Raw genomic sequence first — 70,401 nt, forward strand, 5'->3', positions numbered from 1 at the left:
GATGATTTAAGTCATCAAGTTGCTGTTTCAAGTGTTTCATTCACTTAAGCTGATATGGCTCTTTGGTGGTTCAAGGCCATCAAAGGTAGAGACTCATTTATCACTGGCAGCGTTGGTTATTTTCTCACAGTTGAATCAAAAAGTACCAGTTTGTAGCCGCCGGAATTTGACACATTTCTAAACTGAGACTGGTAGATAGCAAATGTCCATCAAAGGCATTTGGCTGACTGACATGAACTCGGTGTGCTGAACGTGCAGGTGACAATGTCCACTCTTCTAACGTGCGCGGAGAGGAGCGGCGTTGCGCTGCGTCCCGGAGACGACTTGGCCGCCGCCTCCTGCTTGGAGTCAGCTGTTACTTCCTCCTCGCAGCCGAGGATCGCGGTCGACTCGACTGTGAACGGGTGGAAGTTGACCCGGGCGGTGTCGTACTCCCACGCTTGCCTCATGGCGAAGTCTGTGAAGGATTTATTCTTGATGGACACCCGGTGCTCCACGTCGTTCCTGTAGCTGGCTGTGCGTAATGACGCGTAACTGGTGTCATTGCTGTTTAAAGAAGGAGGGGAGTGTTGACCTCCCACCCAGCCAATGTTGTCACCGCGGCCGTCTTTGACCCGGACCACTGTCCTCTTCAGCTTCTCGCAGCCCTTCAGCAGCAGGTTCTTCCGGCACAAAATGTAAACCCAGGGGTCTAAAATGGGGTTGAATGAGGCGAAGCGGATCGCCAACAGGTCGCTCCGGTAGTCAGGCTTCCCTCCAGCGGAAATATAAGCAGGGTCGTACAGCTGGTTCACGAAGATTCGCACCTGTCACAAAGAAATACAGACAGAGGATGTCTAAGATAACAAATACAACTGAATGTGTTTGGCACGCATCGTGCGCAAATATGATCATAGAATAGACCGAATAAAAAGCCTGTTGTCCTTACCACCAGGGGGATGGAGCAGACCAGGAAAACGATGGTCATTAAGATCAGAAGCCAGAACATCTGGATCTCAGCCGCTGAGGTGACCGACGGCAGCCGGGGGAAGCGGCGACGTGATCCTCCCTGCTCACACATCTCCGTCCGGACTATTCCTGTCCTCTGGTTCATCCCCACCAGCGACTTGCACACCGCCAAGTTACACAACACTGTCACTGCGATCAGCACCAGCATCACGCCGCCATACAGGAAGGAGTAGCAGGCTCCGAGTCGATCCACCGCCCTCCAGTCCAGAAAGCACCAAGTCCCGGGAAAGTGCCTGACGTGCTGCCCGAAGCCAAAACTGGGCATAATGCACAGCACGATGTTGGCCAGGTAGGTGACCAGGAGCGCAAAGCGCGCCATCGTCCGGTCTATGTGCTGGGAGTAGAAGTACGCATGGTTTATGGCCAAGTATCGCTCCACAGCCATGGCGCACAGGATGGACATCCCGGCTGAGCCGAAGAAGAGCATGGAGAAGGAGAAGAAGTGGCAGAGCAGCGCTCCTCCCGGCCAGCGGCTGGCCACGTACGTGGCGATCACCACCGGGCTGGTGAAGCACGTTCCCAGCAGGTCCGTGATGGCCATCCCGCAGACCAGAGTGTAGAAAGTGGTTTCCTTCTGCTCTTTTTTGGAGACGCACAGCACAACTATGGCGATGAGGTTCCCCAGGACTCCCACGGCGAACATCGTGGCGGAAGTGACCAGAGACTTGGACTCCAGCCGGAGCGCCGGGAACGCACTGTGGTTTTGGCTGAGAGAGAGAGGCGGCAGCGGCTCGGAAACATTCGCGTCCAGTTCTCCAAACGCGAGAGTGTCGTTGATCATTATTAAAACCAACACTGTTTAGATGTTTAGAAAACCTGCTCTGGAAATAAAAAGCGATACTCAAAACAAATCGTTAACAGCAAAATCACATCCTGAAATATTTCCGACAGAGCGTGAAGTTTACTACGTCGAAGTGATTCTTCAGTTCAGTTTCCAGCAGCGTGTTTGGCTCCTGATGCGCCCACATGAAGGTGTTCCTGGTTGTGTTTACACTGCTCGCCGCTGCGGGTATTTAAACTGTGTGCTGATGTCAGAAGGGTGACGTGCGGGATGGAAGCTCGGCGACCCAGGTTTCCCAGGATCACATTTCTGCAGCCAAACAATCAGTATTCTACACTTCTCGTTGCTCGTCACGTATAGCTGTTAGTCTGGGAGGTGAAATGTCAGCAGAGTCAGCTCACCAAATGCCAACACCTGGTATCATTATGCACAACAACTCAAAAACCTCTTGTCTCGTTTGTGGGTGGACTGACACAATATTCTTAAGAATAATCACAATAAATACATATAATCATCATCATCATCATCATCATCATCATCATCATCATATCTGAGTTTCACATTTACAGAGAACATTAGTCCTCAAAGTTCCTCTATTTTTGCTTGGTCTTTGCTCACCGTTGAACCAAACCCTAACCCTATTCTGGATGGAAAGGCTTAATACATATGGAGGGTTCCCATATCCAACTGAGATAATGCAACCTGGACATGACTGTGAGACAACGACTACCTGTGGCTCAGAAGGCTCGACAGGTTAAGTTGAAAAATAAAACTATAGTTAGTATATATATATATATATGTATGTGGTCCAGAAATGAAAGCAAAGAGGCGGAAACGTCATAAAACCCCAAACTTCAGCACCAAGGTCAGCGCCTTCAACTCACTCAGCACCACAAACAGAGACCGTGAACGCTGCTGCTGTTTGAAACTCAGACTTATTGATAACTGTACGCCAGATTAAGTTGCGCTTCAAACAATTTCTTGTTCGTTTAATTCCCCCTTTAAGACGGCATCATCCAGACCAGTAAAAGTCCGTATACCTTCAGTGTTTCCATTGCACCACAAAAGGTATTTGTGTATATATGTTTGTAAGCCTGTTTGTATAATCTGATGTCAGAGCACAGCCTGGTGAGAATAAGAGCTCACACATTGCAGTGAAAAGGCTTCCACTAGACAAACTTCATCAGTCACGTCGACCACAGAGCTCCACGTGCCTCTCTTGCACAGGAGGACTCATGTCAGTGTTACTGATTAAATATATTTATGGCTCGTCATCTGTAGGCTGGTGTTGACCTCGTATCGTCACATGAATGCGTCCTTTTCTGAGATGACAACAACAACAACAACAACAACAACAACAGCTCAACACACCTGAATTACAGTGTTCATGGAGAAGGGAACACAGTCACGAATGATTTTTGTCAGTTGCTTTGTTTGTTTTTAGTTTTGTTTCAGGCTATTTAAAACAAATCAATCTCAGCAGCAAAGTGGAGCACATCGAGGGTTTGAATTTAAAGGCTTCCTTTGAAAATCTCTTTTAAAGAGTCTCTTGAGGCCTCTGCACATTTCATCCAGTGAACAAAACACTGCTGACAGCCCAAATAGACTGCGACTTCTAATGAGGAGAAGACAAATACAAAGGAGCACAAAGGTGCCAGTCAAGTAGAGCCACGCTTTCTACTCACTGTTTGAAATGTTTGCAGTTTTCCAACAAAGAATCTCAGCTCCAGCTGGTTCATTTCTGCAGCAGTCCTCTTATGTGAGAAGTGTGAATGACTTCTCACTTTACGAGGGCCGACTTTATGTGGAAAAGTCCTCAACAGGTATTAAAAAGGAAGGTTGTGCTGGGGAGGAGAGGCTTGAATTAATCTTGATTTATTCTACATCTCAAACACAGAAGAAGAGGAATGAGAGCAGGAACCGAATTAGTTAACTGAAAATAAACAAACGCCTTGTGTTTTTCTCTCTCCCATAGATTTTTCATGAGAGCTTTTCTGGGTCTGACTTATGATGCCATCCCTTCTCTTTTCCATTTTCTTTGGAGTTTGTTTATTAAATCATACATGATAAATGTCCCTACGGCCAATAGGATATATTCTAATTTCATGAGTAATCATAATCAATAATTCAGTCAGCTGAAATTGCACAGCGCAATGGGGCCCCTGTGGTGCATTTGCTTTTTAAAACTAACCCTAACCTGAGAGTATACAGTGCGTTTTTACTGCTGCAAAAGGTGAACAGTGGTGGAAAAAAATAATACCTGAACTGCAAGTATTATTAGCAAAATGTTCTTAAAGTATCAAAAGTAAAAGTATTCAATGCAGACAATTGACTGTTATAGTAAGCATCATTTTACATTTCTAGTTGGTGGAGGTGAAGCAGATTATGAGCTATTTTATATACTGTTGGGTAGTTTAATCTATAACAGTTCATGTTATATTATATTATATATTTTATAAGCTCAACATGTGTTTTGTACGTGAAATCTCAGTCTGTAAAGTAACAATGTAAAGTAAAGTTCGTCTAGTAGTAAAAAGTACAATATTTCCCTCTGAAAGTACATAAAGTAAGCAGCAGTGTGAGCTTAAAAAAGAAATACTCAAGTAAAGTTCAATGTACTTTGTTGCATACCACCGCTGACTGTGTACAATGCTGATGCTGTGAAAGAATAACTACAGTCTAAATGTAATGTGCTGGTGTTGACTTCAGTTAGTGTGTAACATGTTACATAAAATACATATTTTATCATCAGAACTACAATAAATGATAGTGGTATAGTGTCTTCATAGTCCTATATATCCTATAGGAAAAAGTTAACCATTTAGAAGAGCTTATACACACACACACACACACACACACACACACACACACACACACACACACACAGCAGCAGGATAATCTAATCAGTGGAAATGAAAGAATTCCTCATACAGATGGAGGAAAGGTCTGTCTAATGGTAGACTGTGAGAGGCCGGAGCTCTCTGTCTGTGTCTGTGTAAGTGCATTCATCTCCTCCTCCTCTCGTGGACCAATGTCTCCAGGGTGTGTGTGTGTGTGTGTGTGTGTGTGTGTGTGTGTGTGTGTGTGTTTGACTCTGCTCTCCGTGCTGTAATAACCCAAAGCTTTCAGACGTCAGTGGCTCTGATGCCCACACATAAAAATACACTCTTTCTCTCTCTATACACACAACCTAAGGGACTCCTGGCCGCCCACACACTGAGCAGACATGGAGTGGCTTTAATAAGGATTTCTTTAGTGTGTGTGTGTGTGTGTGTGTGTGTGTGTGTGTGTGCGCGCGTGTGTGTGCGTGTGTGTGTGTGTATTACCGTTCTCCTCACCCATCACATATGAGCCTCGGGGATTCCCCATTCAAATAACAAGACTTTAATTTCTTTTCAGAGCCCCTAATCAAGTGTCCTTAGAGGCTGCAGTCTGGAAGGATGTGGAGAGGTTGATATACACGTTCATTGGGCTGGCAGTGAAGGAAGGGGGCTGATGTATGTGGAAACCACACTGGCTGATTTAATGGTGTTAATGGTTTGAGTGGGGATCTCACTGTACAATAACACTCAAGAGCTTTGGAAGATTCTCGCTGTTCAGGATGCACAAAACACTACAATCGATTTTCTGTCTCGAGGGGAATCAATATGCAAGTTAGGTATTGATCAGCTCATGACGCGTTCACAATCAAAAGCATTATTGCACTTGGCTAACTGCCGATATGCAATTAAAACAATTCCTTTGTTTCAAGTTAATTTGGCAAAATGTGATCTGTTGTTTGCGTGCACGCAGATGATCACAGTGACCTTTTCAGCTAAAAATGAAAACACAAATCAACAAGCTGTTTGTGCACCTTTTGCTTTTTTTCAGTTTAACAGTTCCGGTTTAAAGGAATAGTTTGTCATTTTGGGAAATACATTTATTTGCTTTCTTGCTGAGAGTTAGATGAGAAGATTGATAGCACTCTCATATTTCTACAGTAAAGGGAAACAGCTAGCCTGGCTCTGTCCAAAGTTAACTAAATCTGTCGTATATATTGTTTATTTAGGTTTAAAAAAAACAAACACGACTGGATGGTACAAAATAGATTTTTCTTGGTTGGGGGCAGTCACTGCTTCCAGCCAAAAAATAGTCCAACACATAACCTCTCTTAAACCACAACTTGTCATCTATAGCAACTGCAGTGTTGTAGTCCCACCGATGTAATGCCAAGGCCATTAGGCTAAATGTCAATGATCTTCACAGTACAGTTGAGAAGACGAGCGATCATATGCTGATAAATGTTGGAATCGGAAGCAATTTGGATTTCAATGAATGTATCCTAATTTATCAAAAGACAAGCGGTGTATACAAATGATTAAAAAAGAAATGTCAAATCACTCTCTTCTAACCCTTTGTGCCTTTATCTTTCTCTAAACAGAATCAGACAAGCCCACCCACAGGATGCCCACACTTTGCATCACTGTTGTTTTGCAAGACAGACCTGCAGTTAATCACAGCTGAGAGTTACCTGTTGTTATAGGTAAAGTTGTTAAAAGCGTGAATAACCCTAGAGGAGACTTTGCAGAGATGTGTTGCTTTCCCTCTGACGTACGTGAGCCCTTGGAGGATTAATGGATCATGAAGAAGCCTGTTTATTTCTGCTGATGTGAAATATTTGCCTCCTGCTCACAAGCAAGAATTAATGTAGGAATCACAAGAAGTGCTTCAGTTCTGCAACAACTTAACAGATTAAATGAGGGAGAGCCTCTTTGTTTTCTTACACTGCCATCATTTAGGTCTACATTCCTGCTCCCGAGGGCGTCATTAGTGACGGACAGTTTCCTTCCTGGGTGAAGTGAAAGAATGAGATGTGGTGATGGCTCCGTGCTGGTGACGTCTGCACCGCTGCTGTAATTTGATGGTGAGGCTTTACTGTCTTTATGGCGTCACACCGCTCAGGAGGCATCGCAGCGCTGCAATGTCATCATCCAGCTTATTTGATTTCTCTTCTTCCACCGCTGCTGCCTCTTCACACAGACGTCCAATCACACGGCTGCTCCTGCTGCAGCGAGCTCATTACACTGGGGAGCTCTGGCTCATTTCAGCTTATTTCTTTTTCTCCCCTCTCTTTTGTCCCTGTCCTCCAACTACGTCTTTGACTTTCCATTTTTACTCTATTTTTTCCCTTTCCTATTAATACTTCCAGCTTTGTAGCACTGTATTAGTTTCTAAATTGTTTGTTGTTGTTTCAATTGTTTATTTTTCCTAACAGGGACATTATGGGAAGATGCCTGTTGATTCGACATGTTCAACAATCATCTGTGCATATGTACACCTACAATGTGGTCTGTTGTGCTTCAGATGGATGTGATAAACCCCAGGCGCAGCACACATCTGTTCCTCCCACATACACAAACACACATGTGCACCAAAGCACAATTACTTGACTTACGGCTGTTTTGTCAGGCATTTTGAATGCTGATATCCCACACATGCCACGCTACATGTCAGCGTAGATCAACCGTGCGTTTGTGTGTATGCAAGTGCATGCGTGTATGTGCGTCCCACACGTCTCCATCCTTCAGCTTGCCTGGAGCTCACAGTGCAGTGTAAGTGTTGAACTGATTGGCTGCTTCTCTGAATGTGTTTGAGTTGTGTCTAACTGAAAAAGTTATAAGGAATGACAAAAGCACATCAAAGTTAAACTCTAAAACTGTGTGTGTGTGTGTGTGTGTGTGTGTGTGTGTGTGTGTGTGTGTGTGTGTGTGTGTGTGTGTGTGAAAGCAGTTAAGTATTTTGGAGATCACAATCCAAATGGGCTTCATGTCTGAGCGCTTGTACTCTGGTATTTGTGACAAGAGAAATTTCATCATCACCCCTCTCTCTCTCAGTGGAGATGGTAACTGGTTCGGCCTGCTCAGACAGAGTGCAGCCATTAGTGCTAATGGTCCTAAACACTGTGTTTTCACATAATGCATCAGGTGGCTGCAGGATATTAAACATTTTCATCATAGGAGCCACTAGGCAACACAGATGAAAATACTGGCAACACTGGCAGGTGCGGAAATACTCATCTAGGTTTGTAAGTGTTCAATATTCAAATTCAAACACAATATCAGTGTTTTTATCGTTTATATGATGATTTTGATTTGAAATCCTGATTACATTTAAATGTTTGCCATCTTCTGCTCTCTGTGAGTTAATGTGAAGGCGTGTCAGTGAGTTCGCTCCTCACAGGTTTGGGCAGTAACTACTCAGTAATGCACAACAGTCGTGTACAAGGAGATTTATTTTTCATTTTTGTTTGTTCAATTAACTTATTTTTCTAATGTTTATTGGGATGATTTACATAGTTTCATTAATTCCAACGACATATATGTATTACTGAAAGTAATTCAGAAACTATGAAGTTTATAGTTGACGCTGAGAGTAAACAGCTATGCGAGTGTAGCTGCATGCAGACACCGGTGCTAACGTTAAGCCAAGCTAGCTGTTCATTTTTGGTAAATATGTGACGTGAGGCTGTGGAGACTTGGTAGTAATGTAACGAGTAATGTTGTAGGCTATAATTATGTCCTGTATGATGTTAATTTAATTTAAACATTAACATTTTCTTCTCTTTTTATTTTTGCACCGCATGCTTACTATTTCAATAACTTTTGTAATTTGAATCTTATAGTCCTTTTTAGATGACGTAACATCTGTTCAGGTAGTACAGATGGAAAACTGCCTTTTGGCTTCCTCTATTTATTAATGTACACTGTCCCTGATAATTAAACCAATAGATATAAGTAAATAAACTGCTTTTGCTGTTAAGACAAATAATGCAATGTTAAGGGATGAAATTAGTTTTTCAGTGAGCAACAGCTGCTGAGGAATTGATTACATTTTTTACTTGCCCAACACTGCTCCTCATCTGATGAACTGTGAGATGATTTTCACAAAAAAACATTTCAGTGCAAAGATTCAAATAACATGAATTAGTCTCAAAGGAAATCCACAAGATAAAAGACCTAATGGGTTAATTGGAAAGTTGTTCTTATGTCACATATTTAGAAGTGCCAGGCAGGTAATGATGTGAGCAATACTCAGGCATCAACATTGTTTTTTCCTTTTTTTTTTTTAACTGTCATGAACTTTTTCGAAGAAACTTCTGCACCTGTTGGTAACTGTTACATAAGCGTGTTTTGTCCATCTACAATGGACAATTCTTGCTTCTCTGAAATGTAGATTTACCTTGAAAAAAAGCCACGACTGAGACTGCAATGCAAAATGCACAATACAAAAATAAAAAAATCTGTGACTGTCTTCAGCGTGATAATGAGTTCTTCTGTCAAACTAAAGTTAGTTGACTACAGCTTTGTCCCTCACACACACAGTGAGGACCGCCCGCTGCTCACTCAAGTATTATTAATGTGACAATCATTAGTCTTATTAGCAGTCATCTCAGCTCGTCTTTCCTCCTGTAGAATCCCCAAACAATATTAAATACTGCCTCCACAGTCTAGTCTGCAGCGCTCAAGCGTTTAACGTTAATCCCATTATGGTGTCTTAAAGTATCAGTTTCACACAATCCAAATTGGCTGAATACTGAGAGGAAGAAATCACATTATCCACAGACTTTTGAGAAGTTCAATGAAACCAGAAGGTTTAATGGTTTTGATGAAGGATGAGTGTTAGATTTCACATCTCCATGATATAGCAAATGGAAACAGTCACATCTTCTTTCATTGTGTGAAATAAAATTATGATTTTTATAAAGGCATATCGACACAATAGAGGTAATTGGTGAAATGTCTGTACAAACCAAACACACACACACACACACATTGAACGGTACAATATTCAATGTGTTCGTGCGAGGGAGGAATATCTTCCCAGAATCACTTGCTTTGTGTTGTGTTTTCATGCCCAGGGTTAAACACTCACATATACAACCGAGGTTCAATGTTACAAAGTCATCCTCCCACAAAATATCTGCAGGAAAGACATTATACAACATTATTCATTATCATCAACTATTATGAACTTTTTAAAAGCATACGTAATCATGCACAACGCCGCTAAATATTTGTTTAGTACTGTTACATAGTCCCTGCTCTATCCTCATATCATTAATATCAGTTCCTCTGTGACTTCATTGCTCCAAGAGTTTAAAGGAATAGCTCAACATTTTGGGATATACGCTTATTTGCTTTCTTGCCGAGAGTTAGATGAGAAGATTGACACTATTCTCAGGTTTGTCTGTTTAATATGAAGCTGGAGATAGGCGATGGTTAGCTTAGCTTCGCATAAAGACTGGAAACAGCCAGGCTGGCTCTGTACAAACGTAACACAATCCACTTACCAGCAGTTTATCAACACGCTATGTCTAGTTTGTTTAATCTATACAAAAAGAAATTTGCAAAACTACATTATCAATACCATCAGAGACGGACGGACTCTTCTCCCGCCTTCACTATACAGCTCGTCGTCATGAAGGTATTAAACAGAGTTCCTCATTGGAAAGAACTGATGTGAGTTGAATTACTTTCAAAGGCAATTAAAAGCATTTTGAGACATCTGTTAAACAGAGTGAGTTAGTAGCGACAGAGAGACAGAGATGTGATGCCGCAGGCCAACAATTAACTGATAGAAAAAGAAGTCGCTTATCTGACGCCATCCCCACGTGTCTTCATCATCTTCGCCACCAAAGCCGCCAAAGGGCCATTCGATTCCACTAATTGAAATATTTTGGTGTTGCTGCAGTTGTATATTGACTTAGCAATATCTTGCTTATATTTTCCGAAAATTGTTTTAAATGTCACGACAATAGTTCTCCAAACGTTTTAGTTTCTCAGTTTCACTACTGTAGACGGGCTGTCGGCTCTCTGGCAGCACCTCTGACTCCTCACTGGCTGCTGAACATGTGATGTCACTGCCATCTGTCATCAGTATTTCATTAAGAGAGAAGAAAAAAAAACTCTGTCAGTATACTGTCAGCACCTCAGGAGTTAGATAAACGGATCTGAAGTCACAGTTTGGAGATGATGAACACGGTGCAATATGAGAGAGCTTGTATTGAATGATATCACTGAATTGTACATTTTGTTTAACTCCAGAAAATGAGTCATAGTTTTAATATGTGGATTATGCATGCCTAAATTGCCAAATTGAAAGAGCAGGCCATTATCAGGGGTGTACTGTTTCCATGGCGATGGCAGGGTGGTTTGCTCGGAACTGTTTTTAAATACGTTAAATTGTTTGTGAGAGAAAGAGCACCATATTAAAATAGAAAATTACGTACGATTGAACAAAATGAGGAAATAAAAGGAATAAAGCAGCGAGGCAAACAATCTTTAGTTTTAATAGATGCATGTTGTTGTTGTTGATGAAAAAGGTGTCTCAAAATGTCCATTTCACAGGAGCTATAGAGTTTATTGGACACTTCTGGCACCCTCTTTCTTTGCTATTCTTTTCTGTCTGTAATTTTTTAACTGAACTTCCTCCGGCCGCTTCATTGGCATGTCAGCATTAACGAGAAGCCTCCCTGTGTCCCACCAGGGTCTACCTGTCCGTCAGGGTGAAATCTGCCATGAAACCACTTAAAGACCTGGCACCCTGCAGGGTCTCTGCAGGGGAGAGCCTGCTGTCACTGTGACAGCATAAGAGGGGAGACATGCATGAAAATACGACTCCCAGGAGCAGTTTTCCTCACTGACAATCAGCGCAGAGTGATCAGTCAGTGGGACGACTGGTCTGTAGGGTTAATGCGAGACCTGAAATGAATAAAAATAGGGAGAAGTGACCAACTACTGTCACTGTCATCACATAAGCTACATATGTTGGCAGCCCCAAATGGCAGAGATCAACTTTTTGAACTATATGAACCACAAAACCCATAAATATCGTCAGAGTGCTCATAAGTACAAGAGGTGGACGTAGGTTCATTCTGCTGCTCAGAGACAGAATTTATAGAGCGAGCAGAGCTGGAGGTGAACCGTTTAAATGTAATGTGTGTGCTGACAGAATAGAGATATTTCTTAATTTCTAAAGAGGACTGCTTTGCCTTTCTCTTCTCTCTTGACTATTCCCATGTAAGATGGGGAGAATTGAACAAGTTGCCTCAAAGATTTCCAGTTATATCTAATGTACCTGAAAAAGCATTATACTGTAACGTTTGCTAGTTCGTGTTTCCCAGAGGATGCATCCTTTAGATTTTGATGAACTCCTCTGTTATTACACATAATGTCTCATAATATTCTAACTAACGGACAGTCTTGAGATTTGGGTAAAATCAAGCTCCCCATTTGTTGGTGGCTTCATATTTACCGTCTTCTCATTTAACTCTGTGCAAGATGGTGAACAACTTTAATTTCCAAATGCCAAAGTGTTCCTGTAATCAGGCGATTGAGCCGTCTCTTCCACATTGTACGCTGTCTCTAATGACAGAGCTGCTAGCTTAAACACTGATTTTTAGTCGAGTTGTCAACTTTCTTCAGTAGTGTTGTGACCCAGATAATCCTCCCACAGTGTTCGGCAGCAGCAGCAAATATCAATACCTGTCTGGCTCGGTGGTGTTTTATGGGCACAGGGGACTCAGCTGCTTACCTCCGCCCCTCTGTCTTTCAGAGAAGGAATTTAATTCTATTCGTTGAATTTATATATTGTACATCTGTAGCTTTGTGCTTTTTTATTTTTTGCCAGTGATATTGGTCTTTCCCATGTGTTGTTCCAATTATATTGTATGAGGTTTGTAGATGCAAGTTTGGTCACCATTGCAGCCTTTTCTTCAAAAATACAGTGGGTATATTGTACAATTAATGGAGGGCATCCTCTACTGATAGATCACTTGGAGTCTGCTACTTGCCTTGTATTTTTTGCACTTATGATGAAGCGACATTTCTCACTGGTGGCCTCTCATCCTTAATATCTCTATCCATCCCTCTATTTTGTTGCAATCTACGTACCTTCCACCCCTTTCAAGGCACTTCCCTTCCCTCAGAGGATCTAATTGCCAGAGACAGTCCGAGATGTAAGGAAAGGATTGGGTTATTACTGCACTGGGCTCAATGTCACAGTCTGCATTTGCGTTCTCAGATATAGCAGATATAGGGTGAGTTGGAAGCCATGTTGTTCCACTTCTGAAATAATGAGACATGATTCTTCTAAAGGAGGCCCTCTCTTCTTCAGGGTGCTATATCAAAGTGGTGTGTAAGATTTACTGCATAAATATAAAGATAGCCTACTGCTTTATGTACGGAAGGTCTTGCATGCATAAACAATGTGGACGTCCAGGACCGCCTGTATTAAATATGCAAAAGCCAGTTTCAATTTTCATTTTCAGGGTTATGTAGCACATTGTCTTCCAATTTAAAAATGCAGATGCAAAGTCCATCCCACATTAAGTTTCATTTATGTAATATATTGCAAATTTCAATGACAATAATGAGCTGCAGAATGGAAATGAAAACAAAATGTATTACTTAATTTGATTGTGTAGAACATATTGGGAAATGAGTTTTCAATTTGAATTATTTCTTAATTAATCTTACTATAGACAAACCTCAAAATGCCTTATGGATATATCACATGCTCAGGTTATGAAACTTAAGAGCAGAGATGGGTGTGATCGTGTTTCCACTCTTCCTTTTCAAACTGCCCAATGAAGAGCCTTCTTTGGACGCAAAGAAGCAGAAATCCAATCACTGAAACTTATTTTGAATTAGGAAGTATTTGTTGTACTTAAACCAGAGAGAAGAACAGACCGAGTCATGTGAAGAAACATTGACTCTTGACTATTTGATTTACTTAACAAAGTTTTTCCTCTCTTTGCCCTCTTCTGGAACATGGAGGGTTTACTGAGATAAGCTTACACCTTGTTATTCATGACCACATCCATCCGCATAAATAATTCAAACTGAATCAACCAGACACAAACCACATACAGTGAAAGCCTCAAACTAACACCAGTTGCTTGGTTTGTAGCTGCTCTTTCCCACCCCAGAGTGCATATTAAAGAGCGACACATAATTAGCTGCTGGACTGGGAAGAGATTCTGTGGACTTACATTAGTCAGCAGGCATGAATGTGCCCTTTACTTTGACAGAGTACGAGTAAGGTCTCTCTTTCTGTCCTGTCTGTAGCTCTATTACTGCACAGAAACACAGCATGGCGAAGGCACTGCGAGAGGGCAAAAGGATGGAAAGGAAGAAAAATTAAGAAGGAAATGATGCAAATGTTGCTTTCAGGTGGCACCATTTCAGCACCTTTGCTCTGTGTTTTTGTGTTCAGGGCCAGGATGAAACCTTTATTAACTTATGACCCAGCAGAGTAATCTAATACACATTGTAGGAAACAGTTCTTATTCAGCCTCAAAATGATGTCATGAGCACAACCCCCACAATACTCAATTCAAAAAAACTCACATTTATCTTGTGAGTCATTGTTATTTGCTTTTTAATGTAATATCAATACATTTCCTTTAGGCCATCAATAAGGTCACTGTAGGATTCCTCCTGTGTCATCTGGATATTTAAAAACAGAACAACCACACACACTCAACCTTAATGGAAATGTGCTCTAATGCATTCTACTGCTGAGGAATAGTGGCTCTGTGAGCTCAAAAAGCATTTAAAAGCACACTGTGCACTTATTACTAAAAGCTTCTAAATACCCGCTCCTGTAATGCACATTAGATGTACCTTTCCATTTTCACGCAATGCTGGGAAATCAATGTTGCCACTGTTCGTTTTCTGTTTATCTGGAATACAGAGTATTAAAAGTTGTTGTGGTTTCGACAGAGCCATGTGATGCACACTTACCACACGGGCCGGAGTATCTGCGGTAACATCAGAGGCTCGTGTTTACTATAAATGTACCTTCTGTTCAGATCATACAAGCACAGTCAACTTAAAGCCCCCATGTTGGACTCCACAGCCCGCAGGGGAACAAACCACCTCGGATTACAATTGAAAATGTTAACCAATCGAACTGTTGGCGAGGACGGCCTGACGCAGAGTGTGTTGCTTTTCATAACACAAATGTTCTATCCGCATGAATAATCTCCAAGATGGAAACTTTAAAGCGTTTCTAAAAAGCCCTCTCGTTCTGCTGAGCACATTTTAAATCCACTGGAAATTTTACAGCCTAGCTTGAAGGTCTTGCCTCAGAAGAACACTGGTTAACATTTTTCCTGCAGAAAGGTCATCAGAGCTACATTTCAGCAGACATAATCCCATCTGAGAGTGGACCCGTCTTCAGACCATCTCTAGTACTCAAACTGACAGAAACTTATTAAAGCCAAAGATTTCACATTTTTATGTTAAAATGGAAGTACATGTACTGCATCTATAAGGCTGCTCCAGGCAAGGCTATTCATCGTTATTCCATAAAGAACTGTGTGCAAAAAAGGGGTAAAACAATACAATATTTATGTGACATTTATGAGGATTATTTGAATTCATGGCACTGGAAGACAGATTAGATGTTAAAGCCATTTAATGACATCTTTAAAGCTGTATTACTGGATATTTCTCACATTAACACTGAATCTGACTATGTAATGTCAAAGAGGTCACAAACAAACAATGTTAGCGATTAGCTGGTGAAGAAACACCAGTGGGATGATAATGTCGGTCTGTGTCTGCTCAGATACCCAAATGCTTGCTAACAATAACCGTAACGATTTTATAATATATTTCATGTATGTCGAGGCCTGTAGAGGAGTTTTTCTGATATTTTTTATATTTTTTTGTTATTTGAAACATATTACTCCATTTGAAGTTGGATATTATTTTCATGGTGCATTTGAATGTTTATAGTAAAATATGCAAAGCATCACATGCGGGGATGAGATTATTATTTTGAGGAACAGCAGCTGTAGAAATGAGAACATTTTTCTCCCTCCACATGCCTGCAGCAGCACCTACTCATGTGACAGGCTCAGGATATGGAGTCTAATGAGCAAATGACGCAAGAAGCCAGAACAGGTAGCTTGACTTGTGATTTGTTCTTTAACGCACAATTTTCAGAGCAAGAAGTTTGTCTACATGTCACCCACCGTATATATATGAAGGCAGTGACGATATTTAAAAACCTATAAAAGCTTGGGCTACGTCAGGATCATGTCTTGCTTTATGAATCAGCTTTATGAATTACTTTTTCTTCCTTGTCACATTTTGGTTTCCAGACACATCAACTAGATCCTGGCTGATGGTTTATGTGTAAGTGGGACTAATTTCTCCAGACTCACACTTATCAAATGCCCTCACCTGGGCCTCTCACAGTTTATTGCCCCCCAGCTGAAAGATCAGGGTGTTAGTCACTTTAAAATGTATTGGGTTCGGTCAACCTTGTCTAATGGCAGCTGCTCAACTGTGGAGGTACATTCTCCACTCTCATCGGGTTCTGGGAAGCTTCACACGGTCTACAGAAAGTACAGCAATGTGAAAATGATAAATGGTTTGTTGTTATGGGATGCGTGTGTGTGTGTGTGTGTGTTATTGAAAAATAATGAGAGTGTGCGGGTGAGTCATAACAGGATTCTGACATGAAGACATTTAATGAAGAAGAGCCTGCTTGTTAACATTTGACTGTTTGTTTGTGCCTCATTTTTCATCATTAATATTCATGATCACAACTGAAATCAGAGCTGCAGACCCTGGACTGGAATCTCTAAAGACTTGAGACTTAAAAGAAAAAAAACATTCCAGTTGTGACCTTGTAAAAATTAAAAACAGTCTGCATTTTTTGAGGATTTACCGCAACTGCACCACTTACAGCACAAATGATGACGATACCAAAGCTGGTTTGTTCTTGCAAAAGGTTATTAGTGATTCATTTTAATCTGTATATTGCACAGACAGATTTTAAAATAGCTGTATACACTGGATTCACCCTTCCCTTCTTTCATCTTCCTCCATCACCATTATTCCCACGTGGGCAACAGTAGATCATCACTGTGACCTCACAGAGGGAGCAGTTATTAAAAAGCCATCATGTTCTTTGTTGGCTACAGTTGGACTTTGTTAGAAACAATTGACTGGTATTGTACAACACTGAGATTCACAGTGACCCACATTAGTTCAGGCAACAGAGAAAATAAAAGAAGCCGAGTTATTCGGCCTACTTTAAACGCCCGTCTGTATCTCATGTTGTATTTAACGCCGTTATCGTGAAAGAAGTTTCCGGGTAGCCATGTGTTTATCACACAAAAATGACGTCGGCACTCGTAATACCAGCGATTGGTCAACGCAGCAACGGGGGCGTCCGTTCTCGTCTTTCATTGGATGCTAGGTTAAATCTCCTCCTCCTGATTGGCCGGGAGCGTCGCTCAGCTATTGGCTTATTTCACGCAGTTGACAATTTGAAAATCGGTGCTCGCGTTCACAGACTGGGGAGCAGCTGCACAGAGAGAGGAAGAGACAAAGATTAGGACTTAAAACTTACTTAAAAACAAAGGGAAGAGCGGAATTAAAAGTTTTCCCGTAAGTACATTTAAAGTTTACATCGATCGCGCAGGCATGTTAATTGTTGCATTATAATCTAGCGAGGTCACGATGTTTAATGTTTGTGTTGATTGACTGACGTTCATTGTCTCAGTTCAGGCTGTTAAAACACAGTTTGGTTTACTGTTTCATGCGCCGCCGCCGCACTGTAACGTTTTGTTTAAACCTTTAATGAAACTGCTTGAGCAAAATGCTTCTCATAAATAACTGTGAACTCTTGTGTTTTGCAGAAAGTCGCTGCAATGTTAGCCGGGGAGGACGGTGCCCAGCTGCGGTGCTGTGTGACGGTGGAGCAGCTGAACCCCTCCGGCCAGGCCACCCGGAGGCAGGTCATGCGTAAAGCCTCCGTTATTCTCGGCCGGAATGAGTTCCAAGAGATCATCCTCCGGGTCCACGACGGGAAAGTCCCACAGAGTTACTCTCTGAAAGAGTTCAAACTCTTTACCAAGTTCGCCAGAGACGGGAAGTGCACCGTGAAACTCCTCCCTGAAAACATTCAGGTGCTCATCTCCAACTGCCCCGCCGACCAGCTGAACCTCTTCCTCAAAACCCTGAGCATCAAGCACCAGGCCTGGCAGAGCAGCAAGCCTCTTAGCGGCCGAGAGAAACTCAAAGCCGGCCTGCCCCGCAGCTTCGAGGCCATCAGCCCCCTGCAGCAGAGGGACATCCAGAAGGTCAATGAGCTGAGAAGTAAAGTGGCTCCCAAAGGGCTGGCAGACCGCACCAATAAGACCTCTGTGGCAGGAACAGGGCAGCAGGTCAAAAGGTCGAGGAGTGACTGTAACTTCAGCCCAGTGAGTTACACACACGCACACGCACACACACGCACACACTCTGTTATCAGAATCAGAAATCAGTTAAATGGTGTTTCACCGGCTGTGTGTTTTGATGATTTCAGGTGAAGGCCAACCCCAGTAAGAAGCCCATCCTGGCTCTGTCATCACGTAAGCTGAATAAAGAACAGGCGGCTGTCCTCAGTGCTGTGCTGAGTGGCAGGAACGTCTTCTTCACTGGAAGCGCTGGTAAGTGTGTGACAGTAAATCTAGTTATTTTTGTAAGTTTCTGTCTAAAAAAACAAAAAAGATACTCTTGCATATATGATACATTTTGACTGTCTTAAGTTCCTCCTCTTCCTTTCATGAAATGTTTCATGGTGTTTTTCCTCTGGCAACTTTTATTGTTTGTGTGAAATTGTCTGTTCTAATTTAATATGAATGTGTGTGTTTTTCAGGTACAGGAAAGTCCTTCTTACTGAAGAGAATCATGGGATCTCTTCCTCCAAAGAGCACCTTTGCCACTGCCAGCACAGGAGTGGCTGCATGTCACATTGGAGGAACAACATTACACAACTTTGCTGGTCAGTCTTTGCGTCTTAAAAAACAAAATTAGATTTAGATAGATTAGACTGACACAAATGTGTTTCTGGAAATGGTACATCATTAGTGAGAGACACGCAGAGGTTATTTTTCCCCCACATCAACAAGTTTTATTGTGTGTTCTCTAAATAATTGGTCAATTTGCTGGTTTCATCAAAGGCCCATCTTGAAACTAGGCAGTATTATTGACGGACAAATGTCCTATTAAAGAAAAGCTCGAGGCAGGGCAGCAGCTAACTGTTATTTTCATTATTGTTTAATCTGCTGATTATTTTCTGGATTAATCATTTTAGTATTCAAATCTATAGTGAACAAAGGCCCATCATGATTCTCCAGAGCCCAAGGTGGCTGAAACCCAAAGAGACTCAGTTTACAATGATACTAAACAGAGAAAAGCAGCAAATCCTCACACTTGAGACACTGGGACCAGTCAATGTTTGGCATTTTTTCCTTGAAGAATCACTGACACAATTTATCAAAACAGTTGAAATGTTCTGTCAATCAAGGCTTCAGTCCTGCGCCCTTCTGTAACTTCCATACAAAGAAAAGGGTCTTGCATCTATTTCGTCTTTTGCGCTTACTTTTTTAAAGTACAGCTGAAGCCCTTGACTCCGTTACAGTGTCTGTGTTATGTCGTATTTCAGATTATGAGTCTTTTAATATAATGGAGGACGTTTCAGATGTCTGTCCACGTGAACGGATGTTTTTAATCTCAATATAAAGTAGAGGTTGTGAATTGAGTATCTGCACTGGTGTTATTCATTTGTGCCTCGTCTGACAGTCTGTCTTCCCATCCTCTGTATTTGTGCTCTCTCCAGGTATTGGCTCCGGCTCTGCCCCACTGGAGCAGTGCATCGAGCTGGCTCAGAGGCCCGGGGTGCTGCGGCACTGGACGACCTGTCGACACCTCATCATCGACGAGGTCTCCATGGTGGAGGCCCAGTTCTTTGACAAGCTCGAGTCGGTGGCCAGGTGAGATTAGACTCAAAGCTGAACATCACAGCCAAATTCAATGTTCAAAAAACTCACTTTATGATACTACAGTATATAATGATATAGGTTTACAAAGTCTTTAGCAAAGCAGTTGCATGTTTTCTGTTGGAGAGCTTTCACATGTTTGGTTAATGCAGGTTCATATTTGCTTCCTATGCGGCTGCAGCTGTTCACTGTAAAACTCACTGTAATTTAAGTTTAGTGTACAGTGTAGAATCTGTAGACAGAAGTCATTGCCTAAACCCAAAAAACATTTTCATCAATGCATAATGATTGAATGATGAGTATTTTATGTGAGGACAATTAGCCCTAACCACAAAACCTAATGATACATTTGACTAATTGAACCATTCTTGACATCTTTACATAAATTATACAAATAAATGTCTTGTCACTGGTGATTGATATGACTTCATTCATTAATGCTCTTTCAAACAGCTGGTGTTGGGTAAACATTCATAATTCATAAAACTGAAACTATGTTAAGTAATTCATACTCTTAATGTTTGCAGTGTTACATTTTTAAATGTTTAGTTTCCAAACACACCGTGGGGGCAGTCTCTTCTTCAATATCTGTTCACGCATGGTGTTCCTCAGTGTTTGAGCAAGTATAAATATTATTATTGTGATGTTTTATATTAGAAGCAGCACCAGCAGTCTGGAACTAATAGGAAAACAAAATAGAGCGGAACCAACTGGTTAAGGTGTCTTATGTGACTGTAAATTGAATATTTTCAGGCTGTCAGACAAAATAAGCAATTTGAAGACATCACCTTGTGCCTTTAGGAAATTGTAACGGCTATTTTTATAGACTATGAAAATAATCCTAAATTGCAGCCATATAATCGCTATATTCATCTTCACTGACATGCATCTTCTCACTGCGCTCCTGCAGGTCAGTGAGGAGGTCCACTGAGCCGTTCGGAGGCATCCAGCTCATCGTATGTGGCGACTTCCTCCAGCTGCCTCCAGTTTCTAAGGGAAAGGAAAAGGCCAGCTTCTGCTTCCAGGTCAGACCATCGTGGATCTTACAACTTCTGTTTGTTTGTCGTTTTAGTGACGCTGTGTGTCAGTAAGCTGATGGGGTTGAGGACGAATAGGTAATTCGCACTGAAATACCAGAACATTTTGACAACTCGATGATCCATTGCAATTCAACATACAATTCTGCAGTAAATCCTGCTCTTATAATTAAAGATTATAATGAAACTGTTCATTCAGCTCTGTAATATCATATATATTTTGTGTACTCCACTTCAGTAACTGCTCGTGTGAGTCTGTACTTAACTGAGTAATTTAGTCTTACTCATGATGGTCTATGCTCTTTCCTACTTACTGAAGAGCATTAATGGGTGTTATTAAACAAGACCTTTCCCCTCTATGAACCTTCAGGCCAGGAGTTGGCGTAAAGTCATCCAGCTCAACATGGAGCTAACAGAAGTGCGGAGGCAGACGGATCGGTCCTTCATCTCCCTCCTGCAGGCAGTGAGGGTGGGCAGGTAAAATTATGGCTCCATTTTTGTACAGCTAATGAGAGTGTAATGTTTTATACCAAATGTACAGGATAATGTGCTGTCTAGCTATTTATGTTGAGCCGTTGCAGGACTTTTTTTTTTATATATTCTACTGAACACGTTTGCTATGCTTCAAAAATAGTTTTTCTAAAGGAAAAGTTCAATCAAGTTCTGTCTCAACACCATTCAGAGTGACGGAGGAAGTCGCCGCTAAGCTGACGGAAAGCGCCTACAATCAGATTGAGAGGGACGGCATTCTAGCGACCAGGCTGTGCACACACAAGGACGACGTGGAGCTCACAAACGAGAACAAACTCCAGCAGCTGCCAGGTCTGAATATCCCCCCCCCCCCCCCCCCCAGTTTGAAACAGGTGTTGCTTTCTTTGGCTTGGATCCAGGTGAAAATTGGCAATTGTCCATGGCTTGCCTCAGGTATGGCAACCGTGTGGAAACCTGTTTCCTCTCAAGGGGTATTTTCAGTCTCAGCTGGACGCCACTTGTTCTCTGACTCCTGTTGCCTCTTGTTCTGGTATACTTTTATTTGTGTGTCGACTGTATCAGGAAACTGTGGGGAGTGTGTTTGGCCTTCTGTGGCAGCAGTTTTTTTAAGGCTGTATTTTGGGCAATTAAGGTTGAACTATAAACATTCATATTTTGTATATGAAACTACCTATTTTTACAATATTTCACATTATTAGTCGCCGGTGTAAAGACTCTCTTCCTGTCACTTAGGGTCAGTGCGAGTGTTTGAGGCACTGGACAGTGACCCAGCCCTGGTGAAGACAATAGACACTCAAAGCCCCGTCAGCAGACTGATCCAACTCAAAGTGGGAGCTCAGGTGTGTGTGTGTGTGTGTGTGTGTGTGTGTGTGTGTGCTTTTTATTCTCCACAATCTTTCGTACCTCCAGCATTTTGCATGCAACATTGTACTTTCGATGTGTCAAATACTGCGCTCAGTTTGAGAGATGCCGTGCATTTAAATGTTGTTCTTTTTAAGGTCATGCTGACAAAGAACCTGGATGTCGCTCGAGGTCTGGTGAACGGAGCACGAGGGGTCGTGGTGGCTTTTGAGTCTGGAAAACATGGTACGTATTTTATTTATTCAATCATCTTGGAACATATTGCAGAAACATTTGCTCAGAAAAGCTGGAATTTATTGAAAATCTTGTATATTTAGTTGTAAATATATCCATAGTGACGAGAGGTTGCAGACGACTCCTTGAAGGAATAGTTCTACATGGTGTATGTGTTGGACCCTGTCAGCCAATCATAGCCGTCGGTGTAAATGCTAAACACCTACAGTTAAGAGCAGCCTTGGCACTGCAGTCACCTAATATGAAAAACATCACTGGAGGATATTTAATTGAAGAACTTAAGGTCTTTTCATGTTGAAATCGTTAGAAACAAAAAGGCAAATGACTTTAATGAAAATGCCACAGATTAGGTCTTTTCACTAACGACGGTGGTGGTAATTTTTTTTTTTTTTTTGTCCCTCCATGACTCATTCCTGTTTCCTCAGGACTCCCACGTGTGCATTTCCTGTGTGGCATTACAGAGGTGCTGAAGCCTGAGCGCTGGGTGTTTAAGTCTGGTGGCGGGATCCACCTGAGTCGACAGCAGCTGCCACTCAAACTGGCCTGGGCCATCTCCATTCACAAGAGCCAGGTGAGTGCAGGTTTCAGTCCCAGCCACACAGTGTATTGAGCTACAAACAATCACCAAATCACTATGATTGATTATTTATTTATTTATTTATTTTTAATAATCTCTCTTCCTGGAAGACCTTGATTAGTGTTGTCACAGGACGCCAGTGTTCTGTGTGGGTATCTCTTGAATGGACGACTCGCTTGATGAATGACTGTTTTAATTTAATTGGCCAAAAACCTTCTTTTGTACTGAATTTGCTGTCGTCTCTAGACAGCTAAAAATATCTGACGGTTTGATTGCAGTCTGAGCCGGCCTTGAAGCTCAATCGTTGTCCTCATTATTGCTCGTCCTCCAAGGTTAAGAACAACAGGAGAGGGAAGATGAGAGCGATGTCAGAAATACAGATTGTGTTCAGACAAATAGTTTCTCTGAATTCACCAGCAGCGTTCTATTACCAATGAATCTCCTTTCAAATGGGTTTATCTCTGACGCAGTAGTGGGAACATAAAATGTATATAAACTTCTAAAACACTCTTTTAGCCATTGTCATGAAGTTGGCTATTTAAATTAAAGCAGGTTTTGAGTATGTTGTGTGTTCACACCAGAAAAGTGGCCAAATACAGAAGAATGCCACTGATTTGAGTGTGTTGTTGATGCACTCTATTCTCCCACAATGCAATAAACAAAGGAAATGGAGGAGTTGCTCACAGCTGGAAGAAGATTCAAATGAATTTTGTGGATGTAAGTAATTTTTTGGAGCCGTTTCAAAGTACATTAAACCATAGGAAAAACATTTGAATGTCTTGTGGAGTAATTGGCTATGGCTTTCCAAAATTGCTGTTTGATTGAAATCCGACATCACGCATATTGTATCATTTCCTGTTGGTATAAAATGATAGTAAGTTGGCCGTTTTCTGTATACATTGATGAGTGGGTATGTAGTATATGGACTCTGAACACAGCTTCAGTCTTGTTTTAAACAGTTCCTCTGTTCAGTGTGCACGCTGCTATTTATGCCACTACTTTTCCCAAATCCCACTTTTCATTGTGACCGATCGCTGTGGCATTTAACGGAGTGAGAGCACGTTAATCTGGTTTACAGGTGAACACAGGTTGTCCTTGGCTGGTATTTATCAAGCAGCACTGATCTACAATCTTTCACATCTTAAATCAAACTTCACACAAACATTTTAATTTTTTTTTTTTAAACCAGTATTTTGTACTAGTTGGTGATGAAAGAACAATGACACAATTATTAATGTCATGAGCGTTTTGAGCATGAATTTAGAGATGCTGTATTGCTCTCATAAAACTGGGCTCAGTTTGCCCCCTAGTGGAATAAAAAGGGCAGCCAGTATTTATTTGGAGAAGTAGCCACATTTAAGAATTTAAGGCCACGGTGTCTGAGGTATCATTCGTCATTTAAAAATCATACTGCTGAGAGAAACTCCATGCTATTTGATGGGGGGAAATTGCTATAGAGGCCCGGCCAGACACCGTGAACATTAACCCAGTGTTACTGCTGCTACCCACAAATGAGCTGCAATTGTCACCACCAATCACTCGGCTGTGTTGCCCGCAGCTTCCCGCTCTGCTCCCACAGCACATTCTACATCTGACCTGACCTCCAGACTCTGAAATTGGTTAGCAAGGAAAAGGGGTCCCGCTGGGTAATTGAGTTCATTGGTCACGACCAATGTGTCGCCAATATTTGATCTACAGCAGAGGAGCCAAGGCACAGGGAAATATATAAAAAGGAAATCCCACACCTGCATCCCTTCAGAGGAAATGAGGACACAAGAATTATAGTACCTGAGAATAACAGGGCCGGGGTGGAGGCATTGCCCATGTAGCTTTTGAATCTTGAAATACCTGCCCTGTCAGGTTTGACGTAGGTGACCACTTTACACTTATAAGTCACACGTGCAAGTAGCTTAATTGGCTAGCTGCATGACATTTTACTAAACAACGTAATACTGATATACTGGAGAGCTGTGAATAAATCGGTTCAATCAAATACTGGTATATCCATCCATCAACGTAAACTGCTTTATTATGAACTACAAAATGCTAATAAATTCTTGCATGTCTGTCGTTCTGACCTGTGACCATCCATTGTAGGGAATGACGCTGGACTGTGTGGAAATCTCTCTGGCTCGTGTGTTTGAGAGTGGCCAAGCTTACGTGGCCTTGTCTCGGGCTCGGAGCCTGGAGGGTCTGCGGGTCATGGACTTTGACCCCCGCGTGGTCAGGGCCGATCCAGACGTGCTCCTCTTCTACAGGAAACTGAGGAAGGAGAGGCTGCTCATGCAGGTGAGTGCAGAGCTCTTCCTCGTGTCATTGTCGTAACCTGCAGACACACTGTTCAATCTAAAATGACTTCCTCTGTCTCCACTGCTCCCTGCAGGCCTCCATGGATGATTTTGTTGGCAACCGCAACAAAGAAAACTGCTGGTGAGAAGGTGAATTTATCTACATCTTCTGTAACATTATGCACTGTGTGCGTGAGTCATCTGCACGTTATCATCTGGTTTCATTCTCTTGGGGACAATTTGGTCTCTATACATGACAGCAACCAGACATCTTAATTCACCGTCTACCTCACACGTCCTGTTTAAACTGGCAGTATTAAGTCACACTGCCACCTTCTGATCATTCTTGTCATTTTAATTTTTTTTAAGAGCTTATTTTTATGCCTTGTTTTTTAATTTATTATCATGATTGTCAGCACATATTCAAATAAAGTTGAAGTGAACTTAGATCTCTGTGTGGAGCATTGTTTCGTCATTAAGCCTTGAGTGTCCCGCCATTAATAACCTCCACAAGCCAGAGTGAGAAATGAATTTCAATCCTGCCACATAGTCTTTGTAACAGGTGGCCTACAGGTGGCCCTTTTTTCTTAGTATTCTCGTGATACTATATCACCTAATAAGACTGCAGGATAATTCTGTATTGTTGATCTCCATGATCATGTATAGTAAAAATTCTCAAACTGGGATGCTGTAGTTACAATTTAACATTTTACTTACCGAAAATCTTACTCAAATCAGATGATTACAGGTTTCATGAAATTGAGTACTGCAATATTACGCGTTCCCTTAATACCCAAGTCTGACCCACAACCAAAGATGACCTTCAGACCTTAAAGTCCTGAGTAAACAGTCAGACACTTCCAATTGTCAGGCAAACTGGAAACCAAAGAACCTTTATTTTCCAGAAAGATGAATCATGATCAAACCTGAGGTAAACTCTCCGTTACGGAGCAACATACTTGTTTTGCATATGAACTGACCGCATTGTGAGAAATAGTCTGAGCCCTGTCCTTGCACAACCTTTTAACAACTCTGATGCACCCATTACCTATACAAGCAGCGATTCATAGTTTACATACTGCTTCTGACGCCGTCTACAGAAGTATGCACTGAATACAGAAAGAGTAGCATGTATTTAGTCCAGGAACCCAAGAAAAGTCATTTACATTAATACACAGGAGAAGAACAACAACAGAACTGTCTTGATTATTTTACAATTTTAGCAGTTAAATAGTTTCTACAGCTGCAAGTGTTGGAAACTGGGCAGGCAGGTCATTTCACGTTGTGGAACAGCTTGTGTGCGACCTACAAAGAATAGAGAGAACACCGTGAGCGTCTTCATCGTAAGACAAAGGCACAAAAATCAAGTGACAGTCTGGTTTTAAAAAGGGGAAAAAAGGGCAAAACCTTTTTCTCCTCTTTGTCTCACATACACACTTACACAATGGTCCCGGGCATGCAGGAAGTCAAAGAGTTCTTCTGTGCACTCCTCCTCAGTGCTGGATCTAGCGCCGACCCGGGCTTCACAGGTCTCCAGACGCTCCTTGAGGTGCACACAGTGTTCAGTCTGCTCACACTTGGATCGTATCGTTTCTAGAGGGTCCTGGGAGAGACAAAAAGCAAATCGGGTATACAATTTTTACAATAAATTAACCCTCACCATATCAACTAATCACATAACTGGTAATATACATACGTGTTAAACGCTACAGCTGCTGCCAGAAACTCTGCACCAACATAATTCACTGTCTCCACTTCTGATATTGAAGCCCAGTTCTTCAGTCGTATACTTAACATTTTTCTAGAGCCTTTGGCAAATCAACCACAATTCTCAAACTGATATCAAAGCACGATGCACAAAACCATGATTGCTGTTTGCGATGGTGATTTTGGAATGAAGTACTCAGATCTTTGGCTTAAGTAAAAGCAGCAATACCACAGTGTAGAAATACTCCGTTGCAAGTCAAAGTCATGCATTCAAAATTATATTTAAGTAAAAGTACAACAGTATTAGCATCAAAAGTATCAAGAGCTTAAGTACTCATCATGCAGAATGTCCTATTTCATGTGTATGATAGTATAGGATTATAATTATTATAAATGTGTTCATCACTTTAATGCTGCAGTTGGTGAAGGTGGGCTAATTTTAATTACTTTATATAGTGCTGGGTAGCTTGTGAATTTCCCCCCAGGATCAAATAAATTCTATCTTATCCTTTATTAATACATCATAATATATTTGTTGATTATACTGTGTTTTGTATTGTGAATCAGCAAAGTGACCAGTAACTAAAGCTGTCAAATAAATGTGCTGGTGTAAAAACTAGAATATTTTCCTCTGAATTGTAGTACAGTAGTAGCAGAAAATTCAGATACTGAAATAATGTACAAATACCTCAAAGTTGTACTTGAGTAAATGTACTTTCTTCAACTGAATGAAACAACTACAGAGATGTATTCATGGGAAATGATTCTGTACTGTCTCATAGTGTACAAACCTTATTCTCACTTTACTTGAATATGTCTGACCTTAAAAGGTCTATTTCTTTATGTATACATTTATTTAAGTGACCAGTGTGGCAGGTGAGTTCCCTGTTCAAACTCAAATAATGTTCTTCATATTTATGAAGAACAAACTTACCACCATGTCTTCTTCTTCCTCCTCCTCCTCTTCTTCTTCCTCCTCAGCAGGTGCATCTTCCTCCTAGTCAGTGACAATAATACATGGGCATTTAATCAGTTTAGTTTGAAACATTTTAATTTATTTAATTTTTTTTTTTTTTTTAAACAACAAAAGGCTGCATTAAATCTAACTTCTGCTCAACATATCAACACAACTAAAACTCAAATTACAATCCAACACATATTTTAGGCTTTTGTAATTCTGTAGTTGGGTTACATTAACTGAGTGATGAATAACCAAAAGGAGACACCTGTGTTACAACTTATTGTACCAGTCCTTCATTGGACCATTCAAAGTAACAACGAGCAAAATATCTCTAAAAACTCAGTGTATAGTTTGTGTTACAATTTCACTACTAAAAGTAGCATTTAAACGTCTTTTAAAGAGCTGACACTAAACTCGCACTTTACAAAGCTAATCTGACCAGCAGAGTCGGGCTACTTGCGCAGAGTTAGGTAACTTGGCCAAACACACATACAAAAAGCAACTGAAAGGGCACATATGGGTATTTTTCAGTACCTCGTCGTCGGGGTCGCCGTTTGTGAGCATCTTCCTCTCGAAAACCATGATTACGGCTCTGAGGTTAACCAAAAACTCCCGGCAGAGGACAGAAGTCCTAGCTTGTCAGCAGCACCGTTTTTCGTTGAGGACGTAAGGTCGGTCACACGCAGGAAACGACTAGAGTGGTCCCCGGATGCAGTTTCTTATTGGTTAGAAGCGATTATTGAAGTTTCTTTGGTGCAATCATATGCTTAGATTTTGTATAAGGTCCGCCCATTCAATTGGACAATTCGTGCGGAACTTTTGTTTTGGCTGTCGGAGCAAAGACGGACCAAAAAAACCGTCGCACGGCATGATGGCACTGCTCTTGGACACCAGACTTCTACTAAGAAAAGTGAAAGATTTGAGGTGTTTAACGCCAAGACGAAACCGAGTGAAAGAAAAATGGGTACGTTGTCAAAGCAGTAATAGATAAAGCATGTAATAATGGTCGTTATCTATAAAACATTAGGCTGACTCACACGTTTAAAAGGTATTAATGTTTGGAGCTGTCAAGAATATTCAGCAACCTATAACTGGTAGATATGCAAAACAAGTATTGAATTTAGACAATAAGTATGTATACCACGGCGAATGTAATTAATGAGTTGGATTGAAAATATTAGCCCCTGAAATTAAAATAAACAGTTGTGTTAATAACAACATCTACAAATGTGACTTCTGTAGCTAACTGTAATCAATGACACAGTACATTCATGAAATTGTCAAGTATAAGACATACATTAACTTGTTATTCTCTCATACAGTATAATACAATGAATATCCTTATTAGATTTTCATAGAAGAATATAACATTGTACACTAACATGTTTTTTGAATTCTGCCCCTAATTGTAGGTGTTTAACTTAACTTATTAAACTCACACAGAAACAAGAGGGAACATCAAAGCAAGTAAACATTTAAAATCAGTGTTCTGACCGCCCTACTTTTGGACAGGCTGCCACACGCACCAAGCACCCTCCCTCCAGTCTAGCCCTGCAGCACTTTGATGCCAGCTACAGCATCCAGCTGGGGCAGCTGTGGCCATCAGTCCGAGCCGCCCTGCTGTCAGAGAGGAAATACGGAGCCCTGCTCAACAACTTCTGCCATGATGCGATTCTGGCAGATTTCGGAGCCTTGGGATGCAGAGACTTCATCAGTGACACAGATACAGAAGGTACGTGTGCATCTCCAGCGTTTACAGTGAACCTGCTAATGTTGGCTGATCAAATTCTTATCAGGTTTTCTTTTTTCAGAAAAGCAAAAGATGCATGGAATTAATTGAATGACAGAATTGATTTAATAGGGCGTGAGTAGTTCATAGGTTCGGGTAATATTAGGGCTAATCAGAGTTTTTATAATCAAAATGTAGTAGGTGTCAATATGTAGAAGGAGTGCTATTACATCGTCATCTCTCCACTCATTTTCCTGAAAGAAACCATAATGCTCACTCCACTTGCTAATGCTATATCAAGCATGGCACCCAGAACTTAAAAAAAACATCAATACATTGCATATAACGCAGTCAATGGATCTAATAGCAGCCCCTTTATTTGCATGCAATTGCTCTTATTTTGTGTGTATTGATTTTTATTGAACAAAGATTCTTCCTCAAAGACTTTTTCTTATGTTTTTCCCTGCTCCTTTCTGGTGATTGTTTCTGGTTTAGTTTGGTCATGGTAAACAAGTCTCTTGATAACCAAAGTTGCAGGGAGGTTCTTTACAATCAAGTCAGTTATTTACGAGAATAATGATTCAAACCATCACATTATTTGAGTGTGGACTTTGTTTTAATTTCATGTACCTTTCCTCAAAAATACTTAATTAGTTAATAACAATGGTTGATCATTGTATTTAGGAGAAATGGCAAAAAACTGCAAAAGGCTACTGTCCGTCTTCTCTGAAAGCTTTAATATTAAACTCACAGTTTTTATGTCATTAAAAAGCATCAATTCTGCGTTCTTCATCATTTCTGCAGCTCAGTCATGTCTGGAGCAAGAATCTGAGGGTGCAGCTGAGGAGGAATCCAGCGGTGTTTCTATGAAGAAATCTGATGGTCAGCGATTCTCTCCTCTGGAGCTTAGTCCTCACATCAGGTGCTTAGTGTTTCCAAGAGGGGACATCACAAGATTCAAGCCTGCGAGGTGAGCTTATTTATTACTTATTGGACAAATATTAAAGTCAAACATATTTGGATATGTGAATTAACTGCCTCTGTTTGTCAAATTGTTTGCTTCAGCTCTGTTATCAGAAAGCATTGTTGACATTAGCCCTGTTGTTTAAAGTCTTATACAAGTCTGGTAACTTATTAAAAAACATATCTTTGTGTTTATATATTTGGTTTTAAAATGGTTTAGTAGGCCCAAGTGGTTGAACATTTTTAGAGGACGTTGTCTTCCAAATGAAGTAAGTTTTTACTCAAAGCGCAGCCTGATTCTCAGTTCTCTCTGACCTCCTTTGTCCTCTAAAGACCCGACATGTACGGGTTGTTGGGTTACTACCTGATGGACGCAGCGTCTGTGCTGCCTTGTGTCGCACTGGATGTTAAAGAAGGTCACAATGTGCTTGACCTCTGTGCTGCTCCAGGAGGCAAGACCCTGGCTTTACTTCAGACCCAGTCTATAGGTAAGAGGACTGCTCTCATCTTTTCTGTTTTCCGCACTTAGTCCTTGGCAAACCTTTCTTGCCTTCCCACTCTGTGAGAATTGGTGCTGTTATTCTGTCTGTATGTTGTAGTTAAACCTCCATCGCCTGTGTTCAAGGTTTTTTGTGTGTAAATGACGCCTCGGTATCGCGGACATTGCGTCTGAGAAAGGTTCTCCGCAGCTACGTTCCCAAGCAGTTGTTGACAGACGAGAAGCTACGCGTCACCTCCTTTGATGGCACCAAGTGGGGGGAAATTGAAAGGAACACTTTTGACAGAGTAAGCAAGTGTTACGTAATCATGTTTATCCTTTTCGGAAAAATCACAGATGCCTGAATTAATGTAGTGTTTATCTTTTCTGTGTCCAGGTCCTTGTCGATGTCCCCTGCACCACAGACAGACATTCCCTCACGGAGTACGACAACAATATATTCAGTAAGAGCAGGATCGGTGAGAGGCGACGGCTGCCACAGCTACAGCTGGAGCTGCTGCTGTAAGTTTTGCTGAAGATATAAATATAGTGTGAATGGTATTATTACGGTTATGTGGTTACGTTTTGTCACATTAATATAAAGTAAAGCAGTCCACTTTAGAGCTACAAGTGAGTATTATTATTTAAGATGTAAATAAAGTGAACAAACCCTCTCTCTATCCTGCAGGGCGGGAATCGTAGCAGCTTGTCCGGGTGGGGAGATCCTTTACTCCACTTGCACACTTTCTCAAATCCAAAACCTGAGTGTGGTGGAACAGGCCATCTACTTGGCTCGAGAGAACCACGGCATCCAACTCCAGGTCAGTCAGACACACTTGCACTGTATACTGTGTACTGAACAATAGTGGAAGATCACTTTTATTAGGGTTCTGACCTCTGAAATATCAGGACGTCCTGATTATGAACACATAATTGTCAAATAATGAACAAATAATTTGCCTTTTTTGTTTTTCCATTTGTCCCCCCATTTCCTGATCATATCTACATTCAGGTCGTTGATCTGCGACCCATCACACACATGTTTAGGAAAACCTTTCACTTCGCTCCAGACATCCACCTGGGTGAGATGGTCATCCCACACTTAGCCGCTAACTTTGGCCCCATCTACATGTGCAAGCTAAGGAGGCTTACATAGACTGCGGACTGGTGGACAGCTTTGCCTGACAGCTTGTGGACATTTGAATGAGTGTGTCGCTGCTTTATGGACTCATGAGGTGATCCTCAGCGTCAGACTCATCTGTACGTGTAAACTGTAGCTGTTGAAGGAGAACTTTTCATCATGGTGGTGGACTGTTGAAACACGGGACTACAGTTGGTTAAATGTGACTGATTTCAACGTCAGAAAACACAAAGCCTCGAGTTGCAGGACCTGGACCCTGACATTTTAATTGTGGACAACCCTGGACTACAGTGTTTTTATATGGAGACGTTGGACTCTGGTGAACCAACAGGAATGCCAAATTCAATTCAGGTGATTCTTGGTTTTTAAAGTGAATTAAAACTCAGATTTGACACAATGTCTTTAGACACAGTAGAATGTGCTACACCAGCTTTGCAATGTGTCTTTTAATTGTAGTTTTATCTTTGCCCTGTAGGTGGCGACGGTAGATTAGAAGTATCCTATATAGTCTGTGGCCACAAGAGGACTCTAAGGACACGTCTGTAAAGGTTATATGTTGACGGTGTGCAGGTCCTCCTGCTCTGTCAGATGCATAGAGATGAATATTTCAGGCTCATCACATTACTGAAACACACATTTCCATCAGAATTACCTGCTCTCCTTAACTCTCCCATGAAAATGGGTTTGGGTTGCTCTATGGTTATTCATCAGGTTTGATGGCTTTGCCTAATAACGCGATATATCGAAGAAGGTCATAATGAACAGGCAGGTAATGACTTCTTTGACCATTTGGCTTCTCACATCTGAATCTGTGCAACTTTCATTATTGTAGCTGGATTGACTCCGTTTTGCATTGACATCACTCAGAGGTGAAAATGTTTCCTCTTATCACGAGCTAATGTGAGCGGAGAGGTGCCTCTTTTTCCATCACACCGCCGATGACCCTTGATGTTGTCCTGGCCAGGCAATGTAGCGTGAAAAAGGTGTGTGTATGTGTGTGTGTGTGTGTGTGCCTAACGAGTCCACCATCCACATCCCACTGTCATTAAGCTGCTCCAAGTGCAGGAGCTGACTCCCATCCCCGCGCAGGGATGGACGGCAGCCATGCGGCTCCCAGATGAACATTAAAGAGGCAGAAGAGAGCTAAAATGGGACGTCTCGCCCCGTTTTGCCCCTCCGCTTTTTTATTCCACAGATGAGTGCAGATAATTTCCTGTGCGATTGTGAGTGATTACTGTATTACTGTGGTAAAAGGGGGATGTATCTGGGAATGCAGAGGGAATTAATGACACATAAAAACTATTTTTGTATTGACTGCTTTCATCTCCGGGGCCTTGAATGCCTCTTCGCACATCTTGTGATTACCTAAACGTATTGTAAATATGTGTTTCCTATGGGCTCTTACATAAATTTACATGTTTTAACACTCAGGAGACGGCAGACTGTTAGAGATGAGTTACTCTCTATTCTGCCTGTCTATAGACTCCACCGGCTGTCTACGTTATTATTGAATTAGCCAATGAACCGCTGTGCGTTTGTGTCCCTGTGTGTAAGCCTGTGTTAGGGAGACATATGCTGTGTATTAGAAAGATGAATATTATGGATTTGACACAACCGTGCATCTGCTGTGTTTCCAAATACAATTTCAATGTTGCATTTTTGCTAATAAACCTGCACAGCACTGTAATAGCCTTACGCTTTCACCTCGTACCACACAAGCTGCTGAATGAGTGATCTTGTACCCATTATTAATGAACTCCATATATTACAACTGAGCAGCTACTTATTATTAAATGACAGAAGAAGGGAAACCTGTCTCAGCTCTTTAGTTTGTCTAAATGGCTTCACCATTAAGGATTCAGTTTTCAGCACTGACCGTGTGCAGGTGAACGTTGAGGAGTCTGTATGTTTAGTAAAGATACACATGGTGACTCAGTTGTAGTCTGTGTATTTAAAAGCAGATGCTGCAGCTCCTGCTGTGCTGTTTTCCAGCCCAGAGGTGAAGATCAGACGTGTGTCCCAGTCGGCGGTGGGAGAGAGGATTTCACCAGTGGGGGTCTTTGTCGCAGATGCACTGTGTAGCCTGAGCCCAGCAGGATGCGCTCTCTGCTGCTCTCAGCCACAAGGCGGAGAGACAATGCTATAAAATGCTATATAGTGAGGGGGGGGGGGGGGGGGTTTCTTTTTTTACAGCTATTTGTATTTTTTTCTGAATCTAATTTCTGTTTACAGGCATCCTGTTGTCTGTTGATATTAGTGAAAGGATCATTTGTATCTCAGTCGTGATACAGTACGTCTGACTGAGAGCAGCTGACATGAATAGGCTGACTTCCTTACTTTCTCTTCACTTCACTCCCTTTTTTTGCATAATTTATAATTCATGGGTGATTCACTGCTGCAACAGACTTACTGGATCTCATACTCTACTCATTTCATACTTTTTTGTGTGTTATGTGGTTGAGCTACATGATGACATGATTTTTCTGTAGCATTAATACAGAGGTAACAATCGTTTAACATCTCTGTTTTAAGCAACTGTGGACAAAGTTACAAATCAATCAGCAGGCACTCTTTTTGGCAATATTGTGTTTTTATAGGATTTTTGCATTAACATAATGATTTTAATTTACCGGATTACTCATTCCTCTGTTTTTTTTTTCCATAAATAGTTTCTCAATTGACTTTCTAGTAAATGTGTTGTATCACAATAGATTGATATGGAGATGTAATATTACCTATGCCGTGATGTAGGAGTTTATCCACATCACTCCTAATGTGTGTGTTTTTTTTTTTTTATACAGTTACTTTCTATGTAACGTTTGATGATGTCGCATTATATATTTACACACTTTTTGTTGTGTTTCCCTTCAGAACTACAGATTGTCCTTTAAGTTACTTCAAACAAGCTTTGTAAACCAGCCATATACTCGATACGGGATCTAAGCATTCTCCGGTGAACTGGCTGAGAGCCGTCCCGAGTGGTTCAGTGAGGCCCACATTGGAAATGCAACCATAGGTTTAGGCTGCAGCCAGATTAAGAAGAGAGAGAATGGGGGTTTTCTTCTCTCTAAGAAGATTACCCGGGGAGGGGTGAGATGGCAGTCAGAGTGTTTAAGAAAAAAAGGACAAGAAGAAAATGGAAGATGAAGTGGAACTAAAGGAGGGTGGCCCAGGATACACAGTTTAGCCACCTGTTGTCTGCCTCCTGATATCACTCCTGTCTTTGTTTGTCTATCTCTATAACATCTATCTTTGCTCTGTCTCTTGCCATATTAGTTATTAAACATGTTGAGATAAAAGTCAGAGTTTGAAGGGATTGTTGCCATGTTACGTTTTGGACTCCCTCGAGCATCATGTATGAGTTTCTGTGAGCATTATGTGTTTTCAAGCAGGTTTTTGCTTTTTCTTGCATGTGTCTGTGCAGCTGTGAGCCTGATTATACTTATACAAGTTCCTGCTGGTGGTTTCCAGGAGGGCTTTGATGTGTATCTGGGCAATGCACTATTAGAGGGATTTCCCTGGGCCTGACAGCTCAGAGAATATGCAGCGAAATGGCAATGCCAGTGGGCTAAAAGAATGCTGGAAACAGGATTAGGATCATATTCTGGCAGACCCTGTCACCTCCTCAATGGGCCGAGGTTTCTAATGCTGGCACTTTTCATTCTCGCCATGGTTAAAACCTTTAAGAGAACCATGGAGAGGAGGGAGGGGAAAAAGCACTGATTGAATGGTACACTGTGATTTTTGTGTGGGGGGCTTGCTCCGCGTGTGTGTGTGTGTGTGTGTGTGTGTGTGTGTGTGTGTGTGTGTGTGTGTGTGTGTGTGTGTGTGTGTGTGTGTGTGTGTGTGTGTGTGTGTGTGTGTGTGTGTGTGTGTGTGTGTGTGTGTGTGTGTGTGAGAAAGAGAGTCAAAGCAAGTGTGTGAGTCATACACAAACCTTTCTTGATTCAAAATATGTCAAGCTTTACAAAGATAAAAGTGCACTCTGCACTATTTACATGTTAGGTATACTTTTATAAAATACTTTTTTTCAAGTTAGGACAACTAAAATCTTAAAGTTGAACTGTCTCGCCTGCATTTTAAAATATTGGGCTCATATCGCTACCACAAATTAATGTGCGCCCCCCCCCCCCCCCAGATCTCTCTCACACACACATACAGTCACATGTCATCACTTGCTTAAAGGACAGTAGATGGGGATACGTGTGTGCCTATAAATAGGTGGTTATGGCTGGATAGTGGTGAATATACAGCCCTGAGTGTTAGAGATGGAAGCACCTGATCCCGCATCAAGGGCTCAACACACTTGACCCTGCAGCAGTACAATCTAGCAATCCCTGTTCAACCCCCAGGGCATGTATCTGTGTGTGTGTGTGTTTGTGTGTGTGTGTGTGTTTGGGGGATGGGTGTTAAGAAAAGAGAGAACATTTGGAACAAGAGTATTGTGTTATGTTCTCTGGTCCGGAGCCCCACGGGAGGAAATCCTGCCGTGCACCTGGACAGATTCCTCCCCTGGATAACAAGGACATTCACTTCTGCTGCATATCCACACCACCATCTTATCAGTCACACAATCGGGATGCCCTTGGCCGAGGACACACACACATACACGTATGTGGTGTAATAAAACACAACAAGGTTAGGGTGAACTGTTACACCCACATTAACGCTGCTAATCTGGTGAGATCATTATCCTCCTCCATCCGATTTTTGGATAGTGGTCATTCATAACGGTCGGCGAAACTGCACAGGTGCATTTGTTATTTACACACACTGAGTGGAGAATGTATGTAAAAGGCCGATTCAATTAACAGCAGAGCAATGTCACACGGCCGGGACGATGCACTTAACAGTGCATGTAAAGTTTACTGTGGGAAGAGCAAGGGCATGTTTTGGTGGAGGTGGCAGAGATGCCCAGTTGCCCCGTGTGTGTGTACGTGTGTGTGTGCGTGTGTGTGCGTGTGTGTGCGTGTGTGCGCGTGTGTGTGTGTGTGTGTAGGAGCAGGGTTGGGTGGGGGTCTGTGCGTTTTGACAAACCATGCTGTTAAAGATATAATAGCAGCATAATCACCGCCGCAGGCCGTCATTCTTCAGGATAATGGCCTGCTTATTCATTGGGGATGGCTTATGTCTCCATGCAGCTTTTTTATTTTTCAGATTACATTGTTCTTTTTCTGTCTCTCTTGCTCCCGTGCTCTTTGTCTCCCCACAAATTCTCATACATTTTATATCCATTATTTTAATTTGACCTTCTTCCCATCCCTTCATTGTCTTGATGCTTTTCTTCGTTTTCCTCTCACCATCAGCTTTTCTCCTAAACTCTGAACAGAAGAAGAGCCTTAAAGATATAACTTGCATTGTATGTTACTTGCTTTTACTCATATTTTACATTTGCCAAAGTAGGAATTGAAACCAACTTTGATCCTTCAGAGTTCTTTTTATGCACTTGATCAATAGGTTTTTATAGTTTGCTTACTAACTGAAAGGCAGACACCATTCAAACATGAGATCCTAAAGCTGACATCTACTTGTTGTAATTCTACGTTCATGCTGTTTAATGACATTTGCATTGCAGATTTTAAATGTAGTACACCACCCTTGTCGAGGCTTGGCCATTACCACCCCTATACTGTGTAAATCTTCAGCACAGATAGAGAGACAGCTTCATTATAAAGATCTCCAAGCAATGTTTTTATTTGCGATTATTTTACAACAACACTACTTCAAGTCTACATTGTTCGGGAGGAGTAAAGGAAACAACACTGCTGATGGTCCGCTCACTCTCTCCTCCACCATTATAAATCTATCTACCACTGGACCAAGTAGTTTGACAGAGACGGGGGGGGGGGGGGGGGCAGCATTAGAATAACAGCAACAACAGAACTCAAAGAGTCAAGACAGCAGTACACAGAGGACACGGGTCAATTATTCACTGAAATCTTTTCACATTCTTTGACTTTTCTGTCTGGATTGCAAGAGACATACGTTTCCAGCAATCCAAATGTTGTTCAATTGTAGAGAAGAAAGTGAACACATTTAAAATATGAATTCAACCCAGGACTGTTACACAGACAACCAACAGAGGAGGGGGAGACGGTGGGGGGGGTGGGGGGGGCGCGGCTGCCGGTGAGCTCAGCAAATACAATCTTACAATCTGACAGCTAAAGGAACTTTATCTGAGACAGAGTCCATTATCAATTATACAACATAATAGGAACTTTACAATTACCGTACCAGTAAACATTAATAGATAGACTTTTTTTTGTATTTTACATACTAAAATAATGTGCATTTTTTTCATGTGAAGACATTATCTTCCAGAACACATTAACAGAAAACATCAGAGACGCGTGTGACCCTCCTCATCAAGTGCTAACAGTCAGTCAGACTTTCACTGAAAAGCTGCATGTTTCCTCAAGAGAATATTAAGGCGAGAAAATATGGGTCAGGACGTAATTTTCCAAAAGTTCAAATTTGTTTACCGTATCATTTTATATTCAAAGGAAACAGATCACCTCATCTTAAAGTTATGTCAATCATGTTGCTGCCTTAATTGACCGTTTTAGCGCACAGACCTTTTGAATTTATAAAGGCGGTCTTAAATGGTATGCATGTTCATAATTGCATTTGCCCCAGCTCCCTCAGCCCGGGGCAAAATGTAATTAAAAGCTTTGAGAATTTAGTCACTGAAATCATTTTCTCATTATCAAGCCAGCCTCTGTACAAAGTGCCATATTACTGGCCATTAAACTGGTAAATTAGTCACTTTTAATTATGCTGTTGAGGACAACATGGCTCGAAGTTTATTTTTATTTATGTGCTGTTATGTAGTACATGCTATGTACATAACCACGCTGGTTAATTGAAATGTCAATGGTCCTGTGACAGGAATGGTCTCTTTGCTGCATGAGCGATCCCTTTTTCCTCCTAATTCCTTCAAAAGTGCCTCATTTATTCACATTATCCTTGTAAACATTATTTGCATTGTCTTTTAAACTGAGTGCATCCATCATCAGCTGTGTACATCTTTTTTTTTTTTATTTCAGATGTTACGAAGGTCCAGCATTACATGTCTGTTGGAAACATCATCGTATGAGTCAGGAGTATGTTCACTGTCCTCTGAGTCAGGACATTCCCTTGATCCATCGCATTATTTGAACAATGTTCAACATCTTATGGATTTTCTTTTCCCAAGGTTTTACTTTTGGATCTTTGAGCTGCAACTGAAGCTTAGAGGAGTCAACAAGCTGTGGAAGTGTGGTCTGTCTTGCAAAGCTGGTAAATGGGGTTCTGTAGGTCCAGTGCATGTTGGCATGTTTTATTTTTGGACATCTCTGCATGTCCTGTGCCCATCTACTCGAGAAGGGGTCAGTATACGGCTCCTAAAGAACTATCACAGTCACACAGACACGCAGTGGGGTGGGGTGATGCGTAGGCAGAGGCTCTGGCCTAGTTGACATTGTCCTCCATACGGTCTGATCCTCAGTTAGACATTGTGTCCAGTCCCAGCGAGGCAGCGTGCTGCTTGGCCCTCAGACGCAGGTTCTCGATGCTGGTGGTCTTGTTGTTGTGGCTGGTGAGGCCGCCTGCAGCCGACGCCTGTAGCAGCGGGCTGTTCCACACCTGCTGGGCGTGATGGGACAGGGACTGGTAGTAAGACTGGCAAGGCAGAGAGCCCAGCGGTGCGGGGGGCATGTTAACATTCATTCCCAGGTAGGGGAGTGAAGATGGGGCAGCGAGGTCGAAGGCAGGGTAGTGCACCAGGTTGTTGGTGGCGGCCATGTGCTGGCGGAACTGCTCCTGCAGACGAAACAGGCTGAGAGGGGAGGAAGAGTAAGAGTGGCTCTGAGAGAGAGGGCCACTGCTGGCCAGGCCACTGCTGGAGGAGGAGGGGGTCATGGACGGAGAGACTAGGGGAGAGTCTGGACAGAGAGAAGAGGGGGTACGTTTAATTGTTATAGCAGTCAGCTGATGAGAACAGTGTCGCAGATGAGGAACAAGTTTGTGAAGAACAAATTCAGCTCCTTGTCAGAGTAAAAATCAAGCATCCTGTGTTCTTACCTGGTTTAGGGCTGAGTCTTTTGCAAACTGGAGAGACGTCCCCAGGTGTCACTGCTCTCTCACATTTCATCTCCTCTCTCTGAGATTTACTCTCGTCCTCCTTATCTGTGGCATTGTCCTCCGTCGCCGACTCGCTGCCGGAGTGTTCTGCTGACGTGACGTTCAGCTCCATGTCCAGCGGTACAGGGCGGACTACAGGAACCTCGGCCTCCAGAGAAGAGGAGGAGGAGGAGGAGGATGAAGGAGGGAGCTGGGTGTCAGGAAGGATGGTTGTGGAGGGAGGAGCGTCCTCCTTCTCGCTTCCTCCTTCCCCTGACGCCTCCTTCTGCTTCTGAAGCTGCTCCTTCTGGAGGCTGCGCTGCTTCTTACGGAACTTGGCTCTACGGTTTTTGAACCAAACCTGATGACAGAGGAGCAAAGAGGACGAGTGAGATGGAGAACAGGCAGAAAAGATGTGGATGAAAACGGTAGCAGGGATTTCAACACACTCTAAATGATTGATTTGATGAGCATCAAATGAAGGAGCGGCATATGGAAAGCCCAAAATGTGCTGGCAATAACAAGCGTGTCCACAAGGCTGTAACAGAATTGACTTAGAATTTAAAAGCAAATTATCATAATCAAACTTAAATCTGTTTTAACAATGTTAATATTATTTTAATTGACACTGTATTTCAGGATGTATTCAAATGCATTACCTACATTTTCTTTTCTGCAGGCATAAGTGAAAACTTCACAGACTGTGAGCAAGGCATATGAAGTACTCCCTAAAAACATGTTTTCATTTTTTTCCCTTTATTGATAATAATGCACAGTCACCGATTTCAACTCAAAAACTGTGGGTTTTTATTAATGCAGCAGACAATTAAATTAGGCCTTTTGTTTTCTCTTTTCTCTATTATTTATATTACTTATTTACATCCAATAAAAAAAATGTCATCCCAAAAGAATAGGCCAGACCACCTCCACAAATTAGGTTGATATACAAATACTATAAAACTTTAGAGATCCCTGTAAGATACAAAACCTGCATCGAAATTACAGAAATTATACAAAATGAACACAATGACGTAATGACACGCAATAAAACTACAATTAAGAATTTAAAGTTCCTCTGAAGTCAATATTGCCTGTTACAAACACACATCCACATCCGTGTATTTGTTGTCTACTGTACAGTGTTTCTCGTTAGGTGTAGGCGTACCTGCACACGGGCCTCGGGCAGGTTGGTGCACATGGCCAGTCGCTCCCGCATAACCACATCCGGGTAGTGGGTCTTCTGGAAAGTCTTCTCCAGCGCTTCCAGCTGCTGTGCGGTGAAGGCCGTGCGGCTCCGGCGCTGTTTGCGGTGCTGAGAGCCGTAGCGAGCCTCCAGGATGATGTCTTGAAATGCGCAGCCGTTTGGAAAGGAAGAACACACGGCAAGTTTATTTTACTGGGCACGATGGGATTATGACACCGTACTTTATTTGCATGAATGTCAGCTGCACAATGTTTCCAAATATTAAATTTAATCATTATCTCATTAATTCACAGGCTGTCTCCAAAATAGCTGCGGTTAATTATTATTATTATTATTATTATTATTATTATAAGGCCTATCATAGCCTAGTCTACACATATGTCCTTTATACTGAACTGCATACAGAAAAATCGTGAAATACAAAATGACTGGGTCTGTTTTCAATAACAGTTTGAAGCTAATTTGTTTGGACGCAGGTCAACAGCCGGCGCACGAAAAAGGAGTTTGTGTATCTGTGTGAGCGTGCACTCAATTACCAGCTAGTCTCTCTGCCAGGGTGAGCGCGTGCACGGACGGCCGGTAGTCGGGCGCGTGCTGCGCCTGTTGCGCGGCCTGCTGGTGCAGGTTGTACATGGCGCTGAGGGAGTTCATGGCGTGCAGAGAGTAGCCGTTCACCCCGTAGTGCTGCATGGTGAAGGGTCGCTACCTGCGGGACAGAGGAGAGGGTGGTTGTGATTATCAGATAGAGGAAGGAAGGCCAGTTCAGTGTTTCACTCACGGACATTTTGACATTAAGGGCGCGTGGCTGCTGACGGACACGCTGTCACTATTGAGCAAGTGATCTCAAACCCAACCCCCGTTTTAATAAGAGAAACAAAAGCATCTGTTTATGGTGGATCCGCTGATAGGCTATAACACACACGAGCTTTTTATTAGTAAATGTCAGCAGGTCCTCGCGCTCAAGGGCCAATAGATTTTAATGTGTGCACTCAGACAAAAGTGTTATCCATTAACATCCAATTATCGCTCTGTTCAATCCATTAATTATACAAAAGACTTTTAATTGGTGTAATTATCACTCGTTCTCATAATGAACCGTGACGGATGCCTTATTCATGAATTTATTCACGTCGTCTCTGTGATCCCGGAGACGCCAAATCCCCATTGAAAACGTTGCTTTGACAGATCAAGGCGTCGATGAAATGTGTTGGAAAATGAAATAAGGAGATTTGTTCCGGGTCTCGGTGGCAAAACCGGCAACGGGATCGCAGGATTATTTTTTAATAGGCCATGATTACGGAAATGCTATTCCCAGTAAGTGCTGTTCAATTTTAGCGACTCTTTTTACTTCAGAAAATTCATTTTCCTGCAACCTTTTAATAGCAAAGCTTGCCAATTCTTTTGGGTAATTTTAAGGTATTTATCATTAAGATATAGGTCTAGATACTTGCAGCTTTTAATGATACAAGCAGATTAATTTCCTGAATGAAAACATCCATGTTAGAGTCTTTCACATGGCAGCAATTTCCCAAACTCTATTTTGTAGTTCTCCTTCACGACTGAGATTTTCATAGATGAAACGCTTGAGGACACGATTAGATATGTATTAATACGGAGGAGGCTGACAAGAGGGAATATCTCGGAGGCCCAAACAGTTATTATAACTATTACTGAGAGACCACAGGGAAAAGATATAAATCTTTCTGCAGTGTGACAGGTACAGTATCCAGGGAACTGGCTCTTGGACTTATGTACAGATATTTCTACATATTTCTGATAAAACTTTCAGGTCATCATTTTACTAATTTCGGTATTGTTGTATTGAGCCTACATTTGAATAATTTACAACGATTTCTTTGTGTATGCTCTAAATGTCAAGAAATGAATAACAACAGATCAGGATTTGTTGATACAATTATTTGTCAAGTAATTGTAGTTGTTTTTGAACCGTTTAAATTGCTCCATGCTCTAAAGTAATGCAGGGTATTATTTGTCATTTTAAACCTAATTGATGTTAATTTGACCAAGGCCATACTCTTTAACTTAACCTTATTACTGGGTGACATCTTTTTATTAGGCTATGATAATTATTGTGACAATCAAAGGCTAATTTAAAGCACTGAATTTCAGTATCTATTCATGGGTAATTTTATTAGAAATTATTCAATGATAATAATAATAATAATAACACCAGTAATAATGATAATTAGGCTATTGTAAATCTATCTTATAAAGCAGAAAAGACTGGGTGGTCGTTCTTGTAAAAGGCAGTTTTTTTTCTCTGTGTGTGTGTGTGTGTGTGTGTGTGTGTGTGTGTGTGTGTGTGTGTGTGTGTGTGTGTGTGATGCCCGCAGTGCCCATTCCCAGCCTATTAAGTGGCTGCGGCGGCTGATGAATGTGATCAGAGGGCAGTGGGGAATAGTTTAATTCGCCGGGACAGAAGGTGCTTCGCTAAACATTTACTTTACTCCCCCAAGTATTTGAGTTGAATGGGCCCCCCTCCCCGCCTCCCCCCTCCCTCCCCTTCGCCTCTCTGGCGGCCTCTTATCCCATCGCCCCGGGGCAACGTTTTGGCTGAGATGTATGGCTTCTCCGCGGGTAAAAATATGCATGTTGATCCCCATTTGGCTCCCCGTCTAATGGAAGTGCAAATAGGTTTCGACTGCGAGGCCCTCCATTTATCATCAACGCTGACACGGACGGACGTACAGTGGGACTGGGTGGTTAGCTCTGGGTTGGAGTCCCCGCGTGCTTGCGTGGGCAAGTGTGCGTGCGTGCGTGCGTGTGTGTTCTAGTAATAGGCCAAAGATTTTTATCGACTGCATCTTTCCTGCATATCTTCTCTGAAAATAAAGGTGTACATTTTATTTGAGGATTAAGCCTCAAAATGTATAAGAAAAACATTAATGTATAAACATTTCTCAAAATTTAGCCTACAGACTTTTATTTGTTTACACCTGTCAGCCTGCAAACACTGATGAAAGTTTGAGGGACTAAAACGTCTGCCATTGATTTTAATCTCACTTTTGGCATCATGTGCAATAAAGCTGCAAAGAAAAATATCTTGATCTCAGCTGCATGTGTTTTTCTTGTTTTGTGCAGGTGAACTTTTCAGCTTCAAGCCTGCCTTCTCGTGATTACCAGCTTTGCCCATCTTTTATATTTACCACTACATCTCTGGTTATAGCCTGTATCCTCCTGCCCATATCAAATTCAGCACAATAGCTCATCACTGTGAGCCTGTCAGCGCTGTTATTGTCATTCATAAGCTTCTCTCTGCTCCAGGCACTGGGCCCTCCTGGCAGCCCTGCTCAATGCTTCGATTATCAAACCGTCATTATGTAAATTGGCATGTACAGTGCAACTCTTTGATCCGACTAAATTAGGAAAAATGTTATTTGCTAACAGCCCCCAGGGGCACGAGTCGACCTGACAATCTGCTCTTTGCTGTGTCACAGTGTAAACTGTCAGAGGGCGAGGGACATGTCTTTGATTTTTTTCTCTGAGCTGTTATTATGAAGGACATTTGTTATGCAGGAGCCAGATTGAAATTTAAAGGTCTTTCGGTGTCTGGTATTTTATTGTCAGCATTTATCAAGATGCCAATATCACTGCGAGAATTATTGTCTTTATTTTGTAACAAGAATACATACAAGACATAACCGGAAAATGCAGGGACATTTACATTACTATGTTATGCCTCTGTGAATGTGTATCGCCTTTCAATTGTTTAATTGTAAACTCCAAAGAGTTCCTTTTCAGAAGAGACCTGGTTCATGTAACCAAAACAAGTGAAGAACAGGAGTCCCTTTTTATTTTGGACATGTCATGTTTGGGCTCGTGCATAAAAAAGGAGGTGCTTGTTAATGGTTAGCCTAAAACAAGCTTTTTGTTTTTGTTTATTTGTGTATTATTTGTAATGTGAAGGTTATGAATTTTAGTTCTCACGCAGGTTACGTTTTTGAGTTGCACACTGAAACTTAAAGATACCACATTTATGGTAACAAATACATTTCCAACCGAGGAACGGCTTTCGTCTCCACTAAATTGCTAAACATTTGTTACAGGCTCTTAGCATAACATGTAGGCTATTTATTTTGTTCACTTCACAAACAAAATAAACTTCATTCTGATTCAGAGGCAGTGGGAATTTTACTTGAATCACTTGAGAGACTGTGAGCCAGTTTACATGAAAATTAAAGTATTTTTGAACACTTTTTTAAAAAACAACATGTGAGAAGACCGTGTAACTGAATAAAGAGATGGTAAAAAGTTTTTACCTCTGGTAGAGACAGTCGTCTTTCCCGTGACGCACACAGACAGCAGACAATCCGAGCTCCTCAACTTCTTCAGGTTTCAGGTTTCTCTTCTGCTCTTTCTGCTGCCGTGTGTTTGGTTTTCCCTCTTTTCTCCGTCCTTTTGTCCGACAGTGAGATAACAAGTCGGGGCAATGTAAAAGTCATCCAGTCTGTTGCTTCACTTCAAGTCCGTCCGCTCGCGCTCCACCTGCTCCTCTCGTGGTGAATTGGCTGCGTCTCGCGCAGGAGTGGGAAACCGCCATCTGCTGGTGCGCGAGAGCCCGGTGGAGGGATTTTAAGGAGAGCTTCGCGGGGGTCACGCTGGCTTTCTATTGGCTCTCCGTGCTGTCAGTCAAGTAAATACGATCGCTGCTCGTCCAGCTGCAGACTCTGGCGCACTGACTTCTGGAGTTATTTTCAAATATGATCAATTTAAGCACATTATGTCCGCTAAATCCCTCCGTGTCTGTCTACACGTTTTTTTCCCCATTTATTGAAATTGATAAACATTCCCGAAATGTGAAGATTTAAGCTTTTTAATGGCTCAATTTTGGCAAAATGCGTAGATATTGATTTGTGGTTGACATCAAGTAGGATACATTTTATTTCTTGGCAAATAATTTAGAATATCATTTGTGTAGGTTATATTCCTTAAACTCAAACTTTGAACTAAGTAAAATGCTCCTGTCAAGGCATTTCACTGTAACATAAGATTTTTTTGTAGCCTGTATACAGAAGACACTTTGTCAACACATTTTAAACATCCACAGCTACGAACCTGATTGCATGTGTGTACAAAATATCGTATTTGTTTTTGTTTTTTCAAATCTACTATCCTCAAACTGCTTGTATGCACTTGGAGCAGGAATCCAATTGCCTTTCCTTAGTTTTTGTGATGAAAAGCAACCAACCTTTAGTTGTTTGCTTTTCGGCTTTTTCTCCATGCCACTGGAGGAGAGAGACTTTAGAGAGATGGCTAATAGATGCCAGGGTGCTGCCTTTAGACTCTCTCCCGGCCTGGAAGGATTTGGGATGGGATAGGGAAGACAGGACGCCATCTCAGCCTCCAAAAACCCCTGTCTTAAAATGACTGCGGGTAAGAGGATTAGGGCAATAATGCCCTTCTCTTCTTGAAGGGTTTTTAGAGAAGATTTCTTCTCCCGGAGCAAAACCGTTTAGGTAGGGAATTAAGGGCAGCGCAAAGTAGCCTTTTAATGTAAAGCTTGCATATTTTGTTGGGAGATTCTTTGGGAAAGTGCTCGGCCTATAACGCAGTTTTATCTCTGACCATGTTTCTCACTCTGAACAAATCTGAACAGTAGACAAAAGATTTCATGGAATAAAGAATATTTATGTCGCACATTAGCTGCACCCAAATGCACTGTTTATAGACAATCAGTGGTTTGCGGACGTTTATCATGAAGTTGAAAGTTATGGCTGTGTGTGTGTGTGTTTATGTGTGTGTGTGTGAGAGAGAGGAGGGGGGGGGTGAAGGTGAGAGGGTGTTTTTTTTTATTAAGGGTTAGGGTTACGTCAAAAAAGTCTTGTCTTTAAAATAGTAGCTAAGCACCAGTCATATATTGTAGTTTTAAATGATGACATTTTGTATTTCAACATTCAAAATCAAAAAAAAGTGGTTGCGTAGACTCTTGATAAATTATAACGTGAGTCCTTCGCTGTTATAGTGGAGCCTTCTGGTAAATTGAGACGGATTAAATATTCGATGTGTTTATTTGCTTAAACGTTGAATTAAGTACAAAAATATGAATAAATCAGTGTATTTCTTAACTGTGATTATTGGTATATTTAACAGGACAACGTTCAATTTAATTTGGCAATAAAAAAGTAAATAAAAAAGTAACCCCTTTAAAACTTTTTCCATGTGTGCTTCAAAGTCTCTCCCCTCGCCTGGAAAAACTCGTGTGCCTCTCTGGTTCCGTCGCCTTGGTAGGCTCCTATCACTCGCTTTTTTCTTCCGAGGTCTGAGAAAGAAAGAGGATTAACTTGTGAACCAATGGAAATAAGAACTTAAACGGGAGGTAAATCTGGCCACTGTCTCTTTGTGAGGACCGTCTCTAAAGCAATTAAAGCGAGAAAGAGTTTCTTCTCAGCGCCTCTCCACCTAAAGCTCCTTAGAGCGACTAGAGCTGTCCAGCGCATCTGAAGGGCTTAAACGCCAAAAAACAGCTCCCCTTACCCCTGTACCCAGCCATGCACTGCTGAACACAAGGTGCGGAAACAATGACCTCCAGTTCACCAACAACCCAACATTTAAAAAAATGTTCATTTGGCAAAAATCCCATAACCCCATGTAGATTTCAACCCCCCAAAAATCTTTCTTTTTGAAGAAATGTCTCTGCCAGGAGAGATTTCTGTTGTTTCTTTATTGATTCCCTGTCAGGTTTAACCCTTTTGCTCTCCTCTTTTAGCATTTGCAATTGTGAATCTGCTCCTCTTGTCTCAGCCTGCATTTGACAGAGGTATGAAGAACAAAATGATCTTTAATGCCTGTGAATTCTGCTCTCTAATAGCTAATTAATACTCTTAATGATGTTTCTGCAACTTCATGAATACATTAGGTGTGCAATCCAGCAAGCCTCAGCCTCCCCGGCACCATTCAAGGGTATTTCAGCATCTGTTCATCCCACGGCAATTAATCATTTTGATGTGTAGTTTAAAATCGACTTCTTGCAGGAGACCTTTTTGACAAGAATAACAAAGCAATTTGCCAGAAGCCACCTCTTAGACACGTTATTAGTAGCACTTCCACAGTAAGACCCGCTTTCCTATTTATTTATTTTTTTCCAGAATATATTAGATAAATGAATTTAAAAGGACAGCGATAATTTTGCGGTTTATTGTCAGCACCACGCCTCTGAATCCTCCTGAAATCCCTTTTATTGGTGACAAGATCTCAGGATCTCCTCTGCAAATCCCTCCTCTAAAAGTTTTCAACCTGTCAGTTTCCTCTAAAAGCTGTATAAGTCCCCCTCTTTTTCTCTCCATCCATCTCCTCCTCTCTTTCTTCTTGCCCTCTTTTTCTCCCTTGTCTCAGTCCTTCTGTCTCATTTCTTTTCCTTGCCTTCTCTCCTCTCTCTCTCTCTCGCTCTCTCTGGCCCGGATCCCTCTGCACAAGGGGCCCCATTGTATAGTCCTAATCCAGAGGCAACACAGCTTTAGGGACATGCAGGGATAAAAGGCCCATTAAGCCCACAACTTTATGGGGGCAAATCTCTCCCTAATCCTTCGCTTTATCTAAACAAAAGCCCCTCTGCCTTAATCCACCTATGTGTTGGAAAAAAAGAGAGAGGAAAAACTGGAGAGAGTGGCAGTGAAGGAGAGAGAATGAGAAAGAAAAGGAGAGAGAGAACAAGAGGTTGTTGGAGAGAGAGAGAAAAAAATCTCCCACATTGTAGGATTGAGCTGGGAGAGATCATACAGGGAGGGTCTAAGTTTCCTGGAAGAGCTAAGTAATACTGACAAGCTTTCACCTGCATGGAGGAACTTCCACATGTGTTAACTATAGCTGCTGCAGAAGGATGTCATGTAAAGACAATTCATACTTTCACCACTTAAATACACACACATAGTCCAAATACATACATATTATTGAAGAAATGATGAATAATGTGATATTAGAATGGAAAGATAAGACAGAGGGTCTGTTTCTCAGCAGTACTGTAGATGAAGAGCGTACAGCTGAATGCTCACATATGCACATTATAATTTAACAGCTATATAGATGAGAAACTGGCAAAAATGGCATGTTTCCAATCTGATCATAATTGATAACATAGGGGTGTTACTGCTTACAAACATGATTCATGTAAACACAAAACATAGATAACTTTAGTTGTTGCCTGGAGTTCATTGGTGTATTAAAAGACGTGTCAAACGATTGGAAAGTGATAGCAGTTTCAATCACTATTTTGTGATTTGATTTTGGGTGGTGGGGTTGACCTTTTTTTTTTCGATGATGTCTTTAGCTACAGTTTTCCTCAAAATCAAGCTGAAGTTCTCGTGTCTGTCTAACTGATCCCAGAAAATGTTTGTGTATTTACAGGTGTGCTGAAACACCAGACTAACCTCTAACCAGTACAATTTATCTTACAGTGCCATGTTGTGTCCCATAAGAAAATACATTGTCTGACAGATGCCGGTGGACCAGGGGGTCAAAAAGTGGGATGAGACTTCAGCTCATTTTTGGGACTCATTGAACATTTACTTCCATGTCTAGTTACTTACATTGTTAATTACATTGTTGTCCTTTTAATGTGCTTAGATTTTTGTCCTGGTTTGAAGTGTCACAGTCAAAAACAACGATCCACCTGCGATACTCCCCACAGACTCAAGACAGTCTCAAATCTGCATCTTCCAAATCCTGTTTGACCCTCCTCTTGTACCTTCTGTAAATATTGACACATGGTGCGGTCTGCTTTGCCCAGATTCCAATTAAAGAAATGGGTTCATGAGGCCAAATCTTAACAGCGATGACAAAGCTAAAGCTCCTCTGTGGAGCCAGAATCCTTTCACTTCCTCTAAAACATCTGTCTTTACTACAGAAAATCCCACTGTATCTGCTCCACTATGGACAATCAGACCCTAATCTGGAGCTGGGTTTAGCAGACTGAGAGCTCAGGTCTGAGCTCAGAGGGATAGGTGGTGACACTAGCTGATACCTGCTGCATTAGGGGTAAATATTGATGCTAAAAACTATTCGGTGTGTTGAATATGGCATTATGCTGTGAGATTGATAAATTTAGGTAATGCTTTTCCTTCTGGAGTGGTATTTATTTTCCTTTAAAATTAAATATATCTGAGATCCTTTCAGAGTAAAATGCCCCACCAATCTCTCAAAAGCAAAAGCGCCACACGATGTTTACTTTTACTTTCAGCCACTCAGCATTGCACTCATCATGTTGCCTTCATTAACACTCTCAATTACCGTCTCCTCCTCGGCTCCGTTCCTTCCTAATAGAGCTAACACAGAGTTAATGAGGCAAATAGTTGGGACAATTTAGTCATTAGAGACAATTAAGACAATCCAATGCAATCCCACTCAGACCAGCAGACAAGCAGAGTAGTCGGGGAGAAATCCAACATCCAGCCACCCAAACCAAGCACAGTCCTCTGCCGAGTCAGCCAGTGTAGAGAAAGCTTTAGACTGGATTGAAGGAATTTTCCCTCTGGTGGTATCACTCGTAATACTTGAACCATTATAAGGCTGATCAGCAGTTGGCTGAAGGCATCTCTGTTTCCTCCATGCAGGGATTACACCTGGCCTCAGGAGGAGGAAAATGTTTCCCAAAGAGGCAAGCAGACAGAGAGGCAGACACAAGGCAGCCTGGATGCATTCCACCACAATAAAGTATAAATCCTCCTCTTCACAGCGTATTACAGGAATGAACATAAGGGATTGTGTCATTGTTGCCCTATAATCTGGCTTTAAACTCCTTGTTTTACAAATGGTCCTCTTTAAAAAGCTCTTTCTTTTTGTGTTTTCCCCCTCTCTTCATCCTGTATTAACCTGCTGTTTCCTCATCAGCAGTTTTTTATTTTTTTTGTTCTGTGCATGTAAGATTTGGGTTTTCTATATTTGTAGAATTCCCAGTTAATGTGTACAAATGCTGTTTAATTACACACAAGGAAGGTGGATCCACTCCTCTTCTAAAGGTCTTGTGTAAAGTGCATCATCTTTCCTGTTATGTATGTGTCACCAAAATAGACCATTCACACTGTAAGATACAGTACATGCAAGGATATTATAATTGTCCAAATGCCTTTCCATGTGTCCTTGCCCTCAAAAGCTAAGGGTAATATCCTACCCTGCTTTGGAAGTGGAGATGGAGGCACTTTTTTCTGTTCGCTGAACAGGCAGCCTGCATGAAATAACTCCTGATAGAAATGCTCAAGCTATCATCTTCTCTTGTGTCTCCACCTCTTCTATCTTTACTGAGCCTGAATAGATTGTATGAGACCGAAGAAATTCAAACAGTTATCCCAATTAATGATTGGAAAGTGTATAGAAAACATGTTCGCCCCGAGGATGGCACCATTTATATATACATATATACATTATATATATATATAGTATAGTATACACCAGCATGTTAGCATTTTTATTGTGAGCATGTTGGCATGTTGACGTTTAGTGATTACAGAGCTGCCTAGCATGGCTGTAGACTCTTAAGCCTGGTTTATGCAGACAGCAGTGGACACCATGGACGTGTAGTAGTTCTGTTTAAACAGCAGGGAAGCTACAACTTCCTCACTACTTTCTAGAGTCCGTGAGATGCGGGTAGCACAGCCTCTCTTCAAATACAGCATGCATGTTGTTGTTGGTTTTCCAGGTACACCGTCTGATGACAAAATGTACGTCATGCAGACCCTCACAGAGGCGGAAAGTATAAATTGGGCTTTAGTTTGTTAATTTATAGTTAGCAGTTGAGACAGCGGGGTAACATAAGAGAGAGCGATGAGAATGACCTGTAGCCAGAATATAACTGTGAACACTGCAGTTATGTGACATGCAGATGCTCCACACATCTCCTTTTAGTCTGCCGTAATGATTCTCCATGAAACAGATCTTTGTGCTCACTTTAACTTTTAGGCTGTCATGAAGTTATTTTGACAGGCATTAAAAGAAAAGAAGCTCCTCATCACTTTCTTATTAAGACGTGTTAGTTGTGGTGGTTGAGTTTTTAGAGACTTCTGATAGATTAAAGAAACAAGCAACTGTGACTGATAAGAGATGTGGCTCAGTGAGTGCCGACCGAAATGATTTATGGAATATCAATGTTTTGGTTTGCTCCAAGCTCGAGCCTCTGTCCTTAAAAATAAATAGAAAATTAAAGTTTGATTACTTTGCGCTTTAAGACTGAACAGACTTATGGTGCAAACACAGAGCAGTAATTAACAGTTACATCACTGTATAAACACTCTTGGGCATGATTGGTACTTCTCACACACACACACACACACACACACACACACACACACACTGACAGATTGGGGTGAGGCCAGGCAGCAGGTCTGGTTCCAGCCCGCTGTCCTCTGGTAGTCTCTTCACTCGTTCTCTCTCTGTCGTTTTCTTCACCCTGCTCCTTGTTTGAGTCTCAGAGGCCCCCGTCACTCCCTCCTCCTCCTCCTCCTCCTCCTCTGCTCCCTCCATCGCCTCTGAAAGGAACCTTGCTGGGCCCAACTGTCTGTGTAACGAGCTGGGCAGGACGGTCACAGTGGGGTATTGAATTGTGTCTGTCAGTATGTTTACACTTGTGTATGTGTGTTTGCAGTGAGCACAGTGTGTTTTTTTAAGGAGTCTCACCATGAAAACGTACTTTAGGCCGTGTTTGCTCTCACCCATTTTTTCTCATCTCACAAACACACACACACAGACAAACACACACATGTTCTCACCTCTCAGTGATCCTCCAGCACTCTTCCACAGCAGGGAGCAAAGGGAGGAGGTGGAGCAGGAGGCTAATGGATATGTTTGTTTACCTATTTGTCCTTGACATGATCAATTGATCAGCAGGCTAATTCACTGCCACCATGGGCTCATTACATTTCCATTTAAATTGCAAATGGATTTCTTCAAGGCTTCATCTTCCTTTCCCATTGCATCTGTGTGTGTGTGTGTGTGTGTGTGTGTGTGTGTGTGTGTGTGTGTGTGTGTGGCGTGGACGTACAGTAGAGGTTTGTATCTGTGGACACCTCTGGAGCTCAAACACTGCACAACTAAGACGCCCTCGCCTGCATTCATTTATTAGTGACCACGAGACAATTTTCATTTTATGTGGAGTACAACAGGCATAATTAACTTTTATCATGAGGAGGATGTCAGTCATTAAATGGCTGTCATTGAGTCACACACACACACAGTCCCCTGGGAGCAGTGTGAGCTAATTCCCGGGTAGTAAAAGCTTGTGATTATGTGTTGCTGGGAAGATTACAGTGAACGATTACTGATGTGGAATTTAAACAGTGGGGAATGAAGAGCCAAATAGAGCAGCAGCAGGAGATCGACATTATCGCAGATGAGCTTCTGGTAAAGCCGTTTGGGTTGCAGAGCTGCATTTTGAATACAGAGAAACATAATTTCTCACATTTGAACAACATGGGATGATTTCTTCTTCTTTCCTTTTTTTTTTTTTACTATTTTAAAGAAATATTTTGACATGTTGGGACTTGTGCTTATTCACTGTCTTGCCGAGAGACCGCTCACATGTCTGTCCGTTTAATATGAAGCAAGAGTCAGGAGAAAATGGTTAGCATAAAGACTGACACCACGGGGAAACAGCTAGCCTGAGTCTGTCCAAGGAGGAAACAAAATCGAAAGATATAATGTTAATTATTGTGCTGCTAGATTTTATTACTGTCAGACAGAGAGATGCTAGCTGTTTCCCCCTGTTTGCAGTCTCCTTGCTATGCTAAGCTAAGCTAAACAGCTGCTGGCTGTAGCTTCATATTTACTGAACAGACATGGGAGTGGTATTGATCTTCTAAGAAAGCATATTTCCCAAAATGTGGAACTGTTCCTTTAATTGCGAGAAGATAAAACAAGCACACTTCAGCTAGTTTAACTTCTAATATTTTCAGATATCTTTTTGTAGTGAGCTCTGGCATTATTAAAGCTGAAAATCAACAGATCGTCAGACAAATGGACGGACGGACGAACAGATACATGAATGGCAGGGTCTTTACTCTGACATCTCATGGGATTCATTTGTTTCATTGGCTTGTTTGGCCATAATGGGCTTTATATGATGACTCCTCACCCCTGTCAGATTCCACCATGATCCAAACAAACACACACATTCATCACCATCTAACACACACACACACACATACACAGCTCAGATCAATGGTCATAAATTTGATCCCTGACAAGCCTGACACTTGCACCCACGAGGCCTTTGGTCACTCTGTTTCTCTTGACCACTCCTTATGCAACACACACACAGACAAGCACTTTCTCCCCTCTCTCACTCCTTCCTTCCCCTGACACACTTGTCAAGGACCTCGTTGACCCCTGACCCCGCCCCACTTGGCACCATTATTGATTTTTCCCTCCGACCCTCTCAATCTGGGATGAGGAAGGGTGAGAACGGGGGAATTAGTCGCCATAGTCAGGTATAACGGAGGGGACGCCGAGGATGAAGGGGAGCGATCAATGCGCACTGATGGCTGAGCTTGCAGCAGCAGAAACAACAGTCAGCCGTGGAGGAAACCGGGCTTGAGGCAAGATGTGGGAGTAACACTGATGGGGGTGAGAGAGGGGAGATGGGGGAGGCTGGAGGGACGTCTTGTTTGTTGTCTCATCATGTTTTGGCTTTTTATATAGTATTTATTGATAGTTTATTAAACCCTTGACAAAAATTAATAGCAGAGAAGTAGCACTAAAGATGAAGGATAGGAGAGAAATAGTGACATACTGTAAATAAAAAAAAAAACTACAGCATTATATATTGTACAATACACATTGTCACGTAAAGGACTACTGTATATGTCTGGCCCCAAGGCTTCCAGTTGACAATGATTCATATCACTTTAAATGTGATGTTTTTTTCCAGAGGATGATGGGTTTCATGGTTTTCCTCTGATCCCTCCTGGTCAATTCCATTTACCTTTTCGAACACACTTCCCCTCTCCCAATCTCCTTCCTTCGCTTGTCCTCTGTTCCCCTATGAAGTTTGCTTAGATTTATTCCACAGCATTACATTAGCACAACCAGATCAGTTCATGTCTGCCTGTCTTTCCCATATACATGTTAGTCACTGAGAGCGGGGCCGGCCCTAGACTTTTGGGGCCCTAAGCAGGATTTGGTTTGGGGCCCCCCCTCATTGTAATGTGTTGCCTCTTCACATGGCACTGAACCACCTTGTGTATTGTAAATATTAGTTTAAGCACACATAATGTACAAATAAGCATGTAAAGACTAAAGTGGGACCTATTAGCAGCAACACTATCTTCAAATAGACTCCAGTAAATACAGTATTTGTCTATTGCCCCCCTGATCCTGTGGATGGTCCTCAGGGCCTTTTGCTTGATCTGCTTATAGTCTGATGCATGTTTTAGTGGGATGTTCTCTGGGCTGAATCTCACCTGTCTTCATGGGTAAGATGTCTGAATGTAGAAAGGATATGACACGACCAAAAAGATATGATGCAAACTGTCGAGCTTGTGAGGTCAGAAAAAATGATTTCCCTGATCTAAATATGTGCATTTCAAGACGTTTGGAGAGCAAAAATCAGAGCTTTAAAACATGTCAGTGGGCAGTAGCATAAGTGATGAGGAGTTTGCATCAGTCTGGATTTGAATAATAGAGATGTGTCTCAAACAGTACATAAAGGTGAGTGAAATGTGTTGTATGTGTTACAATAATATATTTATACAACAATACTATATTATCACACTATAATTATGCTCTGTGGTAATTACACTGCTTGGATTGGATCAGGTCATATTTTGTTTGTGTCGAACAGCACAGGGACATAATGTTAACCCTATCCTGGGCAGAGTTGGCTGTACCTGCTCTTCCTCTCTCATCTCCATCACCTTCTCTCTTTCTTTTTCTCTCATATAAAGTACTATTCATAGTAAGGCTACGCTGAATACTTGATGGTTATTATGTACTGAAAGATGTGCATCCATATTGCCCAGTTTGCCCAACTAATCAACATTTTAAATTCAACATTTAATCAATAGTCAATGTCAGTCCATTGCTTTCCACCTTGCATCAGTCCAGAGTTGTAACAATACTTTGACTGAGAGATGGGGCGGGCCGGTACTGGCTGGGAGTATACATGGTTATATTGCTGAGTATCTTTGTGTTTAGCAGATCAGAAGTCAGATTCCCAGCAAGATGACACGTTACCTCCCTTTGTCTTTGCTTGTTTCTGCATGTCACACACAGATACATCACATAGATGTTTGTTTGATATGTGTGTGCTCTCTCTTAGCGGTAAGAAAAAGCTTTTGAAGCAACCATGGGTCCTTTTTTTTTTTTTAACACGGCTTGCAATAATCCATCCTCGCTCCTCCACTCCACCACCACCACCTCCTCCTCATGGATCAGGTTAGAGATTTAACAGCAGTGTTCGGAGGTGACACACTTAGACATAATCTTTTTTTTTTCTTATTTAATTTCCCACCATCCTCTCAGCTGATTCTCCCCCTGTCACTTTAGACGCAGCTGAGAGACTGATTTGGCTTCCATAATCTCTTCTTGCATTACCCCCTCCTCTACTTGCAGAAACCTAGAAATATCATAAGGAGATTATTTCATTCGTAATTGATTGAGTGGCTCCTCACCACAGACCAAGATACTTCAAAGTGTCTGAATTAAGACATGGGGGTGGGGGGGTGACTGAGGCGGGGAGGGGTGCGAGGAGGCAACGTGGCTGCATGAGGCTACTGCTGGGGTGGAGCAGCTGAGCCTCTTTGGCTGGCAAATAAGAGTTGAGTCTGATCCTGTGATGGCGGCTAATTGGCTAAAGCAAAGATGTATCGGTCAGGGGAACATTTAGATGAGGCTCCTCATCTCCTCCAGACGGGCTTTCAGGCTACAACTTGGTCCACTAAGGCAGATACTTATGAGGAAGAAGTTTGTAAACTTCAGACACCTTTGGCCTTTTCCAGACTTTTTTGTTTGGATGCAGTTTTCAGTCTAGTAGCACATATTTTCTTAAGATTTTGCTGTTGAAGGAATAGTTATAATGAATACAACTCTCATGTCTGTCCATTAGATATGAAGCTGCAGCCAGGACACGTTAGCTTAGCTTAGCGATAAGACTGAAAGCGGGGGAAACAGCTAGCCTGACTCTGTCCAAAGGTAACAAAATCAGCCTACCAGCATCTCTGAAGTTCACAAAGTTATTTATTTTTAGTATAATACATACAAAAACTATAAAAATTACAAGTTGTGGTTTTACGGATGTTTATGTGTGTGTATGTGTTTCTTGGCAGGGAGCAGTGACGTGACTTTTTTTACACTTAAATTTTTGTGGTATCAATCTCCTCTAACTCTGGGCAAGAAAGCGAATAAATGTATTTCCTAAAGTGTCAAACTATTCTTTTACAAGGCAGCTAGGATCCAGAATTTGTGTCTGTTATTGACTACAGGAATGCAAATTCTGTTTCTGAATATCTTCACATATCTTCACTCTAGCCTCAAAAGCTCCTCATCCTTCTCTATCACCTTTAAATGCTCGATCCTGCAGATTTCTAGCTTCCTGAGCGCTCGGCATTTGAACTCCCAGCCTTCTCACGCCTTCCTGCAGCCGTCAAGCTCTTCCCTTGGCGGTGGACCCTCCATCTGCGGAGTCTATCCAAGTATCAGGTTAAGCGTTATCCTGCCGCTCCCTATCAGGGGGACGCACAGATCCCAAATGATCACTTATGAGTCTGAAGCAAAGTCTTTGGGACCTGAAAGAGAGAGGACAGTCTCCATTTGATATCTTTTCACCCCAAATCTCCCATCTCTGTCTAATTTTCTCCACGTCTCTCTTTCTCTCCTCTCTTTTTCCCCCTTTTCCTTTTCTCTTCTACTCATCCTTTTGTCCCTCCATCACCCCATTCCTCACTATCAGTCCTGACCCAATGCTGATCTTAATCCTCTTACCTCACAGCTCCATTACCCACTTTAGCCATTTTTGCATACACACCAAAGAAAGAGGGGCTCCTCTCCTCTTTCTCAAACCCCCAAAGCTCAGTCCTCCAATCCCCCCAAATATAGCTCCCCCCCAAACCTCTGCCACATATACCATCTCTTATTGTATATGATTTCACTTTCAATCAAATATGGATGTTTCTAAATCTGAGGGGCAATTTTATGGGTGGGGGGGCAATAAAGCTTTGGAGGGAGGAGGTAAATTATTCGTGGCCCTTTTCTTCTTCCAAGCCCTCATCCAAACTGAAAATGTCGTAAGTCAGTTCCCAGGCGGGTGTGGCCGAGCTGTGGGATTATCTCCTGTTTTGTGTTGTTTTTAATCCCAAAATGCCACTTCTGGTCTCATCGCTGTTGATAGGGAAATGCAAATGTAGCGCTACACTGCTCATTTGCTGTATAGTAATTTACCACGTCATTGTTGATAACATAAGTGAACAAGAAGTCATCCTTCAGGCAATTTCTTTATTTATCTGAATCATGCTTTTTCATGCTCTGTTATTCATCATGTCAGCTATCTCCCTTTCAGCGCCGCCGTTTATGAGCTCTTCTTTTTCTCCCCTTTCTTTCCCTTCTAATTTACTGTTTCTCCCTCTCAAGGGAGAGATTAACCCCTAATCCCCTGATGTCCCATGGTTAATTGATATGATTTAACTATTACAAGGCCCTGGGTGGTTCCACACTGCTACCTCAGAGAGTGCGCACCCTCCACTGAGAACCACGACCTTCCCTCGTCCCCCCATCCGGCCCTCCCCCCCCCCCCCCCCCAATCCTCCTTTCCTCTTTTTTCTCTGCCGCCTTTCTCACATCTATCTCTTTCATCTCCCATGTTGTTGTGTCCCCCCTTTCCCTCCACCATGTCCCCACTTCGGGTCTCCCCTGACACCCCTCTCTCTTGCTCCCAAGGGTCACCATTCAAAAGCAGTTAGCAGAGCTCGCTGGGAGTTTGTCTGCACCTTGAGACCAAAAGTTCAGTTGAAGGACTTAATAGAGCCCTAAGTGCCTTGGGATGGTATGTATTGTATACTGCATATGATCTGAATTATGTATGAAAATAAAAGGAGCTCAGGAAAGGTTTCCCCTTCCATCCCTGTTCCACCTTTTCTGTTCACAAATAAAATGAGACAGAAGAAATCACCAGACTAGAAAGTTTCTCTGAACAATATCAGACATACATGTGGATGTAATATACCTTTTAAGAAATGTTTGAATGAATAACTTTCTTAAAATGATTTTATATTTTTGTCTGCCTATTATTACAAAAACATCAAAGCTCTGACTGTGTTTAAGTTTTACCAAATGAGCCCTCAGGCTGTTCTTCTCATTTTTTTAACTTTCATTAATGGTATTGCCACATACTGTCAGGAACCTCTGGTGGCTTATGGTCATGAAAGCAAAAAGTGATACTGCTGTGTATCTCAGAGTGGATTTAAAACCAAACCACACTGGAAAATCCCAGGATTTTCGAGCATTTTCCCACAACAAATCCAGCGATTAGTGTGCATCTCTGTTGCTCATAATCTTCAAATCTTGTTTGTGCAGTAGCAAGATGATGCCATGAAAATCCCATAACAAGAGAAACTAAAGGGTTTTATACATTTCTTTTACGCTTTCTGTATTTGTTGTTTTATATAAATGAAATAAATCAGTTTGTTATTGTCTTTCCCCTCCCTCGCTCTGCCTTTTACTTGCTCATGTGAACATTTAAGGATCAGAATGTGGAATATCGGTTCACGTGAGAGCTGATACTCTCTGTAGTTTAAAAGTTCCTGATCTTCTAATTTAAAGGGTCTGTGCAAAAATGTGGATAATACTTCTCTTTGCTTTCTCGCTGAGAGTACGGTGAGATCAATACCACTCTCCTGTCTATATGGCAAATATAAGACTTCAGCCAATTTAATTTGTGCAAAAACATAAAAACATATTTCTTTGTTGTGAAGTCGCCACTGGTGGAGATATAATGTGTTGAGTAATGAGCTCTACAGACGATGGTAGGCGGATTTTGTTAACTTTGGACCGAGCCAGGCTCGCTGTTTACTGCTGTTTTTAGCTAAGCTAACCAGCTGCTGGTTCTTGCTTCATATTGATTGTACAGACATGAGAGGTATCCATCTTTTCATCTCTCTGCAAAAAAGCAAATAAGCGTATTTCCCAAGATGTCGAACTATTGCTTTAACACAATCTAAATGTTATTAAGTAAGCCAGCAGTATTTTCTGGCCACTCCGAGGTTTTATACAGCAACTCAACTTTATGCTGTGTAAAATATTGTATTTGAGTGAGTGTTTGTGGTGAGGAAGAGCTTTTATTTGACACCCTTACATTCCTCATATACATCCTTCTGCCCCTAAACCTGTGCAGAGTGTGTTGACTCTATTATCAGTCCGGTGCTGAAATGTTACACCCCGACTGCAAATACGCAACATGAACTTCCTCTCACCACATCTCTCTTCTTCTCGCTTTCTTCCCCATCATTTCTTTCTCTCCTTCCTCTCTCACTTTATATACATAATCATTTTCTAGCATTCATACACGCACACACACACACACACACACACACACACACACACACACACACACATATATATATCCCTGCCTACCCACGTTGAAACCTGAGAGTGTGTCGGTGAAATCACTGTCATATTTCTCAGGCTGATGGAACATTCTGCCCAGGTCCGAAAACATAATAAATAGAGGGCCGCACTGTCTGCTCTCGGCTTTAGCATGTATTTGTAATGTGATCATTCTCGAACCCGCAACCTCCTTGTGTGCTTTTATCGTCGGCTCTGATCACAAGAATAAATAAACAAAAAAGACGAAAGTGCTGTAAGTAATAGATCTACACTTAGGTCCCTCCTAATGTTGTCACACATTTTTTAAAAAGGGTCTTAAAATTGTCTGCAACCTGCCTATTTTTTGTGCTTTTGAAAGTAAAGCATTTATGCATTTCTTAGAAGTTGGACTCGAGCATGAGAATCGCGTAATGAAAAAGAAAGTAACAATGTAATGAGCAAAGCCTTGTTTTTGGTGTGTGTGTGTGTGTGTGTGTGTGTGTGTGTGTGTGTGTGTGTGTGTGTGTGTGTGTGTGTGTGTTGAGTTGAGTTGTTGTGTCAGCTGAGGACTTGGCTGTATTTTCCTCGGTGAGCTCTGTGTAGGTGTTGAGGGAACATATCATCAGAGGGATGAAGGTGTTTGGGGTTTGAAGTGTTAATGGAGGGAGGGCTAAGAGGGTATCAGTGTGTGTGTGTGTGTGTGTGTGTGTGTGTGTGTGTGTGTGTGTGTATTCAGGGTTATGTGTGTGCATTGCCCTGCCGTTTACCTTTTGGCTCACCTAAATGTCTGTGTCCACCCGTCTTTCTTCTCCACCCACTCATCCTCGTAGCCCCTGTAAGTCACTGAGGTATTTCCACAGCAGTGTGTCAGTGTTAATATTTACTCTGATCTCATGGTTGGACACTGCAGCTCCTCCTCGCCGCACCAGCGTACACCTCTCATAACTCGTCGGCCAGGTTTAAACACTGAATGCCAAAACTAGATGTATGAAAATAGAATTGGCTTAAATAAAACTGTCCATTATTGTTCTATTTCAAGCATTCAAATGCGGATGTTCAACTTTAATTTTAAGAAGTTTGTAATGCAGAAGAGTTAAATCAAAAAACACTTTCTGACCCAAGTAGTGTCAAAGTTTGATGCTGAAATGCTTTTTTCACAGCACACTTTTTGACCTGTCATAGTAGGAAAAGTACAGGTGTTACTAACAACATTAACAACACAGCTCCGTTGTGTTCAAGTGTCCCAGTAAGTCATGACAGTGAGCCAGCATGCACAATAACAGGACCCTGAAACTGAAGCAGCTAAATGGAATTCAGCCGTCATTGATTTATTATTGTACTGTGCTTTTTCCTACTGAGACATGTCAGAATGTCTTCCGTGAAATTTTACATTGTAATTGTATGGACTGTACTTTCTACAATGCATTGTGGGATATTTTGAGTCCACTATAGAATAATCCTCGTCAGACATTTGAACAACATTACACAATGGTGATCACAATATATAGTGAACTATATAGGTAAACCATTTGGGACACAGCATACGAGTTGCATCCTTTATTCAAAACACAACCTGACATTGTGACTGCAATGCATTGTGGTCTAATGAGGCTCCTGGTCCTTCAGCCTCTTGTATAATTGTTGAACATTGGAGCAAAATGTCAACTTTAGAAAGAGCCTTGTTCTACAGCCAAACTTCCCTTGACTTTTTTAGAAATTTAAAAATTCAAGCAAAACTCTGATATCTTATCCATGAAAATGCATCGCAGCAGACAACAAAACAATCCCAGAAAATAATGTTTTGTGTTTTAGGGTGATTTTTTTTCTTTCTTTAATCTAGCTACGCATCTATGTGCCTGTGTGCTTCTCTGTGCAGTAGTATGTGTGATGTTAAGAGTGTTTATCTTTTCAAAGCGGCGTCTCCATGGAGCTGAGTTGTCTCGGTCAAACCTCTGGGTCACAGGGTCGTGAACCCTGGGTAAACTTCAAGCTGCTGCCTCCCAGCAGGAGAGAGAGGCCCAGTCATTCTCGTTCAGCAGATCAGCTGCAATGAACATAAAGAGCAACAACACAGAGCTCACTAACTGTGCAGGAAAACTCACAGAAAAACAAGACAATTCAAATTACACCCATGGAAAGAAATGTCAGTTTTGTTGCAGCATGTGTTGAGGTTTACGTAAAAATTAATTTACAGAAATCCCATTTTTGTCTCATTCACAACTGGGCTTTTTCAGTATTTTAGGCTACAGTTTAGGCATATATCGTGTTGTCAGACCTGTGGGATGTAGACGTGCTGGGTTGCTGAAAAATCCCCTTCATATGAAAGCCACAAAAGACGCTTGTTAGTATGATATTTGTATTGTTTATTGTCTGATATCCCTCTCTAACCCTCATCAGAAAGAGTTTAAATGTACTTTATCAGTCCTTCAGTTCTGTCTTGTGTCTTGTGTTTCTCCCAATTTATTGTTTTCTCTGCTATTACAGCCGACTATCAGACTTTTAATTGGCCCCTGGCAACAATTTGACAGTCGATAGAGCAACGACCCTCATTAAACACCTATTTCACTTGCATTTGGTATCAAGAGGGAAAAAAAACAATCAGCAGAGTCTGACTGTTGATTGAGAACAATGATGATTTAGTTAAACTGAGAATCCAATGCCTCCCTCCCTCAGCCCTGCGATCAGCACAGAAAAACACCTTATCCAGTCGATCCTACGGGGGAAAAAAAGAAAAGCTGGCTCCTTTTCTTTATCCCCAAAGCAGGATAACAGCCGGCGTTAGGGGAATATCCACGCCTGCCAATTGCAGTAATGGCCCCTAATTCCAAATTAATTCAGTCTAAATGAACTGTCAGAGGGAGATTGATTTGTTGGAGCTGCTGTCTTGATGAGTGCTGTCGTGGGAGGGGGTGATTAGGCGCTGAGGCCTGCGTCGCTCTCCCACAGCCTGAGGCTATGAGGCTGGATTCTTTTTTTTTTTTATCAGACCTGGACCTGAGCAGTGGCAACACCAGCTGTTTCTGGGATGACAGGTAAGGGGACATGTGGCCACTTGGGGATGACGTCCACTGAGTAGGTGGAAGTGGGGGACCAAGCGATCTGGGGCAAATTTTCTGTTTGAATTGATGGGACAATCTGACGCTGACTGGGAGCTTGATACGGTTTCTGAATAGTGTGTGTGACTTGTATGAAGAGAGAACTTCCCTCAAAAAGCTCAGAAATACCCCAACAAGACCACCTCATTTTCAATTACTTCCACAGTCTGGTGTGTTTCTTTGTGTTTCATCTATAAATTGAATTCCAGCCTCCTTCACACCAAAAAAGTTCCTTCTGCATATAGTTTCAGGCTTTTTCTATGAAGACAACCTTATTAATAGGCTCTCTTCAAAGTTAATTAGCTGTGGAAACGAGGCCAGGGGCACTGGCGTTTCTACCCCAGAGGACTTTGCTATCCCTGCTGATTCCTGGGCTAGGCTAATTATTTCCCAATAACCTTACTTACTGGCCATGCTCCCTCCTCTGGGCCTGAGCCTAACAAGCGTCACCCTGCGAGTCGATAGGCTGTTCTGCTTGGAAGTTTTTAGCCACCTGCCTCTCTGCATGCCCACCACCCCAGAGATGATTTCCTCCTCTTCCTCCCTCCGAGAGGAAGCGAGTTCAGAAGCTCTCGGAGCCCCAAACATGCGGAGGCGAGAGGGCGGTGGCTTTCTAAAGGCGCTGCTGTTTGATGTCGAAAATTAAATTCCTTCAAATTCGCCATTAACGCTATTACTTAAAGTATTGGACACACTCCTAAGTATCCCAATGGCATTATGTCTGCTGTCATTAATTTTGCCCTCTCCTGTAGCTCTCCCTGCAAATATCAATATCAAAAAAACCTAAAGAGTCAACCTTATTACTCTGGCTGTTTATTTTGACTGTTTATTTACTTTCTTATTTATATATTTCCTCTCCCACACCCAAAGCAGAATTGTCTGCTCTCACATACCGCACATATGAATAAATATGGGCCACATACATATTCGGAGGGCTGAAAAGCTGTTTATCATGCAAAGAGGGAACATCAGAGGCTAAGAGGGGAGGTGGCTAAAATAGGCTGAGCTATTAGAATAGATATTAGAATATATTAGAATATTGGAAATTAAATGTGAACTTGTGATCCTTTGACATACTTGAAGATGAAAGGAGAGAGAAAGTAACTCTGTAAAGACCGACATTGAAGATAACAGTTAGAGTTAACCGTATAAAATAGCATTTTCCAGGTGAAAGTCATGATAATTATTGAAATGTAGCATCTCACCATTTAGAGCAGAGAAAGTCAGTCTTTCATTTTTTTTTAACCATATATACCGTATTTGTCCTATTAATTACAGCATGTGTTTGTTACTCCAGGAGTGTTTTTCTCATTCGGCCGTGTTGCATTAATCCCCCTTTAAAGCTGTCCCATCACAATCCTCACTAAGCACACAGCCTGAGGCCGCCGCTCAGAAGCTGCACTGTACATACACTAACAGACCACACACACTAATGGTCAGAGAAACATGTTTTTCTTCCTCATTGATACCGATCATAACAGATTAAAAGACAGGTTTCTTCATAATAACTGAAGGATGCATGACATGTATCTTTGGTAAGTTGGTTGTTTTTTGCAGACTTGTCATGCATCCAGCTTTAAGTGCTGTTAATTCCTGACAGCATCCAGAACAACACAACCTAAGAGATGTTTGTCGGATAAGAACAATATCGGCCTTAGACACGAGATGTTACTTTGTTGTTCTTGTAATCTTTTGCCACTGCAAATATTTTCATCAGATCAAACACAAAGTGAGCTGAGAGTCAAATACCTTCTTGAGGTTTTAGTGGAATAAATATCAGATGTTCAGAGAAAAAACACTTTCAGATCATGTACAGTTATTAGTATCAGCACACGTAATCTAATGAGGGTCTGAAAGGATCTTGACTGTGATATTTGGAGTCCTCCTTTGGTGCTCTCTTTGAAGAAGGTGTGCAAAATATAACCCATTTGTTTTTAGAGAATTGATCTTAAAGCCCAGAAGAGCATAACAATACATTTCTGCTCTTCACAATAGTGTTTTACAAATTTTTTAAACATGTATTTGTTCTTGTTTGAAGCTACCAATGAACAATTGAAATATGTTTTTTGAAGTTAAACCACCAGTATGTTCCCGTAATGGTAGTTCAATATGTTGGCGTTCTATCCCTTATGAGACTGTGGTTTAACATCTTTAGGACGAGATCTCGAGTATCTGACATCTAGTAGTGAAAGCCTACAGTGAAAACAGTGACGGACTTTCACGCACACTGTCTGTGTCTGCGTGGCTGAAATGAACCATATTTCTTAGAAAGTTCTTTCAGATGTATACAAATAAGTGTGTTTTTATTTTTCTTATGGGCTGCTCTTTAGCAAGGAAAAACATTTATCAACAATTCATATTATACGTAGAACAGTGTTTGTGAACGTCTCCAGGAGTGGGGATTGGGACCTCTAAGTGGTACATGTAGCCTATCTGCTGTTGTAGAGTAACTCATAGCCATAGATAAGATTCACATCTGTAGACGTGTAGAAACCAACTGCAAAATATTATTGTTCATTTATTATTAGTAGGTTTTTTTTGTGTAAAAGAAGAATAAAACTCAGAGGTTGTTGTCTTCAGAGAAAACATCTTGGAATAACGAACTTACTAGTTACCTGTATTGCACTGTGGGACACACTAGCTTGTATGTGTTAAACTGCAGTTCGGCCTGTACAGCTAACCACAACCATGGAGGTCATTCTTTTGTGTTGGTTAAACTGGATAAAATGAGACACAACCTTTCGGGTGGCCAGCTGATTCAGATCAGTGATTTTCAATCATTGCTCTGAGTTTCATTTTTTTAACAAGAGATACTGACTCCATTATTAAATCTGATCAAATGTGCTTCACTTCCTGCAGATGTTTCTAAATGTAAGCCCTCCAGGGAAGTGAAGGGATTCAAACCTCTGAACCACCGTAAGTGTTACTATGTGAAAGGATGGAGTGGGTGCAGTAACAGCAAACACCATCAACATAATCTTACTACAATAAACAGGAGCAGATCAGAAAACAAGTAATCTTCTCACTGAATTGGTGATAGAATCATATTTACAAAACTTAGAAACTAGAAAACTGAAAACAAAGACCCGCCTCTAACTGTTGTCTGTGGTAATTAAATGACTATATGAGAATTTACAGTAATCACAGACTTTATAATCTATATTTATTTGGTGATCAATACGGATTCCACCATCATCCATGCATCAAATGCTTAAAATTAATCATAATGTTAAGAAAAACAGATTCAATGTGATTCAAGCCGGCTCTGTATCCACAGAAAGACAAGAAATAAAAAAGCAGACATGAAAAGGAGCAAATTAAAGAGTTATTTTTTACAAACTGAAAATAAAAACCTCTCGGAATAAAATACATACATGAATTCTCTTTTCTTCTCTTTTCATTGTCTACAATCTATTTCCACCTAAAGTTTCCTTTTGTCCTCCCATAATGCACCTGGGGCCATAATAGAACCCGGGCGTCTCATTTCCCTGATGGACCTGGGCTCTGGCTGACACCACTGTCCACACACTCGTTAACAACTTTACTCCTCCTGTTGCCCCCGGCGACGCGCCGGATGGATGGACGGCCCCGGCGTCTCCTTGTCTAACTCTCACTCTGTGTCTCTCCACATCGTTCCTCTTCCTCGTCCCCTCAGCCTCCTCCTCTACCTCGTGCACCATACCTTCTCTCCCCCCACAGCTCTGACATGATCACTCCCCACTGCTCTTCTTCCGTTTTCATTGTTTTTTTCCTCATTTGTTCAAGAACTCAGAGCTATTCTGCTTTAAGCCCGTTCTCTGATCAATACAGAGTGGGGCTTTCTGACTGCATACATCCTACACCATGGCAGCTTAGCCTATCAATACTATTTAAATTCTCCTTATGGCCCCAAACAAGCCGCTGCATTATTTAGCAGGCGTACGGTCAATTGCACATTATCTACACAACATTAACAGGTAAATGGTGTTTGTGTGGAATCCGTCTAACAGTAGTCATTGAGCGATGTGGCTACTTGCATCTTTGTCACAGTGGACAGTCGATATGGTGGGTTTAGTCTCTGAATCCAATGTGTAGATCTTCTTATCTGTCTCTAACTTATATGACATTTTCTTAATTCAGTGTAAGGCAGAGAAATGCTGCGTCTTTGAGAAGAATAAGTACGAAAAAAACTTCAGAGTACAGCTATTAGAGAGAAAAAAACATCCACAACATACAGTTACAAACTGCAGGTAAAACCCACTCTTGTTTTATAGTCTCAGTTTCCTTCGTTGCCCCCCTCCTAAATGGAGTACCCATGTTCAATCCAAAGCAGCAACGCGACCATAAGTGTAATGTACTTCTAGATGTGGGGAAGAATGGGCTACAATAAAAGCCGGGTCTCGTTTAGTGTGGAAATGTTTTCCCATCTCCTGAGTTGAAAGGGGAAATATTCATTAAGGAATAAATCAAATGAGCCATGACTGCGACAAGGTTGCAGTGGAAATTCAATTTGTATTCATAAACAGCCACAAGCAAGGAGGTGATAATTCAGAGGAGTTGGGTTACTGAAGCTGTGTGCTACTTGTTATTTAAAAGACCTGTGTTATGAGTGTGTATGTGTGTGTGTGTGTGTGTGTGTGTGTGTGTGTGTGCAGATACAGTACATCAATATGTGTCTGCCTGTGTGTGTGTGTGTGTGTTTCATGCACTCTATCCCCTCATAACATAATGAAGTCTGTTGGATCTATTAGTGATGATCATTTTCCAAGTATTGTTTAAACTCCAAACTCAATCACACTAAACAAGCACCAGAGCTAATGTACCTTCATTAATGTAATGAAACTGTTTTAAAATGATTCTCCATTAATGACATAAACTGCGCAGTGGTGCCGACTTCATTATTAAAACTATTGTAACACTGGTTTAAATGAAAGTCCTTCACACTTGAAGTAAATCGTTTTTCTTCTGTTGATGATGCACTTATATATAATATAATAATAACAGAAAATATGGATATGACACTTGAAACTTGATGCAGACGTTTTGTCCTGCTGCTGCGGAGAAGATCAGAATTGTAGTTTCTGGGATCCCTTGCCTCCATGATTACAGATACAAACAAATACAAAGTGCTACCTGCCACAAAATCTCATAAACTGTTGGAGACCGTTGTAGACACACCCATTTGTTAGCTTCGAGTGGATCACAATTTTTCTCCCTTTGGAAGCAATTTGCCCGATGGGAGTATGGAAGAAAAAAAAGTTAAGTTAGTTTGGACAAAAGCAACCATCAAAAGAATAACTGTGACCCTCGATGCCTCCATGCCCCAGAACTGGCGCCTCTGATCTCCAATAATCATCCCTTCATCCATCTGCATTTCTACATCCTGCTGACAGGCCTGGTCGGTTAATATACTCAGAGGTTAAGATATTTACATCACCCAAGTGTCACGCACTCACACTCTAGATGGGCTTGGAACACACAATATATGATTCTCATCATGGTGCAAGACCACACACATGCTTCTGATACACACTCACCACTCTGCGTCCTCTAATCCACACCAGCTCTGCTTGTGCCGTCAGATGACCCTCATATCCACTAAGCACCTTAAGTTCCTGTTTGTCTGTGTTGTGTGGGAGCGCAACATAAGGTATTAATGTGCGAACGCACATTAATACCTTATTTTAACAATTTGGCAGCAAGATGGTTTCAGAGAAAGTGTTGTGTTGAGGAGAAACCATGTGTTCTATATTGTGTATACTAGTGCAGTGCCCGTCGGTACTGCTGCCTGCAGCGTTGTCGGGAGAGGAGTCTGATCGGAGCGATGTCTAAATGGTACATAGCTTTCTAGCCATCATACATAGCCATCTTGGCTAAGATCAAGTTAAATTTGGTTCAAAAGTGAAAGTTTAGCAGATGTCTAAATCATAGCTTAGCCATCGATTTAAAGTCATTTAAACATATATATCTAAATTTAAAGCCATTGAAATGACGTTGAAACAACGACAAGTTTGTGATCTAGATGACGACTAAACTTTTACTTTTGAACCAAATTTAGCCAGATTTTAGCCAAGATGGCTAGATGACTATGTACCATCTTCATCATCTGAAAGATGATGTCTAAATGGTCTAGATGGTAAATTGCACCAAATTTGACACTGCACTCCCCTGGACCCTCAGCAATACACCTGCCGAGTGTGGGGTTGATCAGATGAGCAGTTGTCGAGATAATCGAAGGACATAATAATATAATCGATTAGATGTGTATAGGTGTGTGTGTGTTCACATTTGTATGTGGTGTAGTTTCACATGTGTTTAAAATAATTTTAAACTAAAAAAGAAAAAAAAGGGTGAACCTCTGGCCAGGACCTCGGGTGATAAACGAGGATAGCGACCCTTCGGTCCTAACAGAACAGTTGGCTTTAGT

At 41.6% G+C, this 70,401-nt stretch overlaps 5 protein-coding genes across 12 annotated transcripts; 2 read left to right on the forward strand and 3 right to left on the reverse strand.

Moving 5' to 3' along the window:
* Positions 1-209: 209 nt before the first annotated feature.
* ptger4c (prostaglandin E receptor 4 (subtype EP4) c) lies at positions 210-1,789 on the reverse strand. The gene is made up of 2 exons (XM_070918494.1): positions 929-1,789; positions 210-806 (listed from the first exon to the last, which is right to left on the reverse strand). Exons 1-2 carry the CDS (start codon positions 1,787-1,789, stop codon positions 210-212), a joined length of 1,458 nt encoding a protein of 485 aa, XP_070774595.1.
* A 15,712-nt stretch (positions 1,790-17,501) lies between these two features.
* Positions 17,502-25,248, forward strand: pif1 (PIF1 5'-to-3' DNA helicase homolog (S. cerevisiae)). Its single transcript, XM_070919531.1, has 12 exons — positions 17,502-18,053; positions 18,158-18,281; positions 18,491-18,616; positions 19,454-19,607; positions 20,524-20,638; positions 21,021-21,127; positions 21,333-21,472; positions 21,875-21,981; positions 22,141-22,228; positions 22,663-22,808; positions 24,912-25,103; positions 25,198-25,248. Exons 1-12 carry the CDS (start codon positions 17,502-17,504, stop codon positions 25,246-25,248), a joined length of 1,902 nt encoding a protein of 633 aa, XP_070775632.1.
* Positions 25,249-25,966: 718 nt separating this feature from the next.
* Positions 25,967-28,428, reverse strand: LOC139296532 (cytochrome b-c1 complex subunit 6, mitochondrial-like). 4 transcript variants are annotated; one of them, XM_070918949.1, is made up of 4 exons: positions 28,305-28,428; positions 27,744-27,806; positions 26,544-26,705; positions 25,967-26,407 (listed from the first exon to the last, which is right to left on the reverse strand). In XM_070918949.1, exons 1-4 carry the CDS (start codon positions 28,350-28,352, stop codon positions 26,375-26,377), a joined length of 306 nt encoding a protein of 101 aa, XP_070775050.1. In that variant the 5' UTR covers positions 28,353-28,428; the 3' UTR covers positions 25,967-26,374. The 4 variants fall into 4 exon arrangements, with proteins under 4 accessions (XP_070775050.1, XP_070775053.1, XP_070775052.1 ...); XM_070918952.1 differs by having other exon boundaries at positions 27,744-27,767; positions 28,305-28,422; XM_070918951.1 differs by having other exon boundaries at positions 27,744-27,782; positions 28,305-28,422.
* Positions 28,429-28,623: 195 nt separating this feature from the next.
* nsun4 (NOP2/Sun RNA methyltransferase 4) lies at positions 28,624-32,096 on the forward strand. Of its 4 annotated transcripts, none has more exons than XM_070919487.1 (8): positions 28,624-28,734; positions 29,283-29,502; positions 30,304-30,469; positions 30,796-30,950; positions 31,088-31,248; positions 31,338-31,462; positions 31,629-31,761; positions 31,953-32,096. In XM_070919487.1, the coding sequence occupies exons 1-8, from the start codon at positions 28,639-28,641 to the stop codon at positions 32,094-32,096; spliced, it is 1,200 nt and encodes a 399-aa protein (XP_070775588.1). In that variant the 5' UTR covers positions 28,624-28,638. The 4 variants fall into 4 exon arrangements, with proteins under 4 accessions (XP_070775588.1, XP_070775586.1, XP_070775587.1 ...); XM_070919485.1 differs by having other exon boundaries at positions 28,639-28,734; positions 29,283-29,528; positions 30,309-30,469; XM_070919486.1 differs by having other exon boundaries at positions 28,639-28,734; positions 29,283-29,510; positions 30,321-30,469.
* Positions 32,097-39,563: 7,467 nt separating this feature from the next.
* Positions 39,564-42,075, reverse strand: dmbx1a (diencephalon/mesencephalon homeobox 1a). 2 transcript variants are annotated; one of them, XM_070919525.1, is made up of 4 exons: positions 41,924-42,075; positions 41,347-41,542; positions 40,143-40,542; positions 39,564-40,003 (listed from the first exon to the last, which is right to left on the reverse strand). In XM_070919525.1, the coding sequence occupies exons 1-4, from the start codon at positions 42,073-42,075 to the stop codon at positions 39,564-39,566; spliced, it is 1,188 nt and encodes a 395-aa protein (XP_070775626.1). The 2 variants fall into 2 exon arrangements, with proteins under 2 accessions (XP_070775626.1, XP_070775627.1); XM_070919526.1 differs by having other exon boundaries at positions 41,347-41,525; positions 41,922-42,075.
* Positions 42,076-70,401: the final 28,326 nt, after the last annotated feature.

Source organism: Enoplosus armatus, chromosome 14 (genome assembly GCF_043641665.1).
Source record: "Enoplosus armatus isolate fEnoArm2 chromosome 14, fEnoArm2.hap1, whole genome shotgun sequence".
NCBI lineage: Eukaryota > Metazoa > Chordata > Actinopteri > Centrarchiformes > Enoplosidae > Enoplosus > Enoplosus armatus.

Excerpts from the sequence above, each read along its gene's own strand:
- ptger4c (XM_070918494.1), bottom strand. The coding sequence starts at position 1,789 with ATGATCAACGACACTCTCGCGTTTGGAGAACTGGACGCGAATGTTTCC. Across the intron at positions 807-928 it reads TCTGCTCCATCCCCCTGGTG|GTGCGAATCTTCGTGAACCA; the intron begins GTAAGGACAACA and ends TCTTTGTGACAG.
- pif1 (XM_070919531.1), top strand. The coding sequence starts at position 17,502 with ATGTTAGCCGGGGAGGACGGTGCCCAGCTGCGGTGCTGTGTGACGGTG. Across the intron at positions 21,982-22,140 it reads AACTCAAAGTGGGAGCTCAG|GTCATGCTGACAAAGAACCT; the intron begins GTGTGTGTGTGT and ends GTTCTTTTTAAG. Across the intron at positions 25,104-25,197 it reads AGGAGAGGCTGCTCATGCAG|GCCTCCATGGATGATTTTGT; the intron begins GTGAGTGCAGAG and ends TGCTCCCTGCAG.
- LOC139296532 (XM_070918949.1), bottom strand. The coding sequence starts at position 28,352 with ATGGTTTTCGAGAGGAAGATGCTCACAAACGGCGACCCCGACGACGAG. Across the intron at positions 27,807-28,304 it reads ACGGCGACCCCGACGACGAG|GAGGAAGATGCACCTGCTGA; the intron begins GTACTGAAAAAT and ends GTCACTGACTAG. Across the intron at positions 26,408-26,543 it reads TGCATGCCCGGGACCATTGT|GTCGCACACAAGCTGTTCCA; the intron begins GTAAGTGTGTAT and ends TATTCTTTGTAG.
- nsun4 (XM_070919484.1), top strand. The coding sequence starts at position 28,639 with ATGATGGCACTGCTCTTGGACACCAGACTTCTACTAAGAAAAGTGAAA. Across the intron at positions 28,735-29,282 it reads ACCGAGTGAAAGAAAAATGG|GCTGCCACACGCACCAAGCA; the intron begins GTACGTTGTCAA and ends ACTTTTGGACAG. Across the intron at positions 29,507-30,271 it reads GACACAGATACAGAAGGTAC|CATCAATTCTGCGTTCTTCA; the intron begins GTGTGCATCTCC and ends GTCATTAAAAAG.
- dmbx1a (XM_070919525.1), bottom strand. The coding sequence starts at position 42,075 with ATGCAGCACTACGGGGTGAACGGCTACTCTCTGCACGCCATGAACTCC. Across the intron at positions 41,543-41,923 it reads ACCCTGGCAGAGAGACTAGC|CGGCTGCGCATTTCAAGACA; the intron begins TGGTAATTGAGT and ends TTCCTTTCCAAA. Across the intron at positions 40,004-40,142 it reads AAGACTCAGCCCTAAACCAG|ACTCTCCCCTAGTCTCTCCG; the intron begins GTAAGAACACAG and ends CTCTCTGTCCAG.